Source organism: Apium graveolens, unplaced genomic scaffold (assembly GCF_009905375.1).
Source record: "Apium graveolens cultivar Ventura unplaced genomic scaffold, ASM990537v1 ctg8290, whole genome shotgun sequence".
NCBI lineage: Eukaryota > Viridiplantae > Streptophyta > Magnoliopsida > Apiales > Apiaceae > Apium > Apium graveolens.
In genome coordinates this window covers 30,464-102,552 of record NW_027421055.1, presented here as the reverse complement: position 1 = coordinate 102,552, position 72,089 = coordinate 30,464, and the positions used below count along the sequence as shown (strand labels likewise).

The 72,089-nt window shown below is 33.5% G+C and overlaps 4 protein-coding genes and 1 long non-coding RNA gene across 8 annotated transcripts in view; 1 reads left to right on the top strand and 4 right to left on the bottom strand.

The window, feature by feature from the left end:
* The window catches only part of LOC141704836 (replication protein A 70 kDa DNA-binding subunit B-like), a 3,349-nt gene extending 45 nt beyond the window's left edge, over nt 1–3,304 (top strand). The window contains exons 2-12 of the mRNA XM_074508000.1: nt 789–811; nt 892–1,044; nt 1,126–1,408; nt 1,493–1,595; nt 1,713–1,834; nt 1,925–2,006; nt 2,089–2,197; nt 2,265–2,419; nt 2,517–2,637; nt 2,721–2,921; nt 3,005–3,304. Coding sequence (XP_074364101.1) covers nt 789–811; nt 892–1,044; nt 1,126–1,408; nt 1,493–1,595; nt 1,713–1,834; nt 1,925–2,006; nt 2,089–2,197; nt 2,265–2,419; nt 2,517–2,637; nt 2,721–2,921; nt 3,005–3,304 — 1,652 coding nt within the window. The remainder of the gene's footprint in view (nt 1–788; nt 812–891; nt 1,045–1,125; nt 1,409–1,492; nt 1,596–1,712; nt 1,835–1,924; nt 2,007–2,088; nt 2,198–2,264; nt 2,420–2,516; nt 2,638–2,720; nt 2,922–3,004) is intronic.
* A 3,009-nt stretch (nt 3,305–6,313) lies between these two features.
* Nucleotides 6,314–10,550, bottom strand: LOC141704834 (uncharacterized). 4 transcript variants are annotated; one of them, XR_012568091.1, is made up of 4 exons: nt 10,395–10,550; nt 8,867–9,505; nt 7,327–7,545; nt 6,314–6,703 (listed from the first exon to the last, which is right to left on the bottom strand). It is a non-coding gene; the product is annotated as an uncharacterized LOC141704834 (long non-coding RNA). The 4 variants fall into 4 exon arrangements; XR_012568092.1 differs by lacking the exon at nt 10,395–10,550 and having other exon boundaries at nt 7,327–7,375; nt 7,456–7,545; nt 8,867–10,281; XR_012568093.1 differs by lacking the exon at nt 10,395–10,550 and having other exon boundaries at nt 8,867–8,971; nt 9,065–10,281.
* Nucleotides 10,551–21,862: 11,312 nt separating this feature from the next.
* On the bottom strand, nt 21,863–23,061 carry LOC141704833 (protein RESTRICTED TEV MOVEMENT 3-like). Its single transcript, XM_074507998.1, has 4 exons — nt 22,867–23,061; nt 22,462–22,738; nt 22,213–22,379; nt 21,863–22,131 (listed from the first exon to the last, which is right to left on the bottom strand). The coding sequence occupies exons 1-4, from the start codon at nt 23,039–23,041 to the stop codon at nt 21,965–21,967; spliced, it is 786 nt and encodes a 261-aa protein (XP_074364099.1). The 5' UTR covers nt 23,042–23,061; the 3' UTR covers nt 21,863–21,964.
* Nucleotides 23,062–40,363: 17,302 nt separating this feature from the next.
* On the bottom strand, nt 40,364–43,013 carry LOC141704835 (uncharacterized). The gene is made up of 6 exons (XM_074507999.1): nt 42,892–43,013; nt 41,767–41,896; nt 41,480–41,646; nt 41,094–41,370; nt 40,846–41,012; nt 40,364–40,724 (listed from the first exon to the last, which is right to left on the bottom strand). The coding sequence occupies exons 1-6, from the start codon at nt 42,923–42,925 to the stop codon at nt 40,558–40,560; spliced, it is 942 nt and encodes a 313-aa protein (XP_074364100.1). The 5' UTR covers nt 42,926–43,013; the 3' UTR covers nt 40,364–40,557.
* A 23,615-nt stretch (nt 43,014–66,628) lies between these two features.
* On the bottom strand, nt 66,629–68,902 carry LOC141704840 (uncharacterized). The gene is made up of 6 exons (XM_074508003.1): nt 68,711–68,902; nt 68,361–68,493; nt 67,983–68,137; nt 67,389–67,665; nt 67,109–67,275; nt 66,629–67,022 (listed from the first exon to the last, which is right to left on the bottom strand). The coding sequence occupies exons 1-6, from the start codon at nt 68,739–68,741 to the stop codon at nt 66,847–66,849; spliced, it is 939 nt and encodes a 312-aa protein (XP_074364104.1). The 5' UTR covers nt 68,742–68,902; the 3' UTR covers nt 66,629–66,846.
* Nucleotides 68,903–72,089: the final 3,187 nt, after the last annotated feature.

Here is a 72,089-nt window from a genome sequence, read left to right as displayed (position 1 = left end):
TTCGTTAAATTTGAAATATACTAAACTAAATTTACGTGTTGTGTGTATGCCTTATTAATCACAATGACAGTTGAATGCGTCGTTTAAGATGGTTTAGAAGAAGAGAGTGAATTATTTTCAAACCCACATAATTAGAGATAGTAATTTTTGATATATGAATAAGTTATATAAAAAATTATTAATAATAAAATACATTAGTTTTTTGTATCTTATTTCTTCATATGTAAAATACGTATATTTTATAAGTAATTATATTTCAAAAATATTGTTTTCAAAGTAAAATGATCTTTCTTTTATTTTTCTTCACATTAATTACTTTCTCAATAAAAATGTGTTGATTCTTTCAAGACATGATGTTATGTCTACTCACCTAAATTAAAGTAATAATTATAACTTCCTTTCTTGATTGTCAAAAATTACTTCCTTGACTGTTGGACTTACTGTCATTATCACAAAATCTTGCGTATATAACAAAATAAATAATACAATCAATCTTGCTGATATAGTTCAAAACAAATTTATGGTACATATAACAGTTGTAGTTATACATTTTCAAGGAAACACTTCATCATAATTATTGTATGCAGTAAATACAATCAATCACAAATGTCACTCCATACAATATTATATTGTTTAACGGGATATGAAGCACATGAATCTAAGCGTCAATTGTGACAGCTTCTTTCTACACACCTCCATAAATTATGCATATATATAGTTATCATATATATATTTCTACTATGCAACACATTCTTATTTACAAACCCTATTCGACATATTATGCGCAGCTTTAAGAACTAAAGTTCACAAGGTAATGTACCGATGAATGCATCATAAGTTAATCTAAATCATAATAAAATTTCTGTAATATCGATTATATTCACTGTGCAGGATATCATGAAGATCTTTGATTCCATTGATTCTTTGCATGAAGGACGATTCGACTGGAATCTTAGAGTGAGACTGGTTCGTGAATGGGATAGCTACAGCTCAAAGGCTGGAAGAGAATTCAAGGGAAAGAACTTGCTTTTAGTGGATGATAGGGTTAGTTATTTTCTCAAATTTCTATATCTCACATAACTCATTCACTGTGTTCACTGAAACAAAACTTGGTAAATATCGCAGCATTCACGTATCCATGCATTTGTATGGCCAAACAACATCCAAGATATAAAATGTGAGATTGTTGAAGGAAAGATCTATACAATCAGCAATGTCCAAGTGAAGACTTATCATAATGATTCAATAAAATGCATCCAGTCCGATAAGCAAATATGGTTTTCTAGTCGTACGGACATGCAAGTACTTGAAAATTATGATAACATGATTCCAAGAAATGTGTTTGATTTCTACAACTTCTCTGATGTCAAAGATTTGCCAACTACTTTGCCAAAGTCACAGCTTATAGGTTACTATTCATCAGTCGAGACATGTCATGTTCTGTGCAAATCCATGTCCAAAGAATTGTAGTAACATGTATTTGATAATGCAGATGTTATTGGTTATATAATTGAAGGAGATTACAACATAAGGCAACTAACAAACAACAACGATGTAGAACAAATACAGCTGCGTTTCACAATGACTGATGGAAGGTATAAAAATCTATCATTTATGTTGATTTGAGATTACTTTTTCATATTTCTTTTAATAATTGTAACATAACTATATTTAAAGATATCAGTGTGTAATGTCGCACTTTGTTTTACCAGGACTTCAGTAAAATTTTGCTTCTGGGATGATTTTGCAATAACTTTTGATAAGGAAGTAAAAGCTCAACATGTTAGACCTATCATTGCTATTGTATCAAGCTGTAGATATGGTCTTTTCAAGGGTGAGAAAATATGCATAGTCATATAAATTTGTTACCAAGACCATATTGTTTCACATCTCATTATTCACAACTATTTTTTATATGAAATAGAGGAAGTGCAATTATCAAATCTTCCAGCAACAAGGTTTTTCATTAACTATGATCATCCGGCTGTTGAACACTTTCGTGAGAGGTATATAGTCATAGCTTTATAAAGTAAATTTGTAATGGTACGCTGAGTAATATCAACAGAACAATAACAAATATAATTATAGGTATGATGAAGGAGATTTCAAGATTGAAGATCCAACACAGGTTGAGATTGACAAACCAAAAATCCTCACTTTGGCCACCATTCAGAAATTAAGTGATGACTATATCAAGGTATTATGAAATTAACTTATTTTTCTTGGCTATGCAAAATATTAAGTCTTCAAATTTACATTCACAGAAACATGTCATGTGCAAAGTCAAAATTGTTGATGTGGAAGAAAAGTCCAACTGGTGGCATTACATCTGCACAAAATGTCACCTACCAGTGAAAGAACTGAAACATGACTTTGAGTGTGAAAAGTGCAAGAGGATTGTTCCTGTATCAGAAAAAAGGTTTGATATTATTTTATATACACTTTTACAGTCCAGTATTGAAAAGTTAAGTTATAAACATTGTTTAGTTATTACTAACACATGCTTTCTATAACAGTTTCAAGTTATGTGTGAATGTTGAAGATGATAGCGGAGGGGCTGCTATTTTGTTATATGATCGTGAGGTACAACGAATTTCTGGAAAAAATGTATATGAGGTTTTCATGGAGCAAAAGAAGGTAATGAATTACAAAATTTATCAAACTATGCTAATTTTCAAAACTGTATTCAGTAACATTTTTATTGTCTTATATGTGCTTAGTCTGGAAAAAAGGACAAATTCCCAGCAGTGTTAAAAAATATTGAAGGAAAGCAATACACTTGCACAATAGAAATAATAGAAAACAATGTAAAACCAAGATCTTGCCTCTACACAGCAGTAGATATTTTGGAAGGTGTTAACTCCGTGGAGTATTCAAATAATCATACTGGAAATATTGAATTTGCAGATGGAATTTCAGAGGTAAAGATTATACATATAATTCAAAATTACGTTGTTATGTTGTATCTGTAATATTTAAGAATTTAATCTGACTTTGTTCATAGTTAAGTGAAAATATCTCTACAAATCAGAGCATTTCACTTGACTCTTTCACTCCTGATACTGAGAAATCAACAACTACAAAGCCTAACAAAAGGAAAATTAAATATGTGGTGGTGGAAAATATGCAAGAACTGGCAGATGTTGGTGATCAGAAAGAGAGTGGGAAACAAGTTCGAGGTCCAGTTCGGCTAAAAAACATTAAGAAGGAACGTGTAAGTTGCACAATTTGGATTGGTTTCATTTCATTGATTATCTTACTACTTGCCATCACCTTGATCAAGCCTATGAATATGCAGGATTAAGAACTCTGACCAAAGTTTCTGGAAAAATTACTATTAGTTCAACCATGAGGAATGTGGGCCTTTGCTTCAAATATGTTTTGCTATTTTGAACTTTATTTCTTCAATTTTGCTGTTTTAGTTTGATTTGTCAAACTTTTAAATTACGGTTGTAATGAACTTAATTATGTTTGCTCTTTGGTTCGTAATGAAGTCTATTTTTGGATAATTAAGTTTTTGATTGCTTTGTCCTATTATTTATCATAGTTTGCTTTGTTACTTTGCTGAAATTTAACTATATGAATTGTCAATGGTATACCATTCATTGCAATATATCAACTTATTTTTCAAGTAAATTAAATGCATTGCTTTTTTACACTAATTTTTTTAATCTATAACTTCCATTTTAATCCATAATTTTCATACTTATCTTGATGTTTGTTATACATAAGAAAAATATTATTGGGACTTTATTTTACAAAAGGAAATTATATAAAATCGTACAACATGATATACAAATATTTTTGTAATTTCCAATTAAAAACCCAATAATTTCAATTTTGTAATATAAATTCATTTCGTCTATAAGAAATTTAGAAAAATGAAATAATTTTACAAACCAATATATGTTATGCTAAAAAAATTCAGTAATAACATTTTTGGGAGTAATTTATAGAAATATTAGTTTTTTAATGAACAATAACAATAAATTTATTTATTTATTTACTCATGCAAGAAAATAAAAATCTTCATAATATCATATTTTTTAATAAAATGAAATATTTTAAGTATAATATATAAACTTATATTGCATTGTAAAAAATGAAGAGTTAGTTGCCCACATACATTTATCGCATATATAAATTTATATTTCATCTGTATTAATTATGAATATTTTGGAATGAATGAATTATGCAATTGCATTAGGAATTTTCTTTATTTTAATTGTGTTTTTATTTTGTATAGTTATAAAATATGAATAATATATTTATTTTATATAATTATGAATATTTTGGAATGAATAAATTATGCAATTGCATTAGTCTAATATATAATTATGATAATGTTGATCTAATTATATTATCTTTCTTTAATGTATTTTATGTAAAATAAAAATATACAAAAACCAAAAAATGATGTCATCAATATTAACCAATTATATTATCTTTCATTAATGTATTTTACTATTTTCAATCACTATATGTAGATCATAATGAATTTAATTTATATTTTAATTTAAATTTTGAGGGACATTTTAATAATATAATTACAATAATAACCAATTTATGTAAATTCATCAATAAATGTTTAAAATATATATTTTAATTTCCAATAATTAGAATTATGACAATGTAACTTGAAACTTTATGAGTAACATATATTTCGTTGTACAATTATTTTTTGCAATTCATATATTTAATCGCAAACATATTTTAATTAAATATTTTGGACATTTTATTAATTTAATTACAATAATAACCAATTTATGTAATTTGATTAAGAAATATTTAAAAAATATATTTTTTACTTCCCAATAATTAGAATTATGACAATGTAACTTGAAATTGAACATTTTATGAGTAGCATATGTTTAATTGTAAAAAATAATTACTTTTCATAAAATTATAATCATATAATTTCCCATATATGATTTTATTATTTGAAATCACTATATGTACATGATAACAAAACTTAATATAAATAGAAATTTAAATATTTTTGAAAAAAATTGTTATTTTTTGAACATAAGATGAAATGTATACAAAATCTATAATTCAGCAACCAAAAATTTAGAATTAACTTTCATTCAATTAAATTACTACAATAATAGTGCTTAATATTTATTTTAGAAATGAATTATTCTTCCCTAATATTGCAATTATATAATTTTACTATTTTCAATCGGTATATGTAGATCATATTTAATTTAAATTTATATTTTAATTTAAATATTCTGGGGCATTTTAGTTGACCATAATGAAATTAATTGTATATGTGAATATTTAAAGCTTAATATGGAAATTCATTAATAACTATTAAAGATATTTAATTTAACTTATATGCAAAAAAATTAGTACAATGTAATTTGAAAACATATATTTCTCGAGGAGCATATATTTTGTTTTACCAATAAATTATTATTTTCATAATAAGGAAATTATATAATTTTACTAATTGAAATCGTTATATGTATATGATAGCTAAACTAAATTTTAATATTTTTAAAATATGTGTTATTTTGTTCAACATAAGATGAAATATATATAAAATCTGTAATTTTGCAACCAAAAATTTAGAATTTTACCTTCAATTCAGTTAAATTACTACAATAATATTGTTCAACATATGATTTTTATGTTTTATTATTTAGGTTTGATAAAATCTCAAAATTATTTATATAATTATAAATCAATATTTAAAATATATAAATCCAAAAATAAAAATCGTATAGAGTGAACATGGTGTAGATATGTTAAATATAGTTTTTATGTTCAATCTTAATTTAATAAACAAACAATTTTTCGAAGTTACTGGATAAACATTAATCCAAAATAATAAATAGAATAGGGTTTGGTTAAATCAATGTCATACAATAGCAACAAAACTTCTAAAATAGAACTACTCATAAAACATGACCAAGTAGCAATATCAAACGTCTTCCTTCTTAATTATTGTCACATCAAACTATCAAACTCGGTGAAGTATTCTCTCATAACAAAGCAACAAGTGTCTCCTACCTTTAGATTGAAAAAATTGCCCAAAGCAATCCAACCATCATGCAGTGTAACTTGTTATATTAAATTATTAAAATATGTAACATAATAAATTAATCAAATTAACATATTTTCAACATTATATATGCTAATAACAAACAAATAAAATAAAAAAAAATTACCTACCAAAGAGAACAAGGCAAAAATCTAAAATAAACTATTTTATTAGATATTCTTAGAATTTTTTTTTTATCATTTAATTTTAAATATAAAAAAAATAACAAATAAACAACAAAAATTCTCATTTTACAATGTCAAAAATAATGGCACGCTTAGTGCGGGCAAAACAATCCTAGTACACAATAAAGCCTCAATGGCTTGTCACACAGTTTATTGCAATTACAAACACACACAAAATAAAATGCACAACATTTTAGACTTCGAATACAAGAGATTAAAGATCAGAATATATGGGGGTAAAGTTATGGATAGGTGTTACGATTTCTGAAGGTAGAAACCTGTGCAACCACAAGTCAGACCAGTAATGCGAGACTAATTTTCAAGTCAGCAGATTTGGAACACATGAGAACAAGAGTGACTACTCATGACACAGGTGGCGCGGTTCTACAAAGTTGTACTACATCATGCATTCCACAGTTTACTGCTTGCTTTGGTTTTCATTCATTGAAACATTCTGATGAAGCAAGTTCTACAGGCGATCACCCCCATGCAACCCATACCGAAGCACAAAGACACTAAATTAATTAGAGAAACAAATTTGCACAAGTGTAAATGTAATGAATCATTAATGTAAAGATCATTAAGCAAAAAAGATTAACCAATAGGTCCAGACTCCATACTATGCCAGTGATAAATCATTACTCGATCAGCATGAAATTTCGAGTTTTCATGCAAAGAACGATGTTATACTAACAAGCAGTTTTCCGTATTTCCTTGGATTATATAAGCTTATTAAATGTACAAAGTATACAGCAAACTTAAATTGCCAGTGCTTCTATTCAACCCGATCCACAGATATATGCAGAATCAAGACATAAAGTGAAGATAAAATAAGTGAGTGGGTTAACACTTAACAGTGTAGGCATTAGGCAAAAGCAGTTGTATTCAATATATTGCAACCAGCGAGTCGTCATTAAAATCCCAGTATACTTCTATTTATGTCCAAGGATGGACTTCAAAGAATGATGTAGATACCTAGTACCTTTCCCGATCGGTGTTCTCACACAGATTTAAAATCTTAAAAAGCAAATTTGCAGACACAATAAGCCATGAACAACTTGCTTCATGCATAAAGATTATGTATCGAGATACCTTCCCTCTCTTTCTTGAGCTCCAATTATCAGAATCATCCATCTTCAACCTAAATGCATAGCTAACTTGTGAATCCAGAAGTGGTTTCCGCATTCTTTGTGAATTCAGAAGTGGTTACTGGGTTCTTACTCTAACATCACTTTGTCCCTCAATGTCGTCCTCTACTGCCCGAGTAGAAACCATGGATCGCAACACCAAGGGAAGAAGAAGAGATAATGACTGAAAATGAGTGAAAGAAATATAATGCATATAACAACATAGGCAATTACAAGTTAAACAATACAAAACTGCTCTGTAACATATGAATGTGAACCATTTAAATCTTCTATATTTACACAACATGTATCGTCCAATAATTCTAGTTCTCTATTAATATCAAAATCTAGCTACAAACTTTTAACTTCACAAGTAGATACCAAATCTAAAAAATTTGCTAAAATATTTTACCTATTAAAAGATGACCCGAGTCAATTAGAAACATTCCCAATATTCATTGATAACTAAATTGCCACTAGTAACTAAAAACAATAAACTAGATCATATATATTCATATGTAACCCTCTAGAATTCTGATTATGGGCATAGAAACTACACTTGATTGGACTACTATTCCCCATTAAATAAGACACTCAGGATCGACTATAAACACAGTCGATATATAAACAGTCAAAGTGTGGAACCTTTGTTCCAACAGGGATTCTGATACTAAATAGGCTTAAGTAGTCCTCGCATAATATCAAAGCAGTTATTAGGTCTGCGATGGCTCTAAAATCCATAGAGCACCTTGGGCCAACAGGTCACATTATCACAAAATTAAGTGGCTGAAGCTGCATCACCAACCAAAAAGAAAGAAAAAGGAAATGAACTCCTAGAAGCGAGAACGAAAACTAAGAGTACTTGGATCCCAATGTAGGAGCAACCGTTTCCCTATTGATTAATACAAGGATACACTTCTAGACATTGACCAAGATTCTCCGGTATCTGTGTATCATATTTGAATGCAGTGCAACAGTAGATGATGCATTCCTCTGACTCTACCTACCAATGATTAATGAAATAAAATAATAAAAGCAATATGTTGGCCAACCTATTTGTAAGCTACATTACTGTTATCGTCTAATTTACTAAATTCATGTTTTTGACAAAAAATGTTTCTTCTATTCAAATACATTTGCTATGTGGATAAACTATTAGGTGTTTGGGTTTTAAGTTAGAGGAATACTCGAGAACTTAGATAAGTCTGTGACAAACTGCATAGTTGCAGTAAGAGAGACTCGTCTAAGAGTTGATACACACACAAAAAAAAAAAATCATTTCGTTATAGATTACAAAGTTAAAGTAGACAAAACAGTACAATACAGAGATGCACAATTAAAAGGGATAAAAATACGAAATCAGATTAAACACTTCTTTCACAAAATTGTATCATATCTCTTCCGTATATAAGTAACAAATTGTATCCTCTAATGTAGAAATGGTTTAACTGTACAAAATGAAGGTACTAACAACACGAAATATGGACACTGTCACAAGGGCATACCTGAATAATAACAAAAGCAATGCCAACCACTTACAAACATCAGCATTATCCTCCATGCAGTTACGGAAATTATGACATCTGCAGTAGGGTAGTATGGGATATATCCTTAACGAAAATTACAAAAACATTAGTGTGAATACAGACTTGCTGATAAATACTACTCCTATATGATTATATATATTTGCATTCAATGCATACCATCTCCCAGTGAAGATCAATGGCAATAAATGCTAACAGGGCCCTTCAAGCAGAATGAATGCAGCAGCTAATAGAGTAAAGTGTAATACCTTGTGTTCAGGAGAACTACTATAAGAAGCACAAAATGAGATCAAAAGCAGTAATTGACACACTAGGGTTTCCTTTTCTGTCCAACCACACAGACAAAAACAGAATCAGACCAACAATCTCTATCAAAATCAACATATTACCTAAACAATATCTAAAGTTGCATTAATTTGTTCTCCAGGTGTCCCCATAACTTTTCCCAAATGACATGGACGACATTTTTCCGACAATTTTTGGGGTCACTAGCATTAATTTACCGACAACCATTTGATTACTCGAAAACGAAATGACCTGATGCAACAGAGAATCAAACACAGCACAATCCCTAATTCCCATATAGTTGCATACACAAACCTGCCACCATAAAACATCAAAACTCCCTTATTAAAAATATATTACAGCAAACATCAAATACATATCATCTCAAAATTTAGACAATAATTAAATTAATTTTGCATTGGAAACTTGAGAAAAACATACACATATGCAAAACCCTAAAACCCAAAAGCTTTAATTCTTAAATTTGCAAATAGGTCTCATCCAATCATTATCATAACCAGAAAGATTTGGTACATGAAGAAATCTCCATTTCATACATCCAAGAAGACTACTGATTACAGAGTATTTTAGAAAGAGTATTTACAGAGAGAGCAAGTCAATCAGTCTGAAGAAGATACTAGACTAGAAGATATATATCACTAAATCATAACAGATTCTGTTATGATAAGAGCAACCACCTATCAACTGCTTATCACAACTACTTATCTAATATGAGTATCTAATATTCCAATATTCCTCCCCAGTTTTCAAATTGAATGTGCTTGTTTCACATTCAATTTGAAAAGAATGTGCCAATGGGATTGTCTAGAGAGACTCTTGGTTAGGACATCAGCCAGCTGAGAAGCACTTGGAATGTAAATAGGATTGATAAAACCAGAATGAACTTGTTCCCTAACATAATGACAATCCATTGCAAAATGTTTGGTCTTTGGGTGGAAAACAGGGTCAGCAGCAATATCCAACGCTGCCTGGTTATCACAGTAAATGGTAGTAGGCCTTGATTGAGGAACCTGCAACTCTGAAAGGAGTAAATGAAACCAGGATAACTCAGATGCTGTATCAGCAAGAGCTCGAAGAAGCAAACATATCCCACTAACACTTCTGGAAGAGTAATGACAAGAACCCCAATCGTTATCACAATAAACTTCAAGATGAAAAGAGGACTTAGCATCATAATACAGACCTTGAAATGGAGAAGCCTTCAAATAACGTAAAACTCTCTGCACGGCATGAAGGTGTGGCACCCGTGGGGTTTGGAGAAACTGGCTCAAATGATGAACCACAAAAGATATGTCAGGTCTAGAAACAGTCAGGTACAATAGTTTCCCAACAAATTTCCTGTAAAGGATTGTAACGACCGAGAATTTTGCGTCGTAATTAAGAAAGTAAAGTATGTGTTATGTGATGAGATTATGTGATTATATGTCTTATCTGTATGCTAGAGTTAAGGAGCGTGGATAAAAACGTTCCAATTTAAAGAGTCAGCTTAGAAGTCGAGCTGTGGTGTCGGGCCGTCAGGTAGAACGGAATCCGCCCTAATATGAAATTAAATAATATAAAATGTGAATTATATGTGAAGTGATGGAATAAAGTATTTCGTCTTAAGAGACGTGTTAATTGGCAAAGATAATGAGAAGCGTAATCGAAACGCTGAGCGTCGAGCCGTCAGGCTGAACGTGACCCGGTACGCGTAAAAGATGATAAAGATTTAAGAGTGATATATTTTATAATCAGACCTGAGTCGTTATATGATCGTATATGTGTGATTGCTTGCCTGTGTGCATGATTGTGTGCTCTGTGACATTTTTATGGATTTAAAGGAGTTATTTGATTTAAATAAGGGTTTATTTAACCTTCGTACATTTTTATAAAATCATCTGAGATGGATAAAAACATGGGATTTGTTCTGTTATCTTCGTAGAGGTCTTAGAGACTTTTTAAAAATAATAAGTGAATTTAATTGTTGATCTTTGCATTTTTAAATCAATTTTATGTGGAAAATGTATTTATTAAAGCGAGTTTGCGAAATTCATATAAAATCAACCGTTCGCTCAATTTCTTATTATGAGTAATGGATAAAAAGCTAATTTCGATACCTACGCGTTAAAAATGTCATTTTCAATAATTCTTGACTTCCCGAGAGAGATATATTTTATATTTAGTCTTTGTTTTATTTTAGTAAAAAGATGGACAAGTAAGAATGAAAAAGGATTTAGAAATTTACCAAAGTGCCCTTGTTTTGAGTGCTATATAACCTCACTCCCTTCCTTTCTTTCTTCTTCTTGCTCCCGTGACATCACTTCTCTCTTCTCTCTTTTCTCTCCTTCTCTCACTCGAACCCTCTCACTCTCTCTCTCGGCTTTCTTCAATCTCTCTCGGTATACCTCTCTTTTCTTTGATCAAACACATCAATCATTCCCAAATCTTCTTGTTAAACACATATTTGTAGGTAAAAGTGTGTGCATGTGTGTATACCCACTTGCATGTCGATGTGTGTGTGTGTTGTGGGTGCTCGGTGTGTGTGTTCACCCGAGAACCACATGGTTCTTGCTATTTGTTGTTGATGTCATCTTGCTAAGCTTGATTCCTTGTAAACAAATGATAGAGAAGATGTGCATGTTAGTTCTTTTTGTGTAATTGATGGAATCGGGGGCTCATGGTTGGACACCCTCGAATGAGGGCACCACCGAGATGCCACCGCCACCGGTGATGAACTCCGGTGAACCGGTGGTGAGCTATGATGTTAAAAACTGAGCTCTAGAACCTTAAGATCAATTCTTTATGTTTGCATGTGGTGTTTTGATTGAAAAGGGCCGAATGGCCATTATAATTTTATAAGAAATCAAGTTGATTATGGTTAATTGCATGATTTAATGATTTGATGTTAAGAAATAGGATGATTTGTGATTCAAGGAGTAAGAATATCAAGTTGCATGTCTTGTTTTTGAAAAAGGCCGAATGGACTTAATCTTTAAAGTTGTTTGATTTGAGTAAACTTGTTTAAAGTAATAATGGATTGTTATTAGCTTGAAAAAGAAATGAAATTATTGATGCATGCTAAGTTAGGTTCGAATTTTTATGTTAATAAAAAAGGGAATTGATTTTTGTGAGATAATCTTGGTAAACGCTAAGTATGAATAGCCTAAAAGTGATTGCATGTTAGTTTTAAAAAGGATCAAGATGTGCATGTCAATGATTTGTCCTTGAGATGTGAATTTGAGTTATTGTCGAATGAAATTGAGTTAAAATAGATTAATTTGATGAATGAATGGATGTATGTTGTAATTTAGATAAAAATCAATTGTGTTAAGGAACTTAGTTGGCTTACGTGATAAAGATAAAGTGTTTGATATCGTGCTAAGTTGAAATTGAATTGCATCTGAGCATGTATGTATGTTTTGGTTCGAATGGTTGTTGATCAAGAAAATGGTGCTAGTTTAAATGTGGAATCATGTTAGAACTAAAGTTGTATGATGTAATTTTTGAGAAATTTGATTGTATATGTATGATTATGGTTCGGATTTTTATGATTAAAAGAAAGGAGAGTGGTTCTTTAAAGGTTGTTAAATGAGATACGTGTTTATGTGAATTAAAGTGAGTATTTGATTGATTTTATGGTGGTATTTGCAATTAGGCCGAATAGGCCATATGAACTTAAGGTCAAAACTTGGTTTTTGATAATCAAATATGAAATGATTGGATGCGTATATGTGAATATCTATGGATTGTTTAGTTGATTGTATTATGTGGTTCGAATTTAAGGAATAAAAGAAAAGGGAATGAAGTCGATTGATATAAGTGATAGTATGCACGTAAATGTTTGGTTGTAAATGGGTCTAGTACTCGTAAAAGAGTCGTGTTAGTGTGATTTGAGAAATAGCCTAGGTCAAGCGAGTACGCTTTGATTGCTAGGAATATAAGGATATAAAAACTATGAGAAAGGATTGTGCTATGTGCTATGTGCTGTGTGCTTATTTGTATAAGCTATATTCGTATGCTCGAGTCAAAGATATAATCGAGTTATCGTATAGAGTGATCGTTCCGGGAACGAGAGTTGGGAATATGATTAAGATTTTTGGTTTTTATTGTAGATTCGGAGCGTGAGGGCATTCGGGCTAGGAAAGGGAAAAGTATACTAGGTGGCAGTAGTTCAACCCTCAGGAAAGCAATTTCAGGCAAGTAACTCTGATTACTTGTGTAAATGATTATAAAGGAAATGTTGTTCATACCATGTAGAGTATTGAACTGTTAAAGTATGAAACCCTTGCTTTATGAAACCCTGATATTGATTTGAAGTACCCTTGTTCTTGATAACCTGTTATTGATAATCCTATTGATTTCACCCTTTGATAATCTGCCTTTCTGTTCCAGTTTCCTATAATGCCATAAATCATATTGAACCTTTATTTATCTTGGATAACTCTGTTAATGATACCCTGTTTCTCTTGATCGCCCTAATGATCCCTAAGTTATTACTGATCCTTCAAATTTAGTACCTTATTATCTTTGATGCAGAATCCTTGAGAATTGTTCCTTGCGTATCTTTGATTCACTCCCTGAACTTTGTTTCTTTAAAATCTGAATTAAGAATGAGTTTCAACTTGAAAGAGTCCGAATGATTTCAAATGCTTGGTAATGATAAAATGGATTTTAGAAAACCTATTTGTTTTTCCAACTCAAGGTTTTCGAAATGAATTCCTGATGGATTGGATTGAGACGTAAGAGGCTAGTGGGACTAGTCCAGTCATGGTAAGAGGCTAGTGGGACTAGTCCAATTTATGGCTGAAATTATGCTGAATGGTACCTTAAAGACCGGAATGGAGGTCGATACGGGCTGATCACCCGTATATAATGAAATGGAAATATAAGTGATCCAATCATGGGTTCTAAATGATTATTTAAAAAGGGAACTGAAACTTTTATTCAGTAAATTGATTTCTGGAAATGAAAATGTTTTATACTGCTTTGAAAAGAGCTGATTATGTTATTGTGGAGCTTAAAGCTCAGAACCCTGATTCCTGAAATTGTTGATCATATGAATGATTCTATATCTTGAAATACTGTTGCTTTCCTCTACCGAAAGATCTATTTTGATCCTATAATGATTTGTGTTGAATGTCGGCTTTCATCCTATTTCGAGCCTTGTTTCTTGAAAGCCCAACTATTCTTCAGATACCTTACCTTATCTCAAAGAAAACAAAAATGAATATACGGAAATCTGCCACCTAGATTAGCTAAAATAGAATGCCCTAGTTTGTTCAAAGCATATTGAGAATTGTTATTGTAGAACTGCTATTTAGTTACTTGCTGAGTTTTATACTCATTGTTTTGTCTTAATCTAACCATGGCAGTTAAGCAAGAAGATGGCCAGGCTTAGGCGCACTGCTCGTAAGAGCGTACCTGGTGGTCCCTATCGTGTTGAGGGCTTCCAGTTGCCAGAGTAGGTAGTACAGGTTATGAGTGAGCTCGCGCCTAGAAAGTGGTGTTTAAAGATACAATGGGTTATCTGTCGGTTCCCAGCCGGAATCGATATTGATTATTTAATAATATTTTGGGTTTGTAAGTTATATTCTGTGATTGGTAGTTGTAATCTTGTCTCATACTTTATCCTGTTGATCCTGTTAGGAGTTAATCGGGGTTTATGCATATTTTATTATTAGAATCGAGGTGTGTGAGTCCTCATTTCCTAACCCCGAGATTGAGGGCGTCACAAGTTTGTATCAGAGCTACAGGATCTAGTCCCTGAGACAAGTTAGGTTTTAAAAAGGGGTATTTTGGGAATATATCTATATCGCGAGAGAGTTCGACTCATGTAGAGTTGAGTTAGACTATTAGGTATAGTCTAAGGAAAGTGTTTGATTGGTAAAGCAGAAACTAGAGTTAGGGTGTGAGTTAGTTGGAAGCTTTATTTGACCCTAACATTGTTTCTTGGTTGCTGTTTTATGTTTTCTCTCAGGATCCTAGTAGTGGTAGTGACTCAGACTCAGAGATTAGCTTGACTGGTACCCCTGTGGACCCTATTCCACCCTCTCCAGAGAAGCCTGTATATGTTAGTTCAGACCCAGAGGAGGACCCTTCTGAGAGTAGTGAGATCCCCATGCAGATTTCACCCTTGAGGCCTGATTCAGAGACCCCTGCCCCTGAGCCAGAGTCGGAAATGCCTAAGACTGTTCCTGTCAGTGTTGGTGGCAAGTTAGCACAGGACCAAGACTTTGTGTACTCCCACATTCCTGAGTTAGGAGCTTTGGTGGATAGACTAGCCAGGGAGTCTAGGCAGAGTGCTTCTGTTATGGATGATGAGTGGCGAGTTCGAGTGAAGATGGTGGAGCAGGTTGCCAGGAAGAGATTGGATGAGGGACCATCCACTAGTGATGCTGATGCTGAGGCCCGGAGGCTGTATAAGATCATTCACTGGATGTTGGTTGTGTTGAGAGAGATCCTAGATGATTAGACGGGACTGTTGGTTGAGCCCGTAGATTGTTGTTGTTGTTTTCAGCGCCGGTAGGCTTTGGGATACTTGGTCAGATGCCGGGATCCCTTTTTCATTTATCTTGTTGTATTTCAGACCAGTGCAGTAGTAGTAATAGTTGGAAGTTAGGGGTAGATAGGGGGATGTTTTCCAGTTTTTCCTCTGTTTAACCCTGCTATTTATTGTACCTTATTTCAGAACCTTAAAATCCAGAATATTTCCTATGTAATCTCTGATTAAATAAATCTATTATCTTGTTTTCCTTTGTGCACCTTGGTTCATCATCCAAAGGTTGGATCATCATCACATCATTATCCAGGTCCGGGCTCCGGGGCGGAGAAGCCATGCCTCCAAAGACAACATTTACCATATTTTTGCCGCTTCTCGGGGCCCTATCTTTGTCGTTTGACCTCCTTTGAAGATATTGGTTCATGTTCCCCTTTTTGATCTGATCTTCTATGAACATTTTTAGAGAGAAGCAGTTCTCCGTGGTATGGCCATGATCTTCGTGATAGCCACAATATTTGTCTCGGGCCCTGTTCTCGGGAGGTGTAAGTAAAGGTTTTGGCGGATAATAGAATGACTTACCTTTAACTTCACGCAAAATGTCGGCCCGGGGCCTATTGAGGGGCGTCCACTCTGGTTCCGGCTTGGGTTCTCTCTTGGCCTTGGGCTTTTTCTCATTCCTCCTTTGTTCGGCGTATCCCTCCCGGGGTGGGGTTCCCCGAGATTGTTGAATATAATTGACCTGTCTGTCCAGTTTGTATCTTTTGTCCTTTCGGGACGACGAGCGACGCTCCGGGACTCGTCATCGTCATGTATTCTCCAGTTCATTTTCATCGACTTGAGAAAATCATTTTCCTTTATGAACTTTGATGTCATGGCGTAGGCAAATGCCAGACTATAGGGTTCTCTGTGAATCAAATCTTTGACATATCCTTCGCAGGATATTGGATGCAAGTTTCTCCGAAAGATGTTTATTGCTTCCTTTTCTTCTAAGTTGGAGAGTTGATTGACCGCTTCTTGGAATCTCTTGATGAATTCGGGGAGGGACTCCTTGCTTCTTTGTTGGATTGTCTCCAAATGGCACATTTGCAGCTCGTTCATCCGGTTAGCCTTGAACCTTTTTAAGAATATCTCCTAGAAGTCTTTCCAGGAATCAACACTTCGGGATGGAATCCGGCTGAACCATTTCTGCGCTCCCCCTTTGAGTGTTGATGCAAAGAAGCGGCATCTGTGAGGTTGCTGTAATCATAAATATTGGAGATTTGTTCGAAGTAGTTCAGATGTTCTTCGGGCTCCGCTAATCCATCAAAGGAGTCAAAATTGAAGTGTTTGAGCCCTGATTCTATAGGGGTAGATTCCAACTTTTTGGTGAACGGGGTGGCCGCCGCACCCACTTCCATATCTCCTTGTACCTTTCTCTTGAGTTCCCGAAGGACCCGGGCCATTTGTTCTTGCTTGGACTCCTTTTCGGGCTCCGAATTCGAAGAAACATGAATTCGGTGTGCCTTCCTTTTTAGCTTCACCTCTTCCTCCCGGATTCGCTTTTTAATAATTTCTTTGGCTTTTGCTTCTTCTTCCTTCCGGATTCTCTCCCGAAGGGTAGCTCTTTTGATTTCATCCCGGGCATCCTCTGAGGGCTTCTTCAAGTTCTTTGCAATTCGATCAAAGACGGATCCTCGGGATTCTCCGGACCGCTCTTCCTGATCCCCTGGGCGGGTCTCTGGTTCGGCATTATGCTTTTCCATCCACAGGTCTATCGCAGCTCGTATCATGATTCGGGGTCATGTCCCCCCAGAGGTTGGTTGAAGTTCCAGCATGCTTATGGGCAGCTCTCTCGATGACTAGTCTCTGATCCCCTGGTTGGAAATTTTGAGAGGGAGCCTGGGTTATGGGGATCCCTTCATCCACATCTTCCATCTCTCCATCCCTGAGTTGGGGCGGAGGTGGAAGGAAAGAAGCAGAAACAACCGCCTTGCTCTTTCTTGTCGTCATGGTTGTTCAACAATACCACAAATTTATAATAATATAACTCGCAATTTCAAGTACTAAAACAGATAAATTATATCCAAGATACGATGTAATCAAGCTCCGGGATTATTACAACGTTAACAAGATCTATTAACAATACTTGAAAGGAAACGATCTCAGGAAAAAATAGATCTGGGAGACTAGGAGTGGAGTTCTTACTGAGGAGTGGTATTCTGAGTTTCTGGGTGGGGTAGGAGTGGCAGATATGAACACCACTGGACGGAGGTTCGACCCCTCCTTCTAGCGCCAATGATAATCCCAAATCACCCCGAGGTCTTCTCCTTGCTGGGACCGGATTCTCACTCCGATTGGACAGGAATAACAGCGGCGTGCGGTGTAGCTGTAGGGTGGACACCTACAAAACAGAACCGGAGGGGGGTGGCGTCCCTGCGGCACCTCCGGCGTGAGAATGAGAGAGGGTTTTGAAGGAGAAAGGGGTAAAACGGGAATTATACGAGATTATTGTGGTGTGTGTACATGTGTATATGTGTGTATATGTGAGAGAGAGTGTAACCTGTAACCTTCCTTTTGTTCTGCCTTTTATAGGCCTCCTACTAGGGTTTAGGGGTTTGTACCTTTCGATCTAGACCGTAGGTATGTCTTTTATACTGTAGGACGCTCAGGATGGACCGGTGTACTATGGAATCCGGACCGTAGGAATGTTCTGGATCTGGGGTACCTGGACGGTGGTGATATTGCCACGCGTCCTGGGCTCTCCAAGGTTAAAGCTGAGTGCTTTCTGGGCTTTTCTCGCTGGACCTCGGACTTCTGTTATTGGGCCTTTAGGTTATCACCAATTATAACCTCAAATAACAAACTCAAATGAATAAGAAATAATGACAAAAATAATATTTTTTTGGGACTAAGTGACAAGAATACCTATTTTCAATATCCTGGCCATTTTTACCAATCAAATACCCATTCTCAGATTGGGTATCTTAAAAAAAATTATTTTTATTTTTGTAAAAAAAACATTTTTCAAAAAAAAAACAAAAAAAAAATAGTTGAAATACCCAATCTGAGAATGGGTATTCGGGCATATACCCAATCTGAAAAAGCGTATTTCATATACTCAATCTCAGAAAGCGTATTTCAACTTTTAAAAAAAAAAAAAATTGGTTGAAATACCCAGTTTGAGAATGGGTAATCTGGCATATACACCCAATCTGAGAAAGCGTTTTCCAAATACCCATTCTGAGAAAGGGTATTCCGTCGGTATTTTTGGCCGCATTTCTCAAATTTGGTATTTTGGTCACAAATTTCAAAAAAAATGGTATTTTTGGCCATCATCCAATGAATAACGGGGCTCCCCCAACTCTGAAAATTGAGTTATTATCGCGTATTTGCCGGATTTATTAGCAACTTTAATATTGAGTGAGATTCACCTAGACGCGAGCCTTCGAGCACAAAAACCTCCACTCCAAAAAAGGAAGTGTCGTTCACTAGAGCCATTAGTAGGTTTTTCATAAGCCTTTAAAGAAATGAACTTGCCAAAACCCCATTCACATTTTACGCACATTTTAGGCTGTCAAAATGTTATGCTCTCAGAATTTTCGATCACACATTGCTAAACTACCTGATACTGTATTTGGTTAAACTTGTAAAACATTCCAACAAATCATGCACATATTTTCTTTGCTCTATACAACACATCAATAACAACAATATAAATCAAGAAAGGTTCTCTGGCAGTGTGCTTTAGACCAGAAGAATATCACACTAGCATATTTATATAGCATCAGCAATTTCAGTTAGTACCCAAAAAAATTATAGTACAATAGTCACAAAGATCGGTGAATACAACCAAATGTAAATATTGCCATAAATGTTTTGATGCAATGTGATCACAAGGACCTCACCAATACTTCATAAGCATTCAAAACCAGAGCTATAGCAAAATGACGAATTCGACCAATTAATAGAGAAGTAGAGAAACTCAGCACTTCAGAGTTTTCTGTCTGGTTTCATATAATACTGTAACTTCTGCTTTAATTATGCATCGATCCGAAACTATGTATCCTCTTTTATTATCTTTAAGGTCTTCTAGTTTGACGAAGGAAGCCCAACCCCATGACTGTCTTGTGGCACCAAACCAGATGTTAGCTGCAATATAAATATTTTTCTGAACAAAATGAACGATAAAAGGGAATGAACAAATAACAACGGTAATTAGGGGGGAATATTGTAAAGGCTATTTCGTACTTTTCCTCTGTAAACTGGTCATTAAGTGTTAACACAAACTCTGCTTTCACTTTGTGCTAAGTAGTGAAACTTTTGGAATCCACAGACTCCAGATACAAGGACAGACTGAAACATTTATACTTTGAATTTCCTTCCGGATATAGCCAAAGCTTCCTGCATAGAATTGATTTTATTTTCTCAACAGACTGAGTGAATTATTATCTAAATGATCCAATGTTGCGAGTAATAATGTACATACCATTTATAACCTCCGACAACAAACTCATCAGAAAAAAGGTACTCCCCTAACCCTGAAAATTGAGTGACAATCCACTTGTATGTACCAAATATGTTAGCAACTTCTGATATCGATTGAGATTCACCTGGGCCCTGGACACAAAAACCTCCACTCCCAAAAAGGAAGTGTCGTCAACTAACTAGATAACCATTAGCAGGTTCTTTAAAAGCTTCTAAAGAGATGAACTTATCGAAACGCCTATTTACATTTTAGGCTATCAAATCGTCTTGCTCTCCCTGCAGATTATACACAACGTAGACTACTTGCAAATCCAAAAATTAAAAAAAAAAAAAAAAAAAACTTAAAATATTGATCAAATAAAATATGAGTACCTTGAACAGTAAGATAATTTCCTCGAATTTGATCAAACAAAAAGAACATGAAAATGGCATTGACGGCCTCATCATCCGGTAGACTACTTGTGCCCTCCAACTTCAGATACATCGATAAATGCTCATCCTTACCTTGGTTATTTCCATTTGGAAACAATACAATCTTCCTGCACTAATGCACTCGCCTTAGTTACAGGCATATCATTTGACAAAAATATAATACTAATACCGTTGTTGATATAATATGTCTGTTTTGAGGTTTTAGGATAACCGGTCACTTAACATATAATAATCAAGATAACCGATTGATGTTACTTATCATAAAAAAGGTTTAAAGAGCATCGATATCAACCAAACGTACCCAGTATATCCTGATGAGGATTACACGAAAAGAAAAAGATTAAACAAACAAAGAAAATACCATTGGTGGTCTCCAACTTGAAAGGTGTTTGAGATAATTTGATCTACTCCATTGGTAGAAAAGAGTGAAAAAGACTGGACTCTGAGCACGTAATGTGCAGGTGGTGTTTCTCTGGTTTCTCTCAACACTACCCCTGCAGTGTGTGGATACTTGCATTAGTAGTCAGAGAACTCACAGTTTTACAATTTTATTAAATGTATAACTATGTCAGTATAAAGAACAAGTACACGGTTGTCTTATGGCTGGATGCATGCAAAATAGTAATCGATCTGTCATTCCATTTCAATTTAGGAGTGTGAATAGCTCGTCGCTAGTCTATTGGACTTGCTCTTAAAAAAAATTATCAGACCTCTTATCGTTGCTTAAGAAAAACACATAACACATGTTGTCGAGATGACGAGATGTATTAGTTGGGAGATTTTGTTAATTTAGTAGGAAATATCTTCAGGTATCTAATGGCTAATAGTATTATTTTAGGAGGGATATCATACAGCCTGAAGTATTATTTGGAAAAAGTGATAGGTGTTTTTCCAGAGGCCTCTAAAGTAGAGTTTGGAAAATTTTGAGAAGATCCTTACCCTTTACCAGTCCATTATAGTGCAAGAAGCCGGGACATTGCATTAAAACTTACAATCACAAATTGCTACACCACCTGATACTGTATTCGTGAAACTAGTAAAGTTGCAATGCCCAAATCAAACAAGCACAGCTTTTCTTTGCTCTATACAACATGTAAAGAAACGCAATATAAATCAAACTAGTTTCTCAGGCAGGGTGCTGTAAACCGAAAGAATATCACAACTGCATATTAATATTGCATTTGGAAGTCCAATTAATAATGAAAAAATAGTAGAGGACATACTTAGATTGTAAATTCTACAAACTGTAAATATCATCATAAATATTTAAATTCTTCGACGCAAAGGGATCATAAGGATCTAACTAATACTTCCTCCACATCCAATACCAAAAGATATAGCAATATGACTACATTTTGCACATAAGAAACTAAAGGAAATCAGCAGTTTAGCATCTTCTGACTGGTTTCACATAGAACTGTGACTTCAGCTTCAATTATGCAAGTATCTTTAGATAGAAATCCATGCTTATGATCATTTAGATCATTTAGTTTGATGAAGGATCGCCAGCCACGCCTTGGTGATGATGAACCAAACCAGATGGAAGCTGCAACAGACACTAAAATATTAGTAATTTAATTAAAGAACTATGGCAACAAAAGACAACCAGATAGTGAAGTGCTAGTACTTCTATTATGTGTATAGTTCCCACTAAACTGGTTTTTAACCGTTAGCTTGAACTCTGCTTTCACTTTGTGCTCATTCGTGGAACTTTGGGAATCCGCAGACACCAAAAACAGTGAGAGACTGAAATTTTTATAAATCAAGTAGCCTTTAGGATGAAGCCAGAGCTTCCTGCAGAGATGGAAAAATGAAGTCTCTCAGAAACAGACAGAGAACCGATGTTAATGGAAGTATCAAGATTATACGCAAGTACCATTTATAACTTCCGACAAAAAACTCATCAGAATAACATTCCTCCCCCAGCTTTGAAAATTGATCAATTACCCACTCGTATTTATCAGAAATACTGGCAACTTTAGACATTGAGAGACATTCACCAAGACATGAGCTTTCAGTCACCAAAACCTCTACTCCGAAAAAGGAAGTATCATTTACGAGAAAACCATTAGTAGGTTTTTCAAAATCTTTAATAGGAATGAACTTGGCAAAACCCCATTCATTTTTCACCCAGTCAAAACGTCTTGCTCTCCCTGTAAAGTATACAGAGCAATCAGCAGAAGTTTATGTTTTTTTACCACTTTCCCATATGCTAATAATTATAAGATGAGCAATACAATAGTAACACAATTATCTGCCTGCCTACAATGAATATCCATACCTTGAACCGTCAAATACTCTCCTCGGATCTGGTCAAACAAAAAGAACTTGAAAAAGGCATTGATGTCTTTGCCAACTGGTAGGTTACTTGCATTTTCCATCATCAGGTATATGGATACATGATCACCCTTACCTTTATTGTTACCCTCTGGAAACAATAAAATCTTCCTGCTCATGAAAACTGTTAAATTACAACTTGAAATAGAAGAACTAGACAAGCATTAGCCATTAGTAGACATGATTAACTTATGATATGACAGATTGCTAAGGAAGGTTCAAATTTAAAGTCTAGATAAGTTTATCATTAGCATTTTAAATGTGATAACTTTTATATATACGTTAAATAATTTAGTAATCTGACTTGTCCTGTATATGAATAGAGGAGGAGGAATGACAAAAACAGTACAAAAATAAAGTTGAAGTGCCAAAAATGGCATTATACAAGAAGCAGGAGCTTTTACCACCATCTTCACACATACAACATACTTCATTGAGAATGTGTTACAGGCGAGGTTAAGTTGGGATATATACTTTTTTACTTTACAAGCTGAATCCGGGGAATAATCATTGTGTCCAGATTCCACACACATTTATCATGTGTGATCAAGGTAAAGGAATAGTACACTTGTCAGACATCACAAAGTTTAACAAATTTAATAAATATCTTTTTCTGCTGTCACCATTTCTTAAGTATAAAACATTAAGATTTCAGAATATTAACAGATTAGAATTTCTTATTTGTGACAACAAGTGGTTACTGAACACAAGAAACCTCTCACGTTGTTCAATATTTATAAATGAAATAAAGATCAATAAAATTGCACTGTAATTTAATTATGTTGTTAAAGTTATTAAAATTAAGAGCTGCCGTATGCCAGTGACCGTTATCATGGTGACTCTTTGAATTACCTACAAGCAGTGCAGTAAAAGCCTAGAAACGGGCCTGCGATTAGGGGAACTCGACTTACAGAACAATTAAGCATTGAAACTTATAAAAAATACATGCCCCTCTAGTTCCCTACCGCTTTATCCTAAGAACACCATTTTTGCCTAAATCAAACCTATCATAACTTTAAAGATGCCTAATGTAGATTATATGCAACTAAGCAATCAAGGACATGCTAGCTAAACAAGCAATTATATCAACACAACATTGAAAAAACTGAAAATATACCATTGGTACTCTCCAACTTTAAAGCTTTTTGATTTGATCTGATTTACACCATTTTGGGAAAATAACGAGAAAGACTCGACTTTGAACAAGTAATGTGCTGGTGGAGAGTTCCTCCTTTCTCTTAAAATCCCTACATTCGTCAACACACACTAAAAAAAATTAGATAACTCGTAAAATGTTATTGTGACTTAGCTATATAAGGGCTAGTATGGGAGTCTTCTACCCGCAGAAAATAATCACATTGAGCAATGTACTAAAACAAAGTCTCCAATAGAACAGAGTACTTGTCATGATTCATCACCAGTACAATAAAATTTACGATTTTTAAAAACCAAAAGTTAAAACAGTGTCCAAATAGCAGGTTAAGCTATATAAATATAAATACAGATAAAGTTGAAGATTAATAAAAAAAATGAATAAGTGGGATCTTAACAACCTTCATCATCTTCAGCAGGAAATGCCAAAGCCATGTAATTATGTAAAGGAACACCAAAAGATCTATCGAGAATATGAAAGAATGAGAAGCCGAAGGCAAAACCCTATATTTATAGTGGGCCTATTCTAGATGACGCTTGATTTTCTAATTTCCCTGCACATTCTTCCAATGTATTTTGGTAGTAAAAGTACTGGTCAATACACTTTGAAATCTGTGTAAAAATTTAAGCGTTCTATGATAAAAAAATAAATGGAGGGAGTATTAATAAATGTTGCTATATTTTGCTAAAAGAAAATTAATACAATCTTCATAATTTGAATCATGATTTTATATACGTATAAATTAATAATTGTTTTGTTATAATGACTGTTTTATCAATATATTAACATTTGTTATTGAGTTTTACGATAGATACGGACACAAAATTTCATAAATTTATCAAAATTATTATAATTTGATTCAATGAATGGTCCGGTAATAGTACCATCTTGAACTAGTGTTAGGTATATCTATATATATATATAATAACCACCGGGTACTCGGCATTAGTTCATTGCGGAGTGCGCATTAGTTCATTGCGGGGACCTCAAGCATTGAAACATTGTTGAGGCGACTGCCGCAATGCTTACATGCGTCACGATCTTTATGAATTAATTTAGTTTCGATAATAACGGAGTTAGAAACCATTTATTTTATGAATTATACACATTTCGATCAATAAAAAATCATACTTGTTTTTCTAAAACTTTTTTGAGTGAATTCTAAGCAAATCATTTTAATTTAAATTTTAATTATATCAAAATTATGTATAATAACACATTTGTACTATTTAATGAAGTTATGATGAATTAAATATTCTTTATAAACAATTTTTCTATTTATTATCAATTGTATAATGAGTTAAAAATTTTAAAAAAATTATATATATAATCGGAAAAATAATTAAAATAGTAATTTTAATGAAAAAATAAAAAACCAAATATGGTAACCGAACTGTATGAATGTAGTATTGTTAAATTTGTTTATTGATCGAAATGTGTCGTCTTCCGAAGATAAAGAAGAGAATGCTAGAGAAGAAAAAATGTAGAATGAAAACATATGAGATTACAAGACCGCTATTTATAGGCTGAAAATCAGAATTTTAAAAAACAAACATTAAATATCGGCGCAAAAAAAATGTCGCGGAAGTCGAGGGGGAGGACTATTGACTCACACTTCAGCAATGCTTCAATGCGGCAGGAGAAAGTGCAGCAGTGATACAATGCCGTGGAGTGGTCAATTTTTTGTTAATTTTGGCACAAAAATTGGTAATGATTTCAAAAAACCATATGATTATTACTACTATTATTTTGAATTTATAATTTTCCCAGATTAATATTTGAAAATATAATTGAATTAAAAATTTTAACTCGAAAAATAAGAATTTGATTTAATATTTTCACAAAAATAGGTTGAATTCACAAAAAAGCATAAAATTAATAATATTAAATTTTATTATTAAAATTAATAATATTATTTATTTTAACTAAAATAACTCAAATGATAATTTTGAAAAATATAAAACTCATAATATTCCGTAATAATTAAAATTCGAAAATACTATTTCGAAAAAATAATTTAAAATAATTTTTTCACTCAAAAATTTTAAATTCAATTTTAAATTTAAATATTTTAGTTTAAAACATTTAAAACATTTTTAACAAAAAAAATAAATTAGAGAAAATAAAGCGGGAAAGGACCGTTACATTTAAATCAGACTGCTCCCGCAATGCGGTATCCGCAATGACTCATTGCTGGGGTGACCAGTTTTCTGCGGAAAAGGGGTCACAAACCTTTATATTGCTAACATCGACATTGCGGGTGATTTACATAGTTTAAGAAAAAAATGGCAGTTTTCGCGAATTTTAAGTAATTATTTGTTAAAATAAAGAATTTATTAATATAAATATATAAATACAAAATAAAAATATAATAACCAAAACATAAATAAATTTGGTATTTTAACATCAATTAAAATTATTTCTACATTTAATATTTATTATTTAAAAATTATTTTAGAATAAAACTAAATTATTTGCAGTAATAAAGCAAGGCAGTTTTCGCAATGAAGCATTGCGAGGCCGCAATGCAACAATGTAGCAGGTGGTTATTACAACCATCTGTGGCTGTAGAATGGCACATATATATATGGAATACATAAGAAACCAATCTTTTAAAGTACAGTATTGTTACTCTTGTGTGTGTGAATCGATAACAATTATAAATTTGGTATCCATAATTTCAAGTTCAAGCTACTAACAACATTTCCTAACAGTAAATCAGGGATCTAGAGGCTTTATACAAGTAGTAGGATGATCAATTTCGCTGGTCGGATCATTACATTCAACATGAGAAAGATACATTCTTATCTCGCATCATTTCGCATACATGAGAAAAATAAGTTCTTATTTACCTTCATTACATTCAAATATGAGAAAGGTACGTTTCTAATCTTGCAAGGTAGGTTCGTATCTCGCATACGTTGCATGTTGAAGGACATCATAGTTTTTATAAACTATCCACTTTTAAAATACTACTCATAGGTACGTGAAACTGATTAACAATCTAGAGACTCTTGATAAGTTTCACATAGCAGGATAACCACTGCCTCAACAGTAAACCCCTTTGTACTATCTAGAAGATCGTCCCGCTTGATGAAAAAAGGAATATCCCCACCACTTACTGAATTTTGTAGAGAAGGATCGAATAATAAGGTATCTGTAACATAAATTGTAAATGCCATTAACATCTATTAGTTGGTTTTCGACACAAGATTAGATTATTTAGTGTCTAATAGAAAAACAGCACCTTCTACTAACCTATTTGATCAATCATCTTATATAGCCTGATTGTGTAATGTGCTTTCAGTTCAACAACATAATAGTGAAGTGGGAATTCCATCAACAACAAATGCATTGATAGGCTCCAACCGTTATTTCCACATTCACCATCTGGAGACAGGCGAAGCTTTCTACATTAAATCTCAACGAACTAAGAACATATTTTGAAATGTGTAATGAAAAGATTAGTTGCGCCTTAGGATAATACATAAAATGCAATTAAGTTTGAGAGTAGAAAGTAGTACCACTTGTAATTTCCTACATAAAATTCATTAGAAAACCAATAGACATCTGAATAACAACCAAACTTCTGAGCTTCGGCTAAGCCTCCATGTGTACTTATAAGAAAGGTTTTTGAATTTCCTAATTGACAGGCATTCAGCAAGCCCTGAGTTTTAGATAACATAAACCTCAGCTTCAAGAAAGCAAGTATCATTTACTAAATATCCATTGGTGGGCTGTTTGAAATCTTCCAAGGGAAGAAACTTTGAAAAACCCCATTTAGATTTCACCCTGTCAAAACGTCTAGCGTCACCTGGACGTCCAAAAAGCAATATATGTGACGACTGAGAATTTTGCGATGTAATTAAGTAAATAAAGTGTGATTTATGTGAAGTGATTATAATTATGTGATTAAATGCTGGTTAATTGTCTTTACTGTATATTAGAATCTAGGAGCGTAAATAGAAGCGTTCCAATTTAAAGAGTCAGCTTAGAAGTTAAGTTGTGTTGTCGGGCCGTCAAGTAGAACGGAACCCGTCCTAAAAAGGGGATTAAGGTATTTAAAATGTGAACTATGTGTTATTGTGTGAAATGAAATATTAAGTAAAGTAATGCGTTCTAATGACGTGCCGGTCGATAACGATATTGTGAAGCGTAATTAAAATGCTGAGCGTCGGGCCGTCAGGCTAAACGTGACCCGGTACGCGTAGAAAGGAATAAAATTAAAGAAGGACAAATTTTCTGATCAGACATGAGTTATGATGTGTTCGTATGTGTGCTTGCTTGTCTGTATGCATGATTACGTGATATGTTGACATTTTTATGGATTTAAGGGAATTATTTGATTTAAATAAGGTTTATTTAACCTTCGTACATTTTTATAAATTTTTTTGAGTAAGATAAAGGCATGAGAATTGTTCTGTTATCTTCGTAGTAGTCCTAGAGACTTTCTAAAAATGATGAACGGATTTATTTGGTGGTCATTGCATTTTAAATTGATTTTTATGTGGAAAAATGCTATTATTAACACAAACTTGTAAAAATCATATAAAATCAACCGTTCGCTCAAAAGTTTATTATGAGTAATGGTTGGAAAGCTAATTTCAGGATCTACGTCATAAAATTGTCATTTGCAATAATTTTCGAATTTCCGAGAGGGATATATTCAATATTCGATTTCTATCTTATTTAAGTAAAAATAAAGGATTAATCAAACTAAAAAGGGATTTAGAAGATTACTAAAATACCCTTGGCCCTAATACAAATATAAACTCACTCTCCCCCCTTCTTTCTTCTTTCTTTTCCCGTGAACATCCTCCCCCTCTCCTTCACTTTCTTTTCCTCTCTCTCTCGAACACTCTCCCTCTCTCTCGGCTCTCTCCCATCTCTCTACTCTCTCTTGCATGCAACATCAAATATTCACCCAAATTTAAAGATATTACCACCTATAGCTTCTATTTTCGGTATACTACTCAAATACCACTTGCATGTAAGTGTTTATGTAAGTGTTTATGGTTTCATCTCTATGGTTGTGTTCAAGGAAATCAATTTCTTGATATATGATCATAAAAGTAGATTCAAGAAGATTTTGTGGTTTAAAATTCAAGAGGAGACCCGTTATGGGCACTCTTAAGTTCGACCACCATTGGCCATGATCTAAGGAGAGCCGGTGGAATTTTAAGAAAATGATTTGTTGATGTGATCTTTGAGTTTTATGTTGTTTAAAATTTTATGTAGCTATTGCATGTTTTGGTTTCTTGAAAAGTTCAAAAAGAAAAGGGTTTTGTACTTCCTTTGAAATTTAAGTATATGATTGATAAATGGATTGCTTTGATTGCTTTAAAAGAATTTGGATGTGTGTAAGTGATTTGATGATTAGAAAATCAAATTTGAAGGTTGCATGTTGGGGTTTTGGTTCGGCATTGTGCTAATAAAAAGGGGAATTATATTTGGTGGCTTGATCTTAGTGTAAACTAGACTTAATTAGTGAAAAATATGAATGCATGTTAGTTTAAAAGAAGAACTAGTAATGCATGTCATTGTTTGGTCCTTGAGTTGTGAATCATGATATTAGCCGAATGGAAAAAGGGTCTAGAAGAGATTGACTTGATGATTAAGTGAATGCATGTTGATTGGATAACTTGATCAAGGCTTGAGTCATTAGGTGATGTTTTGTTTTGTGATTCAAAAATTGTGATGAAAATGAGTTGAATGACTAGTTAAGGTTTAAAACAAGTTGAAAATGTGATATAAAACTTTGCATGTCAAGATTGATCTTTGTATGTGTGTTTTCTTGAAAAACCCGAATGGGTCTTATGGTTAAAAAGAGAATTAAGTGGATTTTTGTGAGATTATATGCTAGTTATCTTAGTTACTAATAAGAACTTGGTTGCATGACATTGATTGGATGATGCTTGTGTTCGAATTTGATAATTAAAAGAGGGTGCTGAATTTCAATTCTTAAAATAAATATGATTCGGGTTTTTTGGACTAAAGAATGAAGCGTAATTGCGTAAAAGACCCTTGTAATTTGCATACCAAAGAGGTTTATTGTGTTTGATTATATGTGACTGAAATTGAGTATACGTGGTTGTGTTTTATTTGTATAGACGAATGGAATATAAGTAGAAAAATGATTGATTTGGTTCCAATACCTTGCTAAGTAACTGCATGTGAAATTCTAGGAGCTATGTGATTTATTTGTGGTTGTTGTGGTTCGAATTAAGGAATAAAAGAAAAAGGAAATTAAGTGGTTTGTTATTAAAGAACTTTAAGTGACAGTTATGGTCGCAAAAGATTTAGTTGTGAATAAATCATGCACTCGTATGAGTTATATTAGTGTGAATTGAAGAATAGTTAAGGTTAAACTAGTATGAGTCGATCGATGAGAATATAAAGATATAAAGGCTACGAGAAAGGAATGTGTTATGTGTTATGTGCTTATGTGTATAAGCTATACTCGTATATTTGAGTCAAGAGTATAATCGAGCTATCGTATTGAGTGATCGTTCCGGGAACGAGAGTTGGGAAACTGATTAAGGTTTTGGTTTTCATTGTAGATTCGGAGCATGAGGGCATTCAGGCTAGGAAAGGGAAGGGTATACTAGGTGGCAGTAGTTCAACCTTCAGGAAAGCGAATTCAGGCAAGTAACTCTCATTACTTGTGATAATGGTTATAGAAAGGTTATGGTTCATACCATGTAGAGTATTGAACTGTTAAAATAATGAACCCATGTTATTGATTTGAGATACCCTGTCTTTGATCTTGTAAAACTGTTATTGATAAGCTTATTGGTTCAACCCTTTGGTAACCTATCTTTTCTGTTCAAGTTATTTGTTATGCCATGAACTGTTATAAACCCTATAATTACCTTTACGAACCCCTTGTAATGATACCATATTCCTTGATTACCATATTTCCTATTGATCCTTGAAACAGATATTGATCCTTCTAATTTAAGTACCTCGTTATCCCTGATTCAGAATCCTTAGAATTGCTCCTTGCTTGTCCTTGAATCACTTCCTTAACTTTGATTTCTTAAAATTTGACTTAAGAATGAGTTTCGACTCGAAAGAGTCCGAATGACTTCATATTCTTGGTAATGATAAAATGAATTTAGAAAACCTACTTTCTCCAACTCAAGGTTTTCCAAATGAATTCCTGATGGATTGGATGGGACGTAAGAGGCTAGTGGGACTGGTCTAGTCATTGTAAGAGGCTAGCGGGGCTAGTCCAGTTTAAGGCTGAAATTATGCCGCATGGTACCTTAATGACCGGATGGAGGTCGGTACGGGCTGATCACCCGTATTATAAAGAAATAAAAGATAAAGTGGTCCAATCAAGGGTTCTATATTGATTTTAAAAAGGAATTGAAACTTCCTACTCAGTAATTGATTCTTTAAAAAAATGAAAATGGTTTATATTACTATGAAAAGAGTTGATTGTGATACTGTGAAGCTTAAAGCTCGTGAACCCTGATTTTAATCTGTTGATCATATAAATGATTCCATGTAATGAAAATATTGTCGCTTTCCTTTTTCTGAAAGATCTGTTCTGATCCTTTAATGATTTGTGATGAATGTCGGCTTTCACCCTGCTTTGAGCCTTGTTCCTTGAAAGCCCCACACTTTTCCTTCATAACCCTTCCTTAACCCGAAAGATGGAAATCTGCCACCTAGAACTGATAAAGTAGAATGCCCTGAGTTTGGTAACGTAAATTGTGGATTTCATATCATAGAACTGCTTTATAGTTACTTGCTGAGTTTTATACTCATATGTTTTGTTTTAATCTAACCATGGCAGTTAAGCAAGAAGATGTTCAGGCTTAGGCGCACTGCTCGTAAGAGCGTACCTGGTGGTCCCTATCGTGTTGAGGGCTTCCGGTTGCCAGAGCAGGTAGAGATGTTTTTGAGTGAGAAAGCGCTTAGCCATAAAATTGTAAAGATACAATGGGTTATCTGTCGGTTCCAAGTCGGGATCGACTATGTTTATTTAATATTATTTTGGGGTTGTAAGTTATATTTCATGATTGGTAGTTGTAATCTTGTCTCATACTTTATCCTGTTTGATCCTGATAGTAGTTAATCGGGGTTTATGCTTATTTAATTATTAGATTAAAGGTGTGTGGGTCCTCATTTCCTATCCCCGAGATTGAGGGCGTCACAGTATAATTAGTAATAACATTCACGAAATTTTACATAATGTACATAGATAAGGATAATAATACCTTGAACAGAAAAATAGTTTCAGCGGATTTGTTCAAAAAGAAATAACTTAAAAAAACATTGACCTCTTTACCATCACCTAAACTACTCTAGTCTGCAAACGAGAGGTACATAGATAAATATTCTTTATGACCCTCATTCTCACCATTTTGAAAGAATACAATTCTCCTGCAAAAAATAACTCAATTCAGTTGAGGTAGAACCTGGAATAAAATAGTAATATGCAACAAACTAATAATCTCATTTTCGGTCCCCAAACATAATAGAGTTGGTGTATTTTTATCAAATAATTTCAATAACTGAATAAAATTTATCCGTACCGTGAATATCCATCTATCAAGGTTTATCTATGAGTAAAAAAGTACAACTGTGCAAAAGGTTTGTGGTCTGTGGACATGCGTACTATTTGTGCCCACCGGCTAAAAATTCACTAGACATAAATTCTCCGTAGCCCCATTCGGAAAAGACTGAAACGGACTTGATTTTGAACAAGTAATCTGAAAGAGGATTGTCTCTTGTTTCTCTCAAACCCCCCACTATTTATACACCAAATGATGTATGACAAATAAAATACAGTATATCATATTAGTACAAGAAAGATATATCAGAATAATAAGCCAATCTAATAAATTTTGGTAATAAAAAAAAATTGAGAACAAATAAAAGTTGGTTGCAAATGAGAAAGTAGAATACTAACCGCATCTATCTTCATCGGAGACAGTAGCCATGTAAGTAACAGAGTATGACCTTGTCATATTTGGATATGTATAAGAAAAATAGTTAGTGTAGTTGGTTACAGTCTCCGTGTTATCTGGAGATATTGTTAGTAGTGTAGTCTATCATTTTATGTAACCTTATCTGTATAATTTGTATATAGATTAGTACTAGTGATACGAACATATTCGATCTCTTTGATCACATAAAACCTCTCTGCTTTTATATGGTATCAGAGCTTCTTCTCGCTCAAACGAGTTTGATTTACTAACCTTCAAGCACGGTCCCTAATCATCCATATTCATGGCAAACACTCAACCAAACAACCAACAATTACAACATACTGTTTCCAATCCTGATGCAAATGTCATCCCAAACAACAGTCAAATTATTCAGTTCAATCCTGCTTCTCAACTTCCCATTAAGCTCATTGGAAGTCAAAAAATTTCTACTTGGAAGGCTCAATTTTCAATGTTAATGCATGGACATGATTTGTTCAGCTACCTAGATGGATCAAAACCAGCACCCTCGAAGACAACACTGGTGAATACTCAACAAGTTGCCAACCCATAGTTTCGTGATTCGTTTCGTCAAGATCAGCTTATTCAAAACGCCTTGATGGCATTAGTCGATCCGACTATTGCACCAACTGTTGCTATAGCACCGAATTCAAAACATGCTCGGGATTCGCTACACACTGCATATGCTAATAAAAGCCAGACCTAGATATTCAGTCTCCGTGATCAGTTAAACAAAGTGGTTAAGGATGCCAAATCAATTACGGAATACTTACGTGAAATTCGCTCTCTCTCTCAGACGAGCTTGCAACTGCAGGGTCACCCATATCTCCAGAAGAGCTAACATTTAAAATACTCAGTGTCCTAGGATCTGAATATCTTGAAATCTAGGCTGCTATCCGTGTTAGGGACACTCCTATAACATATGAAGAATTATTTGACAAACTTATTGACCATGAACTCTTCATCAAACATGAAGATCAAAAAATATTAGCGACACACATTACTGCTGATGTTGCTTAGAAATGTAATAATTACAACTACGGAAGTCGTTTCAATCGGCGCTCAAATCAGCCCCAAAATTGGTGTCAATCCTATTCCAAGAATCATCAAAATCTTACTCTTTCTCAACCAGTATCATGGCATCCTCCATCACCCACCATTCCACAATCTCGCATTCAATATCAGTTATGTGACAAGTTTGGACATTCTGCATGTGTCTGTCGATCGAAGTCCCACAATCATCTAGAGGTCAAAGCAAATTTTATCTATAAGTCCACCAACAATGGCAGTCCTTGGATACTTGATTCTGGCGCGTCTCACCACATCACAAGTGACTCGCAAGGTCTTCACGATTATAACGGACCTGAAGAAATAGCAATGGGTAACGGTAATATGATTCCCATAACTCATACTGGTAATATTCTATTAACTGCCTCAAATCACAATTTTAAACTCTCCAATACATTGTGTGCACCTAGTATTAAGAGAAATTTAATTTCTATCTCATAATTTTGTCATGATAATCTAACCTTTGTTGAATTTTTTCTTGACCATTTTTCAATAAAGGATCTCCCTACGGGAACTCTGCTAATGTGCGGCCAGAATAAAGATGGACTATATGAATGGCCTTTTGGACAGCCTGCATCTTATTCCTTTCCACGCTCAAATCTTGTGTCAAAACATCCTTCATTATCATTGTGGCATCGTCGTTTGGGTCATCCCAACTCTAGAGTTCTTAGATTAGCTTTGAATAAATTTTCATTACCTTATTCTCCATTATAACATTCTCTTTATTGTAATTCATGTTCTTATAATAAAAGCCACAAGCTTCCATTTTCTCAAAGTACCTTGGTTGCAAATAAGCCACTCGAACTTGTCTATAGTGATTTATGGGGGCCATCTCCCATTGTGTCTGTTAATAGAAAATCCTATTACGTTATTTTTGTTGATCAACACACAAAATACATATGGCTTTATATACTGAAAAATAAAAGTGAGGTTCATACAATTTTTTCGAAATTTCATCCTTTAGTGGAAAATTATTTTAACACTAAAATTGTGTCATTATATACTGATGGTGGTGGCGAGTTTGCAGGCCTTAAATCATATCTTTCTTTACATGGCATTGAACACCTTATTTGACCACCTTAAACCCCACAACGGGTATCAATTGCTGAGCGCAGGCACCGTCAAATCATAGAAACAGCCAAAACTTTGCTTCATCAAGCATCACTCCCTTCTAGCTTCTGGACATTTGCTTGCCACCATGCCACCTACTTAATCAATAGGCTTCCTTCTTCATCTTTACAAAATCAATCACCATATCAGTTGTTATTTAAACAGGATCCCAACTTCGATTCCTTACGCGTATTTGGTTGTCTGTGTTATCCAAGACTTCGACCATACACTTCACATAAATTAGAATCCCATTCAAATCCTTTTATTTATCTCGGATTCTCTACAACATATCACATCCATCAATGTTTTGATCCAGTTTCAAAAAAATTGTACATCTCACGTGATGTCAAGTTTTTCGAAAGTCAGTTTCCCTTTGAAAATATTTTTTCTCAGTTTAAAGATAATTATTTCAACAATTCTTGGGATGATATTTCAGTCCATCACTCACCTTCTTCTGAACCATCTTCTGCACCACTTATATCATATCAGATTCCACCTCCCATTTCTTTTCATTCTCCAGCTGACACTGATCGCACACCTGCAGAGAACCTGGAGCATTCTTCTTCCACGACGGCACCCAGTTCCTCTCCACCTCCTGCCACTATTGTTGCTCCACCCATACAACGCATGACCACTCGAGCACAAAACAACATTACCAAGCCTAGAATAATTGTTGATTTTATGGCTACCTCTTCTGCGGATACATTTACTCCTTCCACAACAAGCCCAAAAACATGCACATTGGAGACAAGCTATGCAATCTGAATTTGACGCATTAATGAAAAATGAGGCCTAGGAACTTGTACCAAAGGATTCATCAAAAAATATCGTTGATTGTCGTTGGATATTCCGCATTAAACAAAAGCCTGATGGAAGCATAGATCGGTACAAAGCTCATTTGGTAGCGAAAGGATTTACACAGCGACCAGGTATTGATTACCATTTCACATTTAGTCCAATAGTAAAACCTGTAACAGTGCGTCTGGTGTTATCTTTAGCTGTCCAGAAAGATTGGGATGTACATCAGTTAGATGTAAATAATGCCTTTTTACAAGGTCGATTGGAAGAAGAGATTTTTATGCGCCAACCTCCTGGTTTCGAGCATCCAGATTTTCCTGATTACGTGTGCAAATTGAAAAAAGCCATCTATGGTCTTCGACAGACGTCTAGCACGTGGTACAATGAGCTGCAACAATTTTTGGTTGTTATTGGTTTTCAGAGATCTCAGTCAGACAATTCCCTTTTTATTTTCTGAAAGGCAGGAATCATTTTATATATATTAGTTTACGTTGATGACATCCTCATTACTGGAAACAACTCAGCTTTAATTCGTCAAGTCATTGACAAATTAGCCACTCGATTTTCTATTAGAGATCTCGGTTATGTCAATTACTTTCTGGGTGTTGAAGTCTTACGCAATAGTGATGGTATCATTTTATCCCAGTCTAAATATATACAAGATATTTTGAAGGACTGCAACATGCATGAAAGCAAAGGTGTCTCTACTCCCACGAGCAGTAGTCCGACACTTTCTCATACTGATGGCACTCTGGCAGCTAACGCTACTATGTTCAGGAAAATAGTCGGTAAGCTTCAATATTTATCTTTTACTTGTCCAGATATTAGTTTTGTCGTCAATAAATTGTCGCAATTCATGCATGCTCCTACAGTGACTCACTGGCAGGCTGTTAAAAGAGTTCTAAGGTATTTGAAGCTCACTTTCGCATATGGTCTCAAACTAAGTCGCCATCCTTCCAATGCTTTAAATGTGTACTCTGATGCTGATTGGGCGGGTGATATTAATGACCGAACATCTACCTCTGGTTATGTTTTATTTTTTGGGCATAATCCTATTAGCTGAGCTTCTAAAAAACAGCGCACAGTGGCACGATCATCAACGGAAGCGGAATATCGGGCCGTTGCAACGGCATTAGCTGAAACGAATTGAGTGATGAATCTAATGACTGAGCTACAATTGTCACTTCCTGTTCCACCAACCATCTACTGTGACAATGTTGGTGCTACCTATCTTTGTCGTAATCCAGTATTTCATAGTCGCTTGAAACACATAGCGCTAGATTTTCACTTTGTTCGAGATCAAGTTCAACAACAAAAAGTTTACGTTACTCATATTCACTCTGCTGACCAGCTTGCTGATACATTAACCAAACCCTTAGCTCGTTCAGCCTTTCATCGACATTTACCCAAGTTACAAGTTGTTGACACAACCTCTAATTTGAAGGGGCCTAATAGAGTATGACCTTGTCATATTTGGATATGTATAAGAAAAATAGTTAGTGTAGTTGGTTACGGTCTCCGTGTTATCTGGAGATATTATTAGTAGTGTAGTCTATCATTTTATGTAACCTTATATGTACAACTTGTATATAGATAAGTACTAGTGATACGAACATATTCGATCTCTTTGATCACATAAAACCTCTCTGCTTTTATAGTAAGAAATATGAGCCATAGCCACAAATATTTGTAAATGGACAATGTGGCATATATATAAGTCTTCAATTAATTAGTACAATTAAATCTCTTTAAATTAACATGGTTAGAATCAAGAAAATTTAACAAGTTTATTATTTACCGGGAGAAAAAATATATTATATCCATTATATTGAAATCGGAGAAAAATATTATTTTAATAAAGTTATTATTTTATTGATTATTATTTTATCGAGATTTAACTGTATCGTTAACATATTTAATTTAATAATATTAGTAATCTCTTCGATGCTTGTTTTCCCCTTCTAAAAAAAATACTTTACGGCGACTCCTTGATTAACTATACGAGGCGCGACTCTTTGATCAACTGTACATGATGAGTCACTTTTTTCCACGCATTTTAATATGCTTGGTAGAGATATTTGTAAATAATTTTTTTTTAATATTTTTTATATAAAATTTATATTAAAAATTTAAATTTTATATTTTCTAACAAAATAAAAAAATCGAGAAAATATTATTTGGATGTGCTTTAAGACCGAATTCATAATACATATAAAGTGTTTGTTTGATAATTTTTAAAATAAGTATCTTATGATTTAAAATTAATAAGTGATTAAAAGTGATAAGTAGATAAATACTTATAAGTTATGTAAGTGTTTGGTTAATTTTATTTATAAGTCAGATTTTTTTAAACTTAAATGAACTGAAATAAATAATTTTAAATATTATTATCATAATTCATGACTTTTAAATTAACTTAACATTTAAAAACATATATTTAAAAACTAAAATTAATAAAAAAGTGAAAAATCAAAATAAGTTGAGAAAAAATACGTCGTTACTAACATTCAACTTATCAGCTTATAAGTTGTAAATTTAACTTATAAGTTGGGTCGAAAAACAGTCCGAAATTATTATTTACAAATTTATAAAATATAAGTAACTTATAAGTGCGTACAGAATTAGGCCCAAAACAAGGAGCCTATTCAGTTGGAGATTTAAGGAATATTAGTTGTAGTATACATCCACTTTTTTAAAAATTTACTCCGTGTACATGAATTAAATACACGTGCAATTTCCAAAAAAGAAAATTTGTGTTCGCTGAAACTATTCATATTAATGAATCCTAATCTAAAAATCGGACCTCTGGTAATAGATGAACCGGACGCTTTGTTTTTTGAATGTAATTTGATGGACCTTGACCTTATAATAAAATGTCAAGAATGTAAATTGATCTAAACTATCCGATATCACGATTTATATTTGGCTTGAAAATATGATATTTGTCTCATATCTATTTTAAATATAATTCAAATAAGTCGTTAAAAATATACTCGAATAAAATATGATCCCGGATATGAGCACTTATGTACCGACTCAGATTATATCTCATATTTTTTTATATAAAATAATCCCACCCGAATATGATCCGTGATCCATATTTGGTTAAAACCCGAATATGATTATAGTTTTGCTCATTACATTTCTAAGTAAATGTCAATTTATAATTTATTAATATCTCCTATAAATGTAATTTATTACTAAATATGATTTACCCACCTTTAAAATGAAAAAATTGTGATAGTATGTACTTAATACATCCTATATTTAAGTTTTTAATTTGTGATTATTTAGTATATTTACAATATTACATCTATTTTGGAAATATCATTATATAACATAAATTAAAATGATTTTGTAATATTGGTGGATCATATTTGACTCGGATCCGATGGTTCACAAACTACCTAGTTAGAAAAGGAAAATACGATATTGACCCATATTCAAGCTGAATTCGGATTTTTAATACTAGGGATCGGTTTGTATCCGAATAAAATGATACCGGACTTAAATCTAGACACTAAAAAAATAAAATGATCCGAGACTTGAGCAGGGTACCCGGTATCGCCCGAATCATTTTAAACCCCTAGTCAAGTGCCTTATATGCATTTTTACGTGCTTTGATCTTCTGATAAAAGGTTAAGTGCCTTGTATAATGGACCGCATGGAGTATATTTTGAGGATAAAATCTATACTATATTATAATAGTCGGAATAAAGATAATTTGGTTCAACGATAATTCCCTAATTTTAATTATTACAAAAATAGATAAATAGTGTTATATATCTAATAAACTACTAAATTATTAAACTACTACTAAATATAGTATACTTATCCTACTAAACTACGAATACAACTTATCCTATTATTAAAAGATATAAATAATAGTATTATATATCTGTTAAACTACTAAATTGTTAAAATAGTAGAAATAATCTATTTATCCTACTAAATTACGACCACATGTTATTCTATTACTTTTATTATAAATTTATAATCATTATATATTTATATAAATATTTTAAAAATATAATATAACTGGATAAATAAAAATTTAAAATATTAATTAGAACCCGTGCATCGCACGGGATTTATGGTAATATCAATAATACTCAACAATGAAAAAGATTTTTCCCAAACACTCGTAACCGTCAAGGTAGTTTCGTAAACAAGGAAGAAGGCAAATCAAGGAAGGTATAGCCCTTTTCTGTGAAGTCTTGACTATAAGACTTTGGAAGCGGTTGACCCGTGTGATCTGGGAAGACACCAATTCTAACTGATGTGATTAATTGCCGAAACAATTTTACTTACACAACTTATAACAACGAGAAAATCACTGCAGGGGAGCATAGGATAATTAGATGAAATTCATTCTCACATTTTAAAAATAATTACTTAAGACATGTAGAAAGATCAACAATTCTAAATGTCTCCGCAAATACTCAAATTGTATTGATATACAGCATCATTAAACAGATTTGTTAACTTTTCCTCATCAACATTCAATACCTAGAGGATCATAGCAAATAACCATATATATGCTGAATCAGCAGTTCAGTATCCTTTGACTAGTTTCGCATAGCACTGTGAGTTCTGCTTCAATTATGCAACGATCTTCAACTATATATCCTTTTTTACCTTCTGTAACTTCTTTCAGTTCAATGAAGTTAGCCCAACCCCAGTTTTTGTTTGAAGCACCAAACCAGACGGTAGCTGCAAAACATACAACAGCATTAGCCAATGAGATATAATAAGTGATCAACAAAATGCAAATAACACAGTAGACAAAAATAATTTAAAAAATAAAAAAATTGTATACATTAAAATGTTTTACCTTTTCTCTCTACATGATCCTTATTAAACTGATCATTGAGTTCTAGTGTGAACTCCCCTTTCACTTCGTGCCCATTAGTGGCACTTCCGCAATCCACACGTTCCAAAAACAGGGAGAGGCTAAAACCTTCATGCTTCAGATTACCTTTAGGATAGAGCCTTAACTTCCTGCCGAAAGAGGAAAATAGAGTTATTTCTCCACACAAAGAACAGATGTTGATGGAGTAATCAAGCAATATTAGCATGTACCATTTATAACCTCCAACAGCAAACTCATCAGAAAACCGTTCCTTCCCCAATTCCGAATATTGATTAACCACCCACTTATATTTACCAGATGTTTTTGCAACTTCCGATACTGAGAGACATTCACCAATACTAGTGGGTTCAGTGACAATAACCTCCACCCCGAAAAGGCAAGTGTCATTTACTAGATAACCATTAGTAGGTTCTTTTAAATCTTGTAAACAGATGAACTTTGCAAAGCCCCATTCATATTTTACCCTGTCAAAACGTCTGACTCTCCCTGTACGGTATACATTACATTAAGCTCACAAAACATAGAAGCCAAAAGATTAAAGAACTTCAGTAGACATAGTGCATTTCCCTATAATGCTATATACAGATAACAATACCTTGAACGGTAAGATACTTTCCTCGCAATTGGTCAAACAAAAAGAACTTGAAAAAGGCATTGACCCCCTTACCAGCCGGTAGACTACTTGTGCTTTCCAACATTAAGTATATAGATACATACTCATCCTTCCCTCCATTGTTTCCCCTAGGAAACAATACCATCTGCCTGTACTCATAAGAACAATGAATATTGAATATTGTACCCGACTATTTAAAACTTGCTACCAAAAAAAGAGTAATCATATTTTATTACAGGGAAGAGTGAAAAAAAAGAGAAGATATATACCATTGGTGCTCTCCAGCTTGAAAGTTTTTTGATTTGATTTTGTTCACGCCATTTTTAGAAAGGAGGGAGAAAGACTCGAGTTTTAACAAGTAGTGTGCTGGCGGAATGTCCCCGATTTCTCTGAAAGCCCCTACATACAGCACACACGCCATCAATTAGAGATGTTTCGTAAGAAACTACTTGTGAGAAAATTGCCTCAAGAAAAAATATCATCATGATGAGCTCTGTTTAGACTTTAGATCCGGCAATACTTGTATACGACACATGAACACGGTATAAACGACACGAATATTTAGTGTTTGGGTGCAACAGACACGAAATAATACGAATATAATTAGTGGCGGGTTTGAGTTTCCAATATAGGTGCACGACAGTGAACGAAAATACACAGAATAAATAAATAATTAATTCTTTAAAAATATATAATATACATATATAATAAATGCCAAATGTGAATTGTACATACTATAAATGACATATATATAATTGTAACTATTAAAATATATTTTATTATTTCTTGATTATGCGAGTGGACACTTCACCATTTAATTATTTATTGCATTTTTTAATTATTAATTTTTTATATATATAATCCATGTACTTTGGTGTACTAAAACGGATAAATATGAATATATTAATTCCGGGTTAGTGTCACCAAATTGGTACATCAATGCAAATTCGGGTCGGGTTCGGGTTTAAAATTTGATACACGAAAACACGAAAATATACATAACGTTTGTATACCGCACGGCCAAGTCTAGCTCTGTTGTAGAAATCTTGTGAGTTGTGACTCGGTAACAACAATAGCTATCAGTAATGTAGGCGTAACCATGAATCTAATCTAGGGGGGCGAACTAAATTACTGTGAAAAATTTCTGTGAATTTAGAATTATATACTAAAATTTCTGTGAAAAATTTATGTGAATTTAAAACGTTGGCACGGACCGGGACGGAACGAGGGGGCATGTCATCAAAATAATTGCACACATGAAGACATTAAACTAAGTATTTAGAATTAATCTCAAACAAGATACTATTGCTAAAGTGCCAGAAACGATTTATCATCATCAATAAACATATATACAATGATTTCACACAAAATATAACAAGGAAAAGCTCAATTACCAGCTTCGTCTTCTTCAAAAGATGTAGTAACCATGTTTACTTACACGTACCAATGACCAAACCCTGAGGACAAATCAAAACCCTAGTTTACGGAAGTGTCTTGTATATGACCAAAACATGCGCGACTTGTTGCATAAATTATAGTTTCTCGTACTTTTTATAAATGGTCTATGATTACGATTTATTTTATGATTAGGATAATAAATAAATTAATTATTAATTTAAATTATATATTATATATAATTTCTTGGCCTTTAACCGATCTAATAAAAAATATTGTGAAAATTATATTTTTGGATCATCAATTAGGATTTAGGGACGTTAAAATCAATTACCGAATCTGATTAATTGACTTTCGTTTAATATCCCAAACTACATCTAATCAATGTTAGATTAACAATAACTTTATCTATGAACTACTAGCTTTATCCTTGTGCACGGGGCTAGTTTATAAAATTTACATATAAAAATTATTCTTGAAATTTTAATTTTTTTTTTAAATAAAATATTTTTCTTAAGTTAACATTATAATTTAATAACTTAACTTTAATATTAGTAACACATACATAAATTTATAATTGCACATTCAAATGTTAACCCATAATAATAGAAATAATTTTTAATAATATTATATATTTAAATATTAGTTTTTTTATTATTTTAATTTGTATTGTATTTATTAGACATCTTTTTGTTGTTAGTAATTTGAAATTAACAAATATTAAAGTATGATTGTTTGTACTTAATATAGTGGTATATTACAAGTGATAATTATTTTATTTTTTCTAAATAAACTATTTTTTAAACTTAATTACAACTAAACTATTTCATTTATGACTTTTACAAAAATAATAATTTGAATATATCTAAATATATACATTTATAAGATCTTGTTAGATATTGTAATTTGTGATTAATATTTTAATATAAATATTAAAAATATGTGTGTTCTAAAATTTATAATATAAAAGTTTCATGTCTAACCTTCAATATGATATAATTTTCATAACCGATTATTGTACTTTCTACAATAAAACTTAATTTCATATTAATATAGTGCAAAATAAATTTTAACATGTCATGCAATATGTTTAATAAATTAATTTTTATTTACTTTTAATTTCAATCATGCTTATATATGTAAATAATATAAAATTTTGTTATAGTGTTTTTATGCCTATTATGATTTTATAATTTGTTTTTTTTAGTTTTTAATTGAATGTTTATTTGTTGTAATATCTGATGTGTTAAATAACTAATGTAATTTATTTTATATTTTTTAGGCTTTTTTGTTTATGTATTTATTTTTTATTTATTCATTTGGTTCTGTAGTTTTTTTATATTGGTGTAAGGTTTTTATCTAAAATAATTACATATTATTAATGATTAGAATGAGTTTAATTGAACAAACTATATTTTTATTATATGAGTTCATTTGGAAAACTACTTTAAAAAAATTGAGTAGTTTTGTGCTTTGAACTTATATACAACCCAAGCTTGTGAAGTGGATAATTATCTTTAGTTTTTAAATGACATTATTAACCCTGACGACCAAACCATCTAACCTTACAGACCAAAGCATCAAACTGTACTATTTTAAGTGCCTTACGCTAATTATATATAGGATATAATGACCAGGGAGGAAACCAGGAGGAAACCAGAAATCTGACATTGGGGATCAAATTCATGAAAGTAGAAAGCATACCGATTTATTTAAGATGCGCGTCTTTTTTATTAAATAAAATGAATCAGTGATCTCGTCAATAAAAAATAGCCATTTGCTCCCTTTTGGAGATATCTCTAGATTCATCCACAATCAAACAATGTTTGGCATCATCAATCTCCCAACAAATTAAACTTTGCAATTTCCTGGTAAACACATGTAAAAATTCTTTTTGAATTTTTGGTGAAGTATATTTCGCCTTTTTTGGAGCTTTTTCTAAAATAATTTTTTCTACTTGAGGATTGTAAGAAACCGAAAGTTTTAGTATCTCAAGAAAATTATAATTATTCTTTCAGTTTCAGCTTTCGCAAGCTTGGAATGTCAACCATTTGATTACATCTATTGATGTTTTAAGACGCATTCGATTTTGTTTGATTTCTTCTGCACTTTGTTTCTCTACTATCTTCTCCAAGTGACATGGCTGATTTTTGAGATTATAATAACATTTGGTCTCAAAATTATGAGCTGAATTAGAACCATCTCATTTCCCAACACGACATCTAAAAACACAATAATTTTCATTATTTACTTTCCTCTAAGTGTTAAACCTCTTGATAGTAAATGTATTGAAACCACACATTTTTCATGGATTTTTAGCAAAAGAAAAATAATAAAAATAATATGCTGCATCTTTTTCTGGTGAATAATCTAACAAGGAAATTTCTCAAACCAAAATTTTTGAAATCGATAGGGATGATGTTCTGGACCCGAGAAAGGATAAACTTGCACAGGTTGATATGGACCAAGATCAATATATATCCTCTTCACTAAAACTTTTTTATTTGGATCATAAGTCTCAATTTGCTTTCGCAAACCAGGATCACGTATCAATGAACTAAAAATAATACTTTCATCAATATTCTTAGAGTCAATACCTTTATTAACATGATGTTGCTCAGAATTGTTGTTTGTCTGGGCAAAAATTACTCCAAGATCACCATCTCTAGTGACTTCAACCGAGGCAGCAGTAGGAGTAGGTTGTGTTTCATTTTCGCAAATAGTTTGTTTCTTCTTGGGTTGTAAATATAATGTAATTTCTTTTCTTTTGCTCATATTTACTGATGAGATTCAAAGGGAGGGAAGAGATATAGAGGCGAAATCAGAGATTGTAAATATGTGTCTATTAGGGATTTTTGGAGTTCAAGGGAGGTGTTTTGTTTTTGATACTTAATCGATATATTTTTTTTATCTCAAATTATACTATCTTACATATTTATTTTATTTACTATTAAGTAATTAAGATTAAATGAATAAATTCACTAATTTCCATCTAACCCATATTATTTTAGATAAAATATTTAACAAAATCAATAAAATTTGTGTAGCCAATTCTTAATATCAATGTTTTTTTATATTTAGGGGGACCAAAAGAAAAATTCTTAGTAAATTTTAAATTTTTATATTAAAATTTTGAGATTATTCTGGAGTTGACCGGGACCAGGGCTCCCTTTGATCTCCCAAATTCCTCCCCGGACTATGACTAATTTAGCATAAAAAATAATATATTTTGTTTCTAATAATTTAAAATAATCTAACCAATTTTACAAGAGTGTATAAGTTTCAGCAAATTTTACTAAATCATTATTTTTATAATATTATTTTAGACAACATCTTCCTAAAGGATTAGTGGCACGTCATTGTAGAGCTCTTTGAGGGGTCGTTTGGTTCGTGAAGTGGTATGAGGTTGAAATGAGGAATCGGGTTATTGTGGTATATGGTTGAGGTATCATTCTTGATATCAGGTGTTTGATTGAGTGATGGAATGAATATATTTATTTATAATATTATTAATTTATTAATTTTTATTAATTTAAAAAATTAATATAATTTTAATTTTTATTGTTTTGATTTATCGATTTAATTTTGTATTAAATTGTAACGCCCGAGAAATTTTAGACATAGAATAATATTGTTAATATATCCTAATATGTTAGATAATGGGTCGTTTCGTAGTGCAAGTAGAAACATTTAATAAATCATGAGATATACGATTCCTATTTAATTAATCGAGAATCCAATTTTTAGGAAGCTCTATTGTTGGTCACTTAGTAACTCGATTTAATATTAAACTCTTAATACTAAATTGATAAATGACTCGTGTTATTTAATTATTCAAACTAGGATGCTAATTGTTCAAAGAGACCCTTTTTATAACAAAGTGTTGTACCTTTAATTATTAATATTTTATTTCACAAATATCCATTATTTTTATTATTTTGGATATTCTCTCGATTAAGAATTTATTTCTTAAAAAAGATTGGTGATATCTTTCTATTATTTCTTTTAGAAAAGAATAAAGGAGGAATTATTTTGACTTACATGTATGCAAATCTCGTCACTATTTTATTTTTATTTTTATTTTCTTGTTTATTTTTGAATTATACGAATTTTTATTTAAAAATTTTAATTTTCGAGGTTCTAAATAAATTATTTTAGCATATACTATCCCTCAAATATTTTTATATACAAGCAATTTTTTTAAAGGAGTGTTTAGTAATTTTATTATTTATACCTCTTAAATATATTAAATGAGTGATTAGAGAAATTAGAAATATATTAATATAGAAAATTCTAGAGCATGGGGGATAATTCTTAAATCTACTAAATATACTAGAGTTGAATAATTTATTAATCCTAACCTTAGTTAAAAATGTGTATAAATAGGGCATTTTACCCCTAATCTAACCCACTTCTAAAATCCCCAAATTGGTTCTATTTCAACTTAATTAATTATTAGTATTAAAGTGTGATTTGTTGGGTAAAGAAGAGTAGAAGAGCAAGGATCAAGTTAGGTTGATTTTATTTTGAGAAGTGATTTCAAGTAGCCTTTGATCAATCAACTAATATTAAGGTATTTACTAATACTTTCTTTCTTTTCTTTTGGCATCTATTTATGGGTTTATTATTGGATTTTGTGTATGATTATTTGATTATTGAATAAGAAAAATTATTAGTGCTATGAATATTAGGGACAATGGTATGAATTAGGAATAAATGAGTATGGGTAGTTTTGATGATTTTGTAATACTAATTAATTGATTAATTAGTTCCTGTCATGTTATTTTACTTCTATTTATTGAACTGTTTCTAAGTAATTTGGCATTTGGGCTATGGCTATTAGAATTAGAATAGGACTGAATTGATTTTGGGTTTAATTGATTAAATTGAATTTTGTAGAAGTAAGAATTTTGGGAGATAAATTGTTGATTGAATTGTTTAATGAGGGTTGGATGATTGTGTTTGGTTTTTGGTGGGGAGAAAACGGAACGACCACCGGAGGCGGTGGTGGCGTTGGTTAGACTAAGGGGGAGTCGAGAGAGAAGAGAGAAGGAGAAGAAAAAAGAGAGGGGGGAGAGAGAGTCATGATTTTTGTTGATTTTTTAGGGTTAACAATGTAAATCCTTAGTTTTGATGATCACAACACAGCAAGCCATCATGTTGTTATTTGAGAATGTTTGCAGGATATAACAGCTTAATGTCATTGCTGTTTAAGTAAGTATCATGACAGCAAGCTATCATAAGATAGTAATCTATTTCAGCAAGCTATGATCAACAGTGTCAGAATAACAGCAAGCCAAGATGCACAGTCCAGATTCAACAAGGAAGTCGAATTTCATGGAGATTTTATAGGATCTTCAAATATATCAGTTGTAAGGACTTCTCTAATATAATATACGTGCATGATATATAGAGAGCTCATTTATAAAACGTTTTTACTCATTCAAATTGATTTCCTAAAGAATAGGAGTTTGTTTCTCTTTCAAACTCTTTCTTCTATCTTCTGATTAAAACGTTTTATCCTCTACTAAATAGAAGAGATATTTTCTGAACGTTGGACTTCTGTGTTTCTCTTCTATCTAACGTATACATGAACGTTGGAAACCATCCCAACGATCTTACACGGTAGAATTGGATTCTAGCCGTTGTAATTTGTTGAGGCTGTTTTCAAACGTTAATGTGTGGTTATATAAGAGGTTTTCTTGCAGTTTTATAAAAAGACGAATTTGCAAGCAAGAACACATACAACTCCTGATCTTTATTGATTTCAAAATACTCTCGAGCTCTAAATATATACACGTGTTTTATCTTAGAGAGAGTTTATAGTTTGAGTTGTAATCTTTATCATTGATTTGTATTGTTCAAATTGTATTGATTAGTTGCTGGATAAGTTGGCTAGGGAAACAAGGGTTTAGTGGTACTTGCTAGAGGAGTTTGTACTACGGGGTAGTATAGTACTTAGAGAGCAGGTTCTTAAACAGGGTTTCAGCAAGCCATTATCAGCAGCTGGGATAAAGGGAGATATATTGTTGTATCTTGTAGTTGTAACCTTCATTGATCAATAATATATTCTCTTACCAAGTTGGTAAGGGACCAGGACGTAGACCATAGGGGCTTAGGGGTCGAACCTGGCTAAAATTCTTGTGTGTTCTATTTACTTTCCTGCACATTATTTTCTGCATTGCATTTAGTCATCTCAGCTTACTATCATTGTCAGATTATAGTTCAGTTGGTAAAATCTCAGTAAGCTATTATCGGGTAAAATCTAAAAGTAATCCTAGTTAGCCATAATCACCTATTCACCCCCCCTCTAGGTGTATTTTCAGTTGGTATCAGAGCATTGGTATACTAATCTTTCTGTAACAGGAATAGTATTCGATCGAAATGGCTGACAAATATCCCGAAGGAACTTCAGATTACCGAGCACCTCTCTTGCTTGGTACAGAAAACTATAACTGGTGGAAAGGTCGCATGGAAGTGTATCTATCCAGGGAGCCACTAGCTTTGAGAGTTGTTCAGAAGGGTCCTTTTGAGTTCAAGGACAAAGAAGGCAAAGTGAGAGACGTTGATGATCTCACAGAGGCTGAACTAATCAAATACAGCTTCAATGGAAAGGCTAGAAATTCTCTCATGAATGGTTTATGTCCTAGTGAATGTGATAAAGTCTCTTCATGCAAATCAGCTAAAGAGATATGGGATACTCTGGAATTGTATCATGAAGGATCCAAGAGTTTAAGAAAGGTGAAATTGAGTAAACTAATGAATGAGTTTGGAAATTTCAAGCTTCAAGACGGAGAAACTATTCGAGAAAGTCAAGCTAGATTCCAGATAAATCTGAATGCCTTAAAGCAGCTTGGCAAACATATCCCACAAGAGGAAATCAACATGAAGATACTTAGTGTTGTGCCATTTATCTATGAACCAAAGGTAACAGCTCTAGAATCCTCTCCAACTATAGATACTATGGATCAATTGGCTGTTTTTGCAGAATTGGAACAATTTGAAAGCAAAATCAAGGAAAGCCAATCAAGTTCTATACAAGCTCCAGTTGCTCAAATGAAGCAATTAGCTCTTCACACTAATGATAGCTTACTGGAATCTGAAGATGAGTCAGACGAAGAACTAGCTTTAATATCCAGGAAGATCAGAAAGATGATCGAGAAGAAGAACAAGCTGAAAAGAGATAAAGGCAGATTTTCCAACAACAAGAAGCCCAACAAGGATTCTAAAGATCAGACATGGTCAATCTTGCCCTAGTTGGACTTGATGATGATTCTGTTCGAGGAAATTCAGAAAGTGGATACCTAGAAAGTGATTCAGAAGAAGATCAGAGTGAGGTAAACTCTTGTAAATATAATTTATCTTCTGAAAATATTATTTTGGAACCACTAACCATGCAGGAATGTAAGAATGTATCTATGGGTGAATATTATTCTCTTAAAGCTGAAAATAGCAAGCTAAAAGAGAAGAATAATTATCTCAAGACTATGGTTCAAGATTTGATGAGCAAAGTAGATACTTGGATTGACAAGAAGGTACCTACACAAGCTGACAAAGAGGCTGAAATCAAGGATCTTCAAGCTAAAGTTAGTCATGTGGAAAACTTCAACAACATTCTCCTCAAAAGAAACAAGACTCAATTAATGGAGATCACAGAGTTAAAGAAGGAGATTGAAGCAAGGGATGAATGTTTGAAGCTGTTCAAACTCAGAGAATCAATAGATGCAACACCTTCAAATCAAGCAGAAGAACCATCTCAGCAAGCTGAAATCATAAATCAGCAAGCTGAAAAGATTGATCTGCTCACAAAGGAAGTGGAGGATCTGAAAAAGGGCATGGGATCGTTTGTTCAAGGAGAAGAAAGTCTCAAATCTATGATGAACAACACAAATATTCCATTGGTCAGAGAAGGAATTGGAATGAATGCAAACAAGAAGGACAAAGCTCTAAGATATGAAGGAAAACATGGCATACCCTATGATTATGCTATGCCTTGGAAGATATGCAACAGATGTGGAAAGAAAGGGCATCTTGAAAAGCATTGCAAAGTTCAGAATGGAAAAAAATCATACCATGGAGGAAACAAACAGAAAATAGCTTACCATGATCAGAATGGCAGAACAAAGACAGCTTACCATCATCAGGCTGGCAGAGTTAAATCACCTAGATTTATCCAAAAATGGATAAAGAAATCTGATTTACATGTATTATATGTTTTATCTGCTAACCATGTCGGACCCAACAAACTTTGGGTACCAAAAGGTTGAGTTGTTTTATTTGTTTTGTAGATGTGTCTTGCCGCTCGAGTCAAATCAACTCAATGGATTTTAGATAGCGGATGTACTAGACATATGAGTGGAGACAAAGCACAATTCTTGAGTCTTCAGATGAAAAAGGGTGGAAGAGTGACTATTGGTAATAGCAAAACTCTTCAAATTCTTGGCAAAGGTAAAATAGGTAATAAACACATTTCAATTGATAAAGTTCAATATGTTAAAGGCCTTAAATATAATCTGCTTAGCATAAGTCAGTTATATGATGATGGTCATACTGTTAACTTTGGTATTGATAAGTGTATTATTAATATTGGTACTAACAAAGTCCCCCTAGTTGCTAGAAGGGAAGGAAATATATATATTTTGGACTTTGAGTTGCAGAAAACAGCTTGCTGTCTTGCTGCAATAGACACTGATCCTTATGTTTGGCATAGAAGATTGGGTCATGCTCACATGGACTTACTTAACAAGCTTTCAAAGAAGAAGCTAGTCAAAGGTTTACCCAAAATCAAGTATGTCAAGACTGAGGTGTGTTCGGCATGCCAATTAGGCAAGCAAATTAGAAGTACTCACAAAGCAAAGAAAATGGTATCTACTTCTAAACCCTTAGAACTTTTACATTTAGACTTATTTGGTCCAGAAGCTTATAAAAGTATAGGAGGTAAGCAATATGATTTTGTAATTGTTGATGATTATTCTCGTTTTACATGGGTATTGTTTCTTAGAACTAAAGATGCTGCTTTTATTGAGTTTGAGAAACTAATTAAATTACTTGAGAATAAGCTCAATACAAAGCTTATAGGAATAAGGAGTGATCGAGGTGGTGAATTCCAAAAAGACTTTGTTACTTATTGTGAAGAAAGAGGAATATCACATGAATTCTCGGCTCCAAGGACTCCACAACAAAATGGTGTGGTGGAACGCAAGAATAGATCACTGCAAGAGACAGCAAGGACTTTGTTGCAAGAAAGCAAGTTACCTAGAAGTTTTTGGGCAGAAGCAGTCAACACAGCATGCTATGTTCTGAATAGAGTATTGATAAGACCTATTTTGGACAAGACTCCATATGAATTGCTCAAGAAAAAGAGGCCCAACATCAGTTACTTCAGAATCTTTGACTCAAAGTGTTTTGTGCTCAAGACAATTGGTAATGATGGTAAATTTGATGCTAAATCTTATGAAGCTATATTTCTTGGTTATTCTATGAATAGTAAAACCTATAGAGTTTATAATTTGTCTAAGCATATTGTTGAGGAATCTATAGATGTTACTTTTCAAGAACCTAACAATGATCTTCCAAGAGACGAGGAAGATGATGCAGGTGAAGCTGGACAACAGCAAGCTGAAACAGAGAAGGCTACTCCAAAACAGCAAGCTGAAACAGAGACTGATTCTGGAAAACAGCAAGCTGAAATTGAAACTGTCTCAGAAAATCAGTAAGCAGAAACTTCTACTCCAGTTGATGATGCAATTGTAAAGATGGCAAAGATGACTCTTGATGGTCCTAGAGGAAATAGAGCAAAGGATAAAATGTCAATCTATGATGGTGAAGACTTAGCTCCTCCATCTAAGATAAGGAAGACTTCACATGAAGATATTGCAAAGCATTCATTGCCAAAAGCTACACGGACAGTGAAGAATCACCCTCCAGAACAGGTTATTGGTGATATTTCTGATGGTCTCAAGACAAGAAAAGGCACTGTAAATTTTTGTGCTTATGCTGCATTTTTAGCTCAAGAGGAACCCAAGAATGTCAAAGAAGCACTTGAAGATGAAAATTGAATCACGGCTATGCAAGAAGAACTCAATCAATTCGAACGATGTGATGTTTGGGAACTGGTCAAGCCACCAAAGGATGCTTCAATCATTGGTACAAAATGGATTTTCAAGAATAAAGTGGATGAATTTGGTACTGTTACTCGAAATAAAGCAAGGCTCGTAGCACAAGGGTACAACCAACAAGAAGGCATTGACTTTGATCAAACTTATGCTCCAGTAGCTAGATTGGAATCAATTAGGATGCTTCTTGCTTATGCATGCTACAAGAAGATCAAGCTACATCAAATGGACGTCAAAAGTGCTTTTCTTAATGGATTTCTGGAAGAGGAAGTCTATGTCAAGCAACCCCCTGGTTTTGAACATGGACAATATCCAGATTATGTCTACAAGCTTAAGAAGGCATTATATGGCTTAAAGCAAGCACCAAGGGCTTGGTACAAGAGGCTTAGTAAGTTTTTGATCAAAAATGGCTTCATTCGAGGTAAAATTGATCCTACTTTATTTACTAAGCAAAATGGTAATGATATTTTGATTGTCCAGATATATGTAGATGATATAATCTTTGGATCCACTAATGATTCTATGTGTGAGTGGTTTTCTAAGTGTATGAGCAGTGAATTTGACATGAGCATGATGGGTGAGCTCAATTATTTCTTGGGGCTCCAAATTAAACAATCTAAAGATGGAATTTATGTGCATCAATCAAAATATGTCAAGAATTTGCTGACCAGATTTGGTTTTGACAATGTCAAGCCGAAATCTACTCCAATGAATCAAAATAGCAAGCTGACATCGGATGAAAAAGGTAAAGATGTTGATATCAAGAAGTATAGAGGTATGATTGGTAGTCTTTTATATCTTACTGCTTCTCGGCCAGATATTATGTATAGTGTATGTGTTTGTGCTCGTTTTCAAGCTAAACCTAAGGAATCACACTTAAATGCAGTTAAAAGAATATTTCGATATTTAAGTGGGACTATTAATCTTGGGTTATTTTATCCTATTACAAGCTCATTTGATCTTGTGGGGTATAGTGATGCTGACTATGCAGGTTGTCAAACTGATAGAAAGAGTACAAGTGGTGTTTGTACATATTTAGGACAAAGTCTCGTATCTTGGCAAAGTAAGAAACAAACTTCAGTTGCATTATCCACAGCAGAAGGTGAGTATTTGGCAGCTGGTAGCTGTTGCTCTCAAATTTTGTGGATGATTCAGACTCTACGAGATTTTGGAATCGAGTGTGGCAAAGTTCCAATCTATTGTGACAACACTAGCACCATCAACATATCAAAGAATCCAGTTAATCACTCAAGAACAAAGCATATTGATGTTCGTCATCATTTCTTGAGAGATAATGCTGTCAAAGGTAAGATTGAATTAGTTTTTGTACCTACTGAATATCAATTGGCAGATATCTTTACAAAACCCCTTGGCGAAGCAAGATTTTCTACCATTCGAAGGGAACTTGGCATGTGCAGTGTATAATGGCAAGCTATCATTGGAAATTTGGTAATGTTGGCTTACTATCACTTTTAATGTTAGCTTACTATGATGGGTTATTAAAATGGCAATTTTGTGTTTAATTTAATTTTTTAATTATGATATGTCATTATCTGTTTGTCATTATCTGTTGTTACTTGTTTGTGTGTTTTGATGCTTTATCTTTTAATTCTGATCAGCCCTCAACCTGAATCTTTTTGATGCTTTAAGGGGGAGTAATTTAGGAGACTTATATTTATGTTTATGCCTGATTATTAAGACTATCTGTTGGCTTATGTTTAATCTGTGGTTTGCTACTTGGTTTATGATGCTACTTGGTTTATGATGCTACTTGGTTAATGTTGGCTGTTATTTAAGACTTAATTGACTTTTAGTTTTTAAGAATTGATGTAATGATATAATGCTGCTATGTTGGTTATTTTGGATATGCATGTGTGTCATTTATATTTTAATTGCAGTAACAGGTTATACAATTTTGAGATATGCATAGATTTAGGGGGAGTTTTTATAATTCTCCTAAATGTGTGTAATCATCAAAAAGGGGGAGATTGTAAATCCTTAGTTTTGATGATCACAACACAGCAAGCCATCATGTTGTTATTTGAGAATGTTTGCAAGATATAACAGCTTAATGTCATTGCTGTTTAAGTAAGTATCATGACAGCAAGCTATCATAAGATAGTAATCTATTTCAGCAAGCTATGATCAACAGTGTCAGAATAACAGCAAGCCAAGATGCACAGTCCAGATTCAACAAGGAAGTCGAATTTCATGGAGATTTTATAGGATCTTCAAATATATCAGTTGTAAGGACTTCTCTAATATAATATACGTGCATGATATATAGAGAGCTCATTTATAAAACGTTTTTACTCATTCAAATTGATTTCCTAAAGAATAGGAGTTTGTTTCTCTTTCAAACTCTTTCTTCTATCTTCTGATTAAAACGTTTTATCCTCTACTAAATAGAAGAGATATTTTCTGAACGTTGGACTTCTGTGTTTCTCTTCTATCTAACGTATACATGAATGTTGAAAACCATCCCAACGATCTTACACGGTAGAATTGGATTCTAGCCGTTGTAATTTGTTGAGGCTGTTTTCAAACGTTAATGTGTGGTTATATAAGAGGTTTTCTTGCAGTTTTATAAAAAGACGAATTTGCAAGCAAGAACACATACAACTCCTGATCTTTATTGATTTCAAAATACTCTCGAGCTCTAAATATATACACGTGTTTTATCTTAGAGAGAGTTTATAGTTTGAGTTGTAATCTTTATCATTGATTTGTATTGTTCAAATTGTATTGATTAGTTGCTGGATAAGTTGGTTAGGGAAACAAGGGTTTAGTGGTACTTGCTAGAGGAGTTTGTACTACGGGGTAGTATAGTACTTAGAGAGCAGGTTCTTAAACAGGGTTTCAGCAAGCCATTATCAGCAGCTGGGATAAAGGGAGATATATTGTTGTATCTTGTAGTTGTAACCTTCATTGATCAATAATATATTCTCTTACCAAGTTGGTAAGGGACCAGGACGTAGACCATAGGGGCTTAGGGGTCGAACCTGGCTAAAATTCTTGTGTGTTCTATTTACTTTCCTGCACATTATTTTCTGCATTGCATTTAGTCATCTCAGCTTACTATCATTGTCAGATTATAGTTCAGTTGGTAAAATCTCAGTAAGCTATTATCGGGTAAAATCTAAAAGTAATCCTAGTTAGCCATAATCACCTATTCACCCCCCCTCTAGGTGTATTTTCAAACAAAATAAAATGCAGAAAGATAAATTCAAAAGAAAACTAGATTCATATTCTCATTCATAAAATGTAAACCGGAGAAGAACTACAGTTTATAAGCAACTGGAACACTCGTCGGTCTACTCTTAAGCCCAAGTCTATCTATTGGTCCAACACTCTTCCCTGGCCCAAGAACAATCTGGCCCAATAATAGTATCGAGCCCAATTTATGACAATACCTCCTCCTTAAAAATATCCTTGTCCAAGGATGAGTCATTTCGAGAGTTGATATCAACTTTACCATCATCCTGATCTCCTTTAGTAAGCAAAGAGCAAAAAAAAGTCCAAATTTATCCAGGCTTAACCCATCCGAACTTATAGTTTCATATCGGTACCTTAGACATCCAAGTGAGCCATCTGATTCTTCCCGATCAACATGAACTTTCCAGCTAAACATATGATCAACCAGCTTTTTCAGGTGTTCTTTCTGACTAGCTAGTGGCTCAGAGTATTGGTTAACAGATAGGAAGCACCGACACCGATACGGCTACACGGGATACTGGACAGGGGGATACGGGGATACGTCAATTATCGAAGTGTCCTGGATACGGGACACGGCAAAAAAAAGGTAATAAAAATATAAAAAATATAAGATTTGTATATGTCAAATATTGAACTACTTCATTTATAATAATAATAGAGTTTCCTTCATAATATTCATTCATAATATTGATAAACTAGTGGAAGATCTATTCTACATTTTCATTCAAATAATCATCTATAAAACAATAGCAGCTATACGTGTTATATATATATATATATATAGATAGATAGATGTATATATTTGATTGTATAAAGATAGGGTTCTGTGTTCAGATGAAAGATGAAGAGGTGGGTTATAAAAGAGAGAGACACAAAATTAAGGTTAATATAAGATGAGTTGGGCTTTTAAAAAAAGATTTTGGGCTTCTTAAAGATGATTTTGGGCTTTTTTTATGGGCTGAGTCGGTGGGCCGTGTCGGTCGCGTGTCAGTTCGCGTGTCGGTTGCCTTTTTCTGTCGTGTCGGACACGTATTCAGCCGTGTCGGGCGCGTGTCGCCGTGTCGGGTCGCCGTGTCGGCCGTGTCGGACACGGGTACGGCGCCCTTTTTGAAGTGTCCGTGCTTCCTAGGTTATCAGCTTCCCTTAAATCCCCGGTGATCATATCAATAGTTTTAGCAGCCTTTAAGAGCACAACATATTCTCTATTTACAGTGAATGCAAAGCCCAAATTAGAGAATGTAGTACCAAGTACACCTCTCCATATAGTCTGCAAGATAGTATACATCAAAATTACAGCCTGAAAATCAAATAGTTGCCGCATGGTCAGTTCAATACTTACAATGGTGATGATGACATAATTGAAAAGTTTAGGCATCCCTTGATCGGAATCAAACATCTTGTTTTGACCATAGCAATTTTCTGTCAAAAGGACATAGTTATACAACTCCCACAATTCCACATTGGATTCATCACACAACCTCAGAGACTTAACACAAGTTGGTACTAAATTTATTGCTATTTCAGCATAATCAAAGTGCATAAGCATATTAACTATTGCAACAAAATAATTGACATCCCTCCTTAGAACTATTTGATATAGCCAGCGTGTTGCTTCACGCAAGTCATTGATGCAATGTCGCCAAAATTATTAGCAATCTCAGGTAAAAATGGTGCCCAAGCAATTAAGTTCTTAACAAACTCTTTATTTCTCTTGTTTAAGTATGTAAACAACAGTCTTGCATCCTCAATTGCAAAACAACTTGCATACAAAGACATTGTTGTACTATTAACACCTTTAAAATGACATAACTCAGCTTTTAGGACAGTACTATATAGCTGCGTACCGTACTCATTGACATGAAGTTGATAAACAGCCTTATCCATTTCTGCGATTTGAGAAGTAGATTATATTTTTAAAGCCTTCAATCTTCTAAAGGTTCTAGTATTACCACCGATGTCTATCCTCTTCTTTCCTTTAAACTCTTGAACATTATGATTTACCATCATATAACTAAGGTATTCGCCTCCCATTTCACTGTCAGCAACTCTAACCTTAACTTCAAACATACCATTTTCAGTAGCTATGTCAGGTGAACTGCCTCCAGGATCAAAGTTAAGCACATTTTTCGTACCAACATTGCTAATTTTTTTATCTAAACCATAACTGATATCAATTTCTGTGAGCTCGTAGAAAATCTGAATCACCTTATAGCCAGAAATGACATAAAATATTCTTGTTTCTTGCCTTTGTGAAGCACTAGAGTGAGCATGCACAGTTATAGCAGTAAGTAGTGTTCTTAGCAGCATGGAAAGGGACAACCTCGATAAATTTTCTCAAACTGGTAAAAATCCTCGAAGATTGTTTTGCTTCAGCAATTTGTTCACCCTTGTTATTCACAAAAAAAAAATGACTTATCCCCAGGTCCGGGGAAAAATTTTAAGGGGCACAGTTTCAATTCACAAGCTTCAACGCATGTACTCTTGTTCTTCATTATAAAGATGTGGATGAGTTTGTTATCCAACTGAGATATTTTATCATCCTTCTCACTCTTATCTAAATTATTCAGCCTCTTTCTATTAAAGATTTCGCTTCCCAAATTAGTGTCACCAGGCATAAATTTAACATCTAATAAGGAATATACAGAAGGTGTTGTACCAGTGCCTTCCACACATCCTCTTGTTTCTTCACCAGGAAATGAATTTTGTTTGAACATGCATTTCATAACTTCATACATCTCGTATTCTACTTCAGCGGCTTCAAACAATAAGCTCTCTTCGATTTGCAACTCTTGAAACTTAGCCCAATTAACGGCCCCTTGCAATGTTTTAAATGACCACAAATCGACAGTTTCCCGAATTTCTTCTTTGAGACCATTTATAAAATTATGAGCAAGTATATCCACTGTAAATACAAAACCATAATAATTTCAGCCAACTCCTTAGTTTGTGAAAATTCAATCACATACTCATCAACCGAGCACTGCTGGTTGCTACTCAAAGGATTCACCAGTTTGCAAAGATCCACATTATAATCATCAAAATGGACCAACAAATCATGTAGAAATTTTTCCAGTTAACATTTTTATTTCATTTTTGATAAAACCACTATACCAAGTAAGAGCTCTGCCTTCAAAATGAAGTCCTGCTACTTTTATCTTATCGGTGTCTAACACAAATTTGAATTCAAAATATTTCCAAGCCTTCAATATCCATCCTTGTGGATCAATACCATCAAAAAATGGTAACCTATAAGATTGATTTTCACCAATTTTTTAAAAACCTTGAATCAGATTCCCACTAGAACTGAAGGGAGTAGAATCATAAGTAACACTAGGGCTTGGAACGATAGCTTGGACCACAGGTTCTCTAAGAGGATTTATGTCAAACATCTTAGGTGCACAAATTTTGGAGTTGTAAAAATCAGGTGTAGGCACTAGTTAGGGTTCATTGGAGTGGCAAATATACATTGTGTTTAGAGAATGAGGTTGTTGGGAAGTGGAATGATGCATGTAAACGGGAGGTGTATAAGCAGATGTAAAGGATGAAGGGTAAAAATATGGATTGGCATTTTGATGTTCTAACATGTTATACCGAGAAGCATAAGTTGTATAGTCAGGGATAAAGTTTACCGGTGGTTCACCAACCTCCAACTCTGTAGCACCGCCCATAGTGAAGAGATTCAAATTGCTATGGGTTCCTCCTTGTTGTTGAGTCCCGAAAGTCGATTGCGCGTTAATTGTTAATTGAGGTTGTAGAATCGATTGTATATTAGCACCTTGTAACCTAACTCTTTCTATCAATTCACTGATTTGGGTATTAAGGTCCTTATGTTGATCGATGAAATTTGAGTTTATGGTATCCGAGGAAGGAAGGGAAGGAAGGGCTTGATACCATTTATCATGATTTTTGTTGATTTTCTAAGGTTAACAAATAAAATGCAGAAAGATAATTTCAAAAGAAAACAAGATTCATATTCTCATTTATAAAATGTAAACCGGAGAAGAACTACAGTTTATATTTTAGTATTTTATTTGATGATTAAATACCCCATAATAATCGCTAGGATATATTCTATATTTTTTTGGATAACTCCTCGAAATAAATAATATGAGCTATGATTTACGAGAGAAGTTATTTTTTTGAATATTGCTTCTAAATTGATTTTGGTGTAGTATTTTAGAACAAAAAATTTAAAGCGGGATTATTTTAAACCGGGAAGGAAGTATTGCTGCTTGAACGCTAATTATCAGATACGAGACAAGTTTTCTCTGCTCTCTTCCTATTTATGACTTATATATATTTTGCTTACTGATAGTGAATATTGCAGATTTAAACTTTGGAGACCTCATTGGCGATTACTTCTTTTTGATGAAATTTCCTAATCAAGACCCCTTGCTCAATCTCATAATTATAATAAAATAATAACTTATATCTATGTTCCTGACTGCTCATATCATTCAGGACAGTTACCTTAGTCCCTTTCTGACAAATATAAATTTTTATGTCCGTTTATATCATCCTTGAATTTACATCCATTCATCAGTTAGATTGATTATTTAATTCCTTTATAAAATCTCCTTTTATCAATTCATTGAATCCTTTCAAAAATTCATGATTGATAGATCGATCATTTATTCTTTCTTTCTATTCTTACAAAAACACCTTCGAATCTATTTATCATCGGAAAGAATCGATATTTTCATTTGACATGATTATTCTCATTATTCAGGATAATCCCTGTGTTTGAAGCTTATCGATGTATTGTTCATATCGATGTTAAAATAATATCCTTACTAAACAATAGACTGGTTTATTGTTCGAACCATAATATGTGATGTGATTTTGAATCAATGTGATGTGACGTGAATTGAGAAGTGAATCGGGATGTGTCTATCTATACTGGTCAACGTGGAATTTAAGCCACGGTATTTATTGTGATAAGTACGATGTGTGGACATGTTATTCGGCTCGAGTGCAGTCGAGGGTTAAGACGTTAACCCTTCTTTTATGCTAGCAAGTGTGTGTTAGGCGTTCTTATGACGAGTCATGATCGGGTGATCGTAAGATTCGTAGGAGGACGGTACACTGTGATAGTTGATCGCATCAATGATGTACCGGGGATGGAAAACAACCCGTTAATCTTGAATCAAGTGGCATTGTGTCAGATAAGAGCTTCCTTGTTACATTGTGATGTGTTGTTGAATCTTCCCTTTGGCATTTAAATATTGTTGTTCTTGGCACCTATTTCCATTATTTTAATCTGATAGTCATTTATACATGTTGAGCACTCAATTGCTCACTCTTACTATTCTTGTATTTCTCCAAAACAGTAAAGAATGAGGTTGACAGACCATCTTATCAGTCAAGGCAAAGGAAGGGAAAGGAACATGTTCGTGGTGACAACATTTAGAAGACTGCTATAATCTATAATAAAGTTAAGCTGCTAGCCTGACTAGTAGTAGGTTTCTATGACTTATGTAATAAACAGGTCGTGAGAGAGACTCTGTAATGAGATCTGTGGAGTGGTGTCCACAATAAATGATATATTTGGCTATAGTTTGTAATAATAATACAGGTGTGCGAAGCTTGATATCGTGGCGACCCGAATCTACGAAATGGTGGATTTGGGGGCGTCACAGAGTTGGTATCAGAACTGTAGTTATATTTACTAGGAACACGAACCTTAAAGATATAACCGTATACGAGAGAGTATAGATAAGAGTATTTTATAACTGCTAGAGTATATACTACTCGAAGATAAGATAGGGATCAGCGAGAAAAATGACCCCTTGACTTAGAAGTTCAGGAATTACTATATTAAAAGTACGTTATTATTCTATTATTTTATGATCCAGATGTCAGGCTACAGAGCTGCTCGAGACAGATCTCCTACTCCTTTTTCGGGAGAGAGTGTTGGTTCCAGTTCAGATACAGACCCTTCTAAGGCCTATATAGTGATATCTAGTGATAACGAAGATTTGTCAGTTCACGAGATTCCAGCACCACCTAGAGCTACACCTAAATAAGATAGTTTTGGAGTGACATTTTTCTAGTAGATAGTTATATTTTCATGTCACGTAGATAATATAGCTAATATGAATTGGAGATGCTCTGACAAAATACCGAACACAAAATTAGCGGAAAAAATTTAATTGATGATTTTTATGAAGGTAGAGAATTATTGATCATCATTTTAGTTTAGAGTCTTCTGACTAGTTATATATAGCACCGTAACTTCCGCTTCAATTATGCATAATTTTAAGCACGTGTGATTTCCTTCAAAAATTAAAACATATATTTTTGTAAATATTTTTGTACCGTAAACAAAGAAATCAAATGAGACATTTAAGTGGGCTAACGACGCTGCCATTTGTATTTACCGGATACATTTGCAACTTTCCAGATTGAAAGGCATTCCATGATACTAGTGCCTTCGGTGACAAAAACCTCCGCCCCAAACAGGAAAGTATCGTTTACCATATAACCTTTACTGGGTAATTTCAATTCGTTTAGACTGATGAATCACCCCATTCATTTTTAACACTGTCAAAACGCCTGACTCTCCCTGTACAAAATATATAGCATTAATCATTTTTGCCAAGTTCTTGTATTATATTCGGGGAAATATTATTTTCATAATTCCCTTTTTTATTTCTAGAACAAAGAAACGGTAAAAATACAAAATTGCTCCTCCATGCATAATAAACAGTCCTTGAAAAATTCTTTGATATTTTCACACTTTCTTATTTTTAAAATTTTCTTTCTTTCATAAAAATTTGAATATTATATTTTTGTTAAAAGAAAAAAAATCAAAAAAATCTAGGCAACTACGTTTCATTTTATAAGAGCAGTGTTTGTTGAGCCTCGTAAAGACCAGCAAATATGATATTAAACCCTTCCCTAGGATTAATAGATTTTATGATTCTCTTTTAGAAAAATCAAATCAATTCTAACCCTTAAATATCCAGTCTACGACTCACATTCAATCCAAATATAATTGAAATAAGGTATTCACTTCGTCCTATATATTGTCCGAAGCTCTTATTCACCCGATTTATATATATATAGGAACCGGTTATTCTAAAATCTTAAAATACCTTGAAGTATTAAATGACATTTTTCAGGATTTTATATTATTGTAACACTCTCCTCCATTTATGAGTAATATTGGAGATAGCACGGATCGAATCTAAGTCATCTGCCAGCGTGAGCTCTGATACCATATAGAGGAACCAGTTACTCTAAAATCTCAAAATATTATAAAATGACCATTTTCATGATCTTATATTATTCTAACAACCTAACACACAAAACCTTTATTTTATACAGTGTCCTACTTGTATGTTGACTGTTGTTCATCGTATAGTTAAACACATGAATGATGTCAGCTGTCCCATGCAACAAACGCAACACAAACTTGAAAATTTTAATCCGTGAACCAAGCAAAAATTTACACAATATGCAACATGGTAATCAAACAGCAGTGAACGTTTCTCAGAAATTATTACGAGATGATGACTTGATCCCGAATCTAGGTTCGTATTTGAAAAGTGAGTTGAAGGAACTCAAGAAAAAATGTATCTTGGAAGCTGAACGTATCAAGAATATCTTAGAAAAGATCGAGGCACGTGAGTTGGAGTTAAATCAAGTAAAGAGTGTCGAATTGCATAAACAGGTTACAGGGAAAAATGTACAATGTCTATAAGTCCTGAGAGAGAAAATCAGTCTAAAATTACAGGGGAAAAACATACAACGTCGATAAGTCCTGAGAAACTAAGTCTAAGATTACAGGGAAAAAAAGTACAATGTCAATAAGTCCTGAGAGAGAAACTAAACGTAAACGTTTGGTGAAGACTATGGAGTTGGATCCTATGGAGATTCGAAAAGTTGAGAGACTAATGATGAAAAAGTGCGGTGGGATATTGGATAAGCTGATGACTCATAGGAATGGTTGGGTGTTTAATAATCCGGTGGATGTAGTTGGTTTAAGGCTTATTCATTATCATCTGGTTGTTAAGCGTCCGATGTATCTTGGTACTGTCAGGATGAAGCTTGATAAGGGTGATTATAGAAATCCGCTTGATTTTGCGAAAGATGTTAGATTGACTTTTTATAATGCAATAATGTACAATTGAAAAGAAGAGGAAGTTCATACTATGGCTACTGATTTGCTCGATTGGTTTGATGAACTGTTTGAGCAGACTTGTAAGAAATTTGACATTGAGCATCTGCGTGCAATTCGTCAACAACAGCCTCTGCGATCAGAAGTTGTGTCTTCTCAGCAGGATACAAAAAAGCAGGATCCACAAGAGGCAGTCCCTATGAAATTTAGTAAAGAAGCTGCTAAAAAACCCGTATCTAAGCAGAAAAGTCTGGTGCCGGAGGCAAAGAAAAATCCGCAGATGAAGAGAGAGATGAGTATAACGGAAAGGGACCAACTGGGGTTGGTCTTGCAAGACTTAGGTGGGGAATATCTGGATGAGATTTTGCAGATAGTGGCCAAGCGGAATTCCAACATGCCAACACCTGAAGATGGGGAAATTGAGCTTGATGTTGATGCTATTGACAGTGAAACAATGTGGGAATTGCATATATTTCTGAGGCTCAAGCTAGAGGCTAAACAGAAGAATAAGGCTACATAAACATGTCGAATCCTGACACTAGATGGTACCGTTTCTTTCTTAAACCAGAGGTTTATTTTTATTTTTGGCTAATGTAGTTGATCTCGTATATAGCAGTCCTCCGTTACAATAGAAGGCACTAGATGGTACCGTTTCTTTCTTGAACTAGAGGTTTATTTTTATTTTTGGCTAATGTAATGGATCTCGTATATAGCAGTCCTCCATTACAAGAGAAGAGGGTATTGACATCGGTTCCAGAGATTTGCTGGATCTATAGCTTCTTATAATGTTTATTATGTTTGTTTATGTTAAATCAGATATACATGTATCAGTTATTAGTTTCAGTTGTCAACTGAGTGTAAAGAGAACTTACTAGAAGCAGCACAGTAGTACTTACATGGAATATACATGACAATGTTAATGTTTTTGCACTTTTGACTTGTTATATATTTGGCTATATGTCTTTAGTTTTTGCTTGTCCTCTGAGATTGTTAGTTTAACTTTTGATTGTTCTGCAAAACAGCGGAAGTTTGAAGGGAAGTAAAGAAAAGTAGACACCGTGAATTGAAACAAATCATTGGTGAAATAAACTTAGATATAGAAGTAGAACAGATTAACAATGCATCATCAGTGGTTGATAACTTGCTATAACTGAATAAAAGTATCTGAAGTTCCAAGTACATGTATCATGAATACCTGCACATAAACCACCTAAAGCTTCAGTACAGTATGTATGGACTACGGTTAGCCAAGGCAGCTAGTCCCATCTGATAAACGCGACAAATTGACCTGTAATTTCACTGCGGTAAACATGGTCTTACGGGTAGAAACTGGTCTCAGATCCTTAATCAGTTGGCCCAGTGTGTAAATTTTCCAGAACTTCACAGTGGATTATGCAAAACCTAAAAGGCAACTTGTTCTCAACATAATTTGACTTACAACGCGTGAATTTTGCAGAACTAAGTAGCGTCAGATTATGCAAAAGGCAACATTTTTAATGCATGCGACTTTTTAAATGTGATTGCAAACATCTATGGAGGAAACAGAATTATTAGCCAAAATTTAAGGTACAATTTCAAAACTGATATTTTTGGACAGCATTGATCAATGAATTATGAATGTAACTGGATCTGACTGGAGTGCTATTGATAACAGTTCTCAGTTATGAACTACTAATCGTTTTCAATTCAGTTTAAATGGACTAACAATATGTGAAGATGCTATCAAGTTGAAGTTATTTTTTACCAAAGTGGTGGAGTTTACACTTTTTTCTTTAGGAAGAAGCAGAGTTGTGTGGTTGACATTGCCCAGATTTCTTGAGTTATAACTTCACGAGTTTCTTTGCTAATAACGGCCATTCAAGACAACTTGCTATTACTGAATAAAGGTATCTGAAGTACATGTATCGTGAATACCTGCACATAAACACGAAAAATTAACCTATAATTTCAGTACAGTACATGGTCTTACGGGTAGAAACTGGCCTCAGTTCCCAGATCATTTGGCTCAGTGTGTGAATTTTCCAGAACTACACATTGGACTATGCAAAACTTAGTGGACCAACAATATGTGAATATTCTATCAAGTTGAAGTTAATTTTTACGGTCAAATTTACACTTTTTCTTTAGAAGGAAACAGAGTCGTGTGGTCAGCACTGCACTGATCTCTTCAGCGATAAACTTCACACATTTGTGTGCCATAACAGCTATTCAATAGCAATGAAGTAAATGCAATAATGATCGATGTCAAATTTAGGGCTGCTTAACATAATAGTACTAGGGTAATTATATTCCACTCAAACAAAATTGTAACAGAACAGGTAATTATATTTCATCAAACATAATTGTAACGAAAAGCAACAATAGTTTTCCAATGAAATCAAGTTCACTGCATAATCAGTTTTTAATGTTGAACTTTGCTACGATAACAAAAGGTGCAAACAAGAATCATGTTCTAGAAAACATTTCCTTCTAATCAGGGTTCTTATAAACATAGCAGAAAGTCAAGAACCCAAAGCCTTTTGACGAGTTGCACATAACAAGGTAAGTTCAGCCTCAATCACGCAACGATCATCAACTATAAATCCTTTAGCTTTGTCTTTAAGTTCCTCTAGTTGGATGAAAGAATCCCAACCCCAGACATTAGAAGTTGCAGCACCCAAACTAAACCATAAGGCATCTGCAATAGGAAATATAGTTGCAATTAATAAATCTTCAAACTTAATGAAGTAATACCTGTAGAGAGGTCAATACGAAAGATCCTACCTGTGTTTTGTAGATGATTTTTATGAATCCGATCCTTTAGTCTAAGTGTAAATTGCACTTTCACTTTCTCGTCGTGAGAGTTACTTGGGGTATCAAGTAGTACCAAATACACCGAAAGGCTGGAACCTCTGTTATTAGGGTCCCCTTCCGGAAAGAGCCACAGCTCCCTGAAAAAATTTCATTCTTAAACTGAGAACTGATATTTAGTGGTATAACAAAAACATTATTCTTTTCTAGGTACAAAATACAATGATAATAAATTTTTGAAAGATTACGATACCATTTGTAACCCCCAACAACAAATTCATCTGATTGACAATCCTCTGACAACTTTGAGAATCGGGTGATATTCCATGTGTAGTTGTAGCTAGTGTTAGCAATATTTGAAATCGACAAACATTCACGAAGACCTGAGCTCTGACTAACAAAAACCTCAACACCAAATAAGCAAGTGTCATCTACTAAATATCCACTAGTGGGTTCCTGTAAATCTTCTATGGAGATGAAGTTGCTATAACCCCACTCATTTTTCACCCAATCAAAACGTTTTGATTTCCCTGCATTGCAACACGGAAACAACAAGAACTTGCGTTGACAGCCAGCCAGAAACAATTACTCGTCCGGATCAAATAAAATTTAAATTTCATTTACACGTTGTTCTGCGATTATTCTTGTTGTAGTATAGCTGTATAGGGGAAATTCAGTACAAAGTAACTAATTCCTTCCTAAAAACAATAATTTTAAGTAAATGTTCTTAGGCTTAGTGGCCCGTCGACAGTAGCCAGTGCCCAAATTTATATTCACAACTGTCAAAACCTAGGCACATTTTTCTATTCAAGATGATAACTTCAAACTGCAACATTAGTATACATACCTTCAACAAGCAGACACCAATCTCGAATTTGGTCAAACAAAAAGAACCTGAAAATTGCATTGACCTCCTTAGAAGTATCGCTTGCCAGCACCAGGTATATCGATAAGTTATCCCCTTCACTTTCATTCCGGCCATTTGGATATACTACAATGTTCCTGTAAACGAAAATTCGATTCATTGTACAATTCAGTAAAATTTCAAAACAATCCTGGACTAAAATTTTCAGCCATCGAAACTATCTTTTTGGGATATCTTATCAGTAACTATCAAACTATCAATTAGCACATTGTCCTAGTTGTCATTCATAACGCAACTAAAAACTACATACTAAAAATTGAAGAATTATCTGCAATATCCAAGTGTAAAAGATTAAGATACCATTGGTGTCCTCCAGCTTTAAAGGTTTTCGACTCGATTTTTTCTACACAATTTTTCGCAAGGAGTGAAAAAGACTCCACTTTGAACAAGTAATCAGCCGGTTGTGGATAGTTTTTGATTTCTCTCGAAATCACTGCATGTTACACAGAAAGAAAATAATGTAAATTTTCAACACTATACAATTAAAAACATGAATCAACATTGTAACAACAAAACTTGCATGACAAAAGAAAAACATAACCATCGACCCCTTGGTTTGTCTACTGTTATTACTTTTGCTCCCTTACTGGATATCGAGTGTTCGAATTTTGTTAAAAGTAAAAAAGGAACAGAGATGATTAGAATCAAACCTTCTTCATCTTTCTCAGAGACTATAGCCATGAATATTAAACAGACTACTAATAGTTAATACCCTAGTGATCAAAAAAACAGAACAAGAGTGAGATGAATATTTTGAGATTTTTGCGATACGGCTGCTTTTTATGAGTCTAGTTAATCTTATTCCTTTTTTTCAGGTTTTGAATTAGTAAGGACTTCTCATACTTACAGGGATGTGCTATACTAGAATGCTAATACTATGCGGAGTAACTTAGCTATATACTATGCATTTGTTGTAGAAGATGAAAGGACTCTTTTTATCATTCGCTCTTTTTTAATTGTATTTAATCTTGATATGTATACTATTAATTTTGAACATACAAATAAAAAAATGACTCCTAATAAACATAAATAAAAAATTTAACATTACATTACAAAGATAATAATCAAAATCAAACATTCATCTAAAATCCTAAATTCGATTTCAGGTGGATGTACGGATTTAATTAGGGGATTGTGACGGTAAATGACGTGCTTTCACGATTAGTCGAGATACGTGTAAACGATCCCGAACACATGATTATTATTAAAAAAAATAAAAAGTTAAATTAAGTATTCACAAAGGAAATATCAAATCAAGAAGCATCCCTCGCTGGTATTCACAATCATATGTTTATTCGTGATTCAGGGCAATATTTTTGTTAAATAGAATGCTCATACCGTTTATGCATGACGCAATCTACATATGAGGATATTAACCATGCTACCAGATTTTTATATCTACAAGAGAGTAGTGTTAGGTATTCCAGATTGGTTATCAAAAACTTTCCCGAATAATGTGGTATGATATTTGACATATTTTAATTCATGCATATATATATACAATATGCATACGGGGTTATATCTTAAAAGAAATTTACCAACTATACATATCACAAGTAGTAAGTATTTGAGAATGATTTTGAGATCCAATTTGGGATATATAATATTTTTCTATACAAAATTACGAGGTATCTGAAAATTTGTTTGAGCACTCAAATTACAAGGGTTTGAAGAGAAATCCGGGACATTTCCCCTGTAAATTACTTGTTCAAAATCGAGTCTTTATCACTATAGGTGTAAATAAGATTGAATCAAAAAAATTCAAGCTGGAGAGTACGAGTGGTTTTCTTGGGTCTACTCTGTTAAGATTAAACCAATTCTTTCTAGTGGTTGTTTAATTATGCAGCAATATGTATAGTTGATTCTTTTAGCTACCTGGTTTGTACTTGTACTAGCCAGTTCTTTTACTCGGAGATTGTACTCGTGCTTCTGAATACAGGAATATAATTTATTTTCGGAGGAAAGCAGAAGTATGGGCTATCATAATCTGATGCTAAAAATTACAAGCACCCTGCCGGCTTGCAAGGGCGTCAATGCCTTCCTCAAGTTTTTTTACTGGACCAAATTCGAGAAAATTTATCGTACCGTTCGAGGTATAATTTATGTACAGTAAAACCTCTGTAAATTAATATTCGATTAATTAATAATCTCTCTAAATTAATAATTTTGTCCGGTCCCGACTTGGGCCAGTTCAAAAAATGATCAATTTCGATCAGATAATAAGATAATAATTTTTTTGAAAACCCTGTATAAAAATATGGTCCTAATAAAACTATAAATTAATAATTCTCTTATATTCATAAAAATATAACTATTACATCTTTGTAAAATATGATTCAATTGTAGTTTGCTTTTTCATATAATTTAAATCAACATGAAGCTCATCCCTAATCTTCCTTATTGCATCCAAAAGCTCGGGTGTGGTGCTTTCATGTTGCATCAAAAAGTTATTAAGCATTTTTGATGCATTGAGTGCTTCTTTACGTGTAACCGGCTCCAACGGTGTTGTATCGTCTTCAAGATCATCTTCAACACTATTTTCAAGGATGGTGTTTGCAATCTCTTCTATACTCTATGAATATTTTCTATGTAAAATACAATGAATTTAACTTATACACTACATGGACTTTGAATCTAATATATTGTACATTATATTGACTTTCTAAATTCATATACATTGAATTAATTGAATTAAGTATAAAATATAAATTGTACAATTCATTTTATTTAAATTTATGTGAATAAAAATTTAATCAAAAGTTAATTTTGTTTGCTACCGAAAATTCTCTATAAATTAATAATTATTAATTTATCGATTAATTAATACCTCTCTAAATTAATAGAATTCTCCGGTCCCAACTATATTAATTTATAGAGGTTTTACTGTATACATATTAATTTAAAATGTGATTCAAGTCCCTTTATATTTTGGCTCTAAATTTTTTTTAAAAAAATAGGACATAAATATGAACTCAAGCTCTACACACGCCCTGTATTTTAATCGTGGAGAGTAAAATGTTTCGATAAGAATGTAAGGTAACATTTAATTGAGATCTTATAAAATTTAGCTCTTTGATTCTGCGTGAAGTTTTTTTCACTCAAGAATTTTGTCTCGGTAAAACATTCTCAATATCAAAAGATCTCAACGTATTCGCCAAGTACCAGTGGCTGATTGATCAATACTCAAATCTATGTGTTAGCTATGGGCCCAGCAAGATCCAATGAACGAATACCTATCAAACGACCAAACTATTGGATCGAAAACCCAAAGTGCTCATGGACCGAAGGACCAATACGACCAAGCCATTTTATAAAGAATCAAAACGTCTCATCAAATCACGCCTCCAACGTTCGTCTGTGTTTTACGGATAACGAACGAACATTCAATGCAAGTCTGGGTATAAATACCCCATGAAAAGTAAGAAATAGACAATTGAACACACACTCTCTCAACTCTCTCTATTTTCTTGTATTCTTAAACCCACTCTACATCCAGATTACTTATTCTGATAATGGAGGTGAATCGGGGGGATAATCCCTCGCATTCTCTTCCTTTTCAGGTCGCAGCCGAAGGCTGTTCTTCCTTTGGCGCCGTTTGTGGTAAATACAAGAATCGTAACGAGAAACTGAAAAAATGACAAACACAATCCATGAACGGACATCCTCACAACGGGGAACAGACATCCTCCTTGGTTGACGCCGACGGTAACCCCCGAGGAGGAAGCTTTGTTTCTCAAAATTCGGGCAGAGAAATTAGCCGCGGAAAAGGATAAGGCGAAAGAGAATGATCAGGACGAAAAGGAGGCTAAGGCTGGGGCGAAACGAAAGGAGGCCAATGCGCTGCGATTGAAGGCCTTGCAACTCCATAGGGAAGAGATTGAGCTACAGAAGAAGGCGCTTCGCGAAGCATTGCAGGCCGATGAGCCAGTAATAACCACCAAGCCAAGGAAAGAACGAAGGGGGTACGACGATGAAGATAAGTATGAATCTGATTCGCACCCCAGAAAAAAGTGAACGAAGCGGATGAAG

What these genes read in the sequence shown, in the direction of transcription:
- LOC141704835 (XM_074507999.1), bottom strand. Translation starts at nt 42,925, where the DNA reads ATGGTTACTACATCTTTTGAAGAAGACGAAGCTG. An exon ending in TTTTGAAGAAGACGAAGCTG is followed by an intron (nt 41,897 to 42,891) that starts GTAATTGAGCTT and finishes TGCTGTATGTAG; the next exon opens with GGGCTTTCAGAGAAATCGGG. An exon ending in AAAGTATCTTACCGTTCAAG is followed by an intron (nt 41,371 to 41,479) that starts GTATTGTTATCT and finishes TATACCGTACAG; the next exon opens with GGAGAGTCAGACGTTTTGAC.
- LOC141704840 (XM_074508003.1), bottom strand. Translation starts at nt 68,741, where the DNA reads ATGGCTATAGTCTCTGAGAAAGATGAAGAAG. An exon ending in GTTGTTGGGGGTTACAAATG is followed by an intron (nt 67,276 to 67,388) that starts GTATCGTAATCT and finishes AAATTTTTTCAG; the next exon opens with GGAGCTGTGGCTCTTTCCGG. An exon ending in AAATCATCTACAAAACACAG is followed by an intron (nt 67,023 to 67,108) that starts GTAGGATCTTTC and finishes TTCCTATTGCAG; the next exon opens with ATGCCTTATGGTTTAGTTTG.
- LOC141704833 (XM_074507998.1), bottom strand. Translation starts at nt 23,041, where the DNA reads ATGAGCAGGAAGATTTTATTGTTTCCAGAGGGTAACAATAAAGGTAAG. An exon ending in TTTGTCGGAAGTTATAAATG is followed by an intron (nt 22,380 to 22,461) that starts GTACTTGCGTAT and finishes CCATCTCTGCAG; the next exon opens with GAAGCTCTGGCTTCATCCTA. An exon ending in GAACTATACACATAATAGAA is followed by an intron (nt 22,132 to 22,212) that starts GTACTAGCACTT and finishes TGTCTGTTGCAG; the next exon opens with CTTCCATCTGGTTTGGTTCA.